The sequence below is a fragment of the Vicia villosa genome, linkage group LG2 (assembly GCF_029867415.1).
Source record: "Vicia villosa cultivar HV-30 ecotype Madison, WI linkage group LG2, Vvil1.0, whole genome shotgun sequence".
Classification (NCBI taxonomy): Eukaryota; Viridiplantae; Streptophyta; class Magnoliopsida; order Fabales; family Fabaceae; genus Vicia; species Vicia villosa.
Genome location: NC_081181.1, coordinates 67,773,912 through 67,846,000, shown reverse-complemented (window position 1 = coordinate 67,846,000; position 72,089 = coordinate 67,773,912). Strand labels below are relative to the sequence as shown.

General features: G+C 33.1%; 4 protein-coding genes across 10 annotated transcripts in view; 2 read left to right on the top strand and 2 right to left on the bottom strand.

Annotated features, from left to right (window-relative positions):
- The window catches only part of LOC131649283 (uncharacterized), a 962-nt gene extending 94 nt beyond the window's left edge, over window positions 1-868 (top strand). The window contains exons 1-2 of the mRNA XM_058919054.1: window positions 1-210; window positions 291-868. The exon at window positions 1-210 is cut by the window's left edge and continues 94 nt beyond it. Coding sequence (XP_058775037.1) covers window positions 1-210; window positions 291-868 — 788 coding nt within the window. The remainder of the gene's footprint in view (window positions 211-290) is intronic.
- Window positions 869-42,377: 41,509 nt separating this feature from the next.
- Window positions 42,378-44,133, top strand: LOC131646251 (uncharacterized). 3 transcript variants are annotated; one of them, XR_009297372.1, is made up of 6 exons: window positions 42,378-42,490; window positions 42,798-42,920; window positions 43,068-43,100; window positions 43,205-43,375; window positions 43,451-43,495; window positions 43,820-44,133. XR_009297372.1 is itself a non-coding variant. In XM_058916350.1 (5 exons), the coding sequence occupies exons 3-5, from the start codon at window positions 43,196-43,198 to the stop codon at window positions 43,934-43,936; spliced, it is 342 nt and encodes a 113-aa protein (XP_058772333.1). In that variant the 5' UTR covers window positions 42,378-42,490; window positions 42,798-42,920; window positions 43,068-43,195; the 3' UTR covers window positions 43,937-44,133. The 3 variants fall into 3 exon arrangements, 2 of the variants coding, with proteins under 2 accessions (XP_058772333.1, XP_058772334.1); XM_058916350.1 differs by having other exon boundaries at window positions 43,068-43,375; XM_058916351.1 differs by having other exon boundaries at window positions 42,798-43,100.
- A 5,937-nt stretch (window positions 44,134-50,070) lies between these two features.
- On the bottom strand, window positions 50,071-51,912 carry LOC131646250 (isocitrate dehydrogenase [NAD] regulatory subunit 1, mitochondrial-like). 5 transcript variants are annotated; one of them, XR_009297370.1, is made up of 5 exons: window positions 51,592-51,912; window positions 51,386-51,504; window positions 51,088-51,171; window positions 50,866-50,917; window positions 50,071-50,778 (listed from the first exon to the last, which is right to left on the bottom strand). XR_009297370.1 is itself a non-coding variant. In XM_058916349.1 (3 exons), exons 1-3 carry the CDS (start codon window positions 51,700-51,702, stop codon window positions 51,127-51,129), a joined length of 246 nt encoding a protein of 81 aa, XP_058772332.1. In that variant the 5' UTR covers window positions 51,703-51,912; the 3' UTR covers window positions 50,071-51,126. The 5 variants fall into 5 exon arrangements, 1 of the variants encoding a protein (XP_058772332.1); XR_009297371.1 differs by having other exon boundaries at window positions 50,884-50,917; XR_009297369.1 differs by having other exon boundaries at window positions 50,071-50,917.
- A 4,265-nt stretch (window positions 51,913-56,177) lies between these two features.
- On the bottom strand, window positions 56,178-59,169 carry LOC131649282 (uncharacterized). Its single transcript, XM_058919053.1, has 4 exons — window positions 58,608-59,169; window positions 57,331-58,481; window positions 56,642-57,279; window positions 56,178-56,256 (listed from the first exon to the last, which is right to left on the bottom strand). Exons 1-4 carry the CDS (start codon window positions 59,167-59,169, stop codon window positions 56,178-56,180), a joined length of 2,430 nt encoding a protein of 809 aa, XP_058775036.1.
- Between the last annotated feature and the right edge of the window lie 12,920 nt (window positions 59,170-72,089).

The window sequence follows — 72,089 nt, the reverse complement described above, 5'->3', positions numbered from 1 at the left end:
AACCTAACGACGGTTATGCTAACATTGACATACCACCCGAACTGTTAATTACAGACTTCGATGACCCTATTCAAGCTATAGTGGAGAGTACATATCCTGATTTCTTAAATTGTTACCAATCGTCTGATTATCTAAATAATAGGGCCATTCTTGCTTCCACTTTGGACATTGTTGACAATATCAATGACTATATCCTTGCCATTATGCCAGGTATAACTTTGCTTTACTTATATCCACGTTCTTGGTTCCACTTTATATTGTTATGTCTTTCCTAATGGATAGTTTTATAGGGGAAATAAGAGATTACTACAGCTCTAACTCAGTTGATCGATCAGAAATCCATGACAGCATCATTCTTCAGGTCCTTAGCCCAGAATTCCTCAGCTCCTTAAGAACTTCTGGCCTACCCAACCATCACTTAAAGTTAAAGGTTGGAACACCAATCATGCTTATGCGAAACATTGATCAATCCCAAGGTCTATGTAATGGGACAAGGCTTATAGTAACTAATATGGCTGCTCATGTGCTTGAGGCCAAATTGATGGGTGATAACAATAATGGGAAAGTTATATACATCCCGCGAATGGATATGTCCCCGTCTCAATCTCCTTGGCCATTCAAGTTATCGAGACGTCAATTTCCGGTTATTGTAGCCTACGCCATGACCATTAACAAATCTCAAGGCCAATCGTTGGATTGGGTTGGACTCTATATACCTCGGGATGTTTTCACACATGGACAGATTTATGTTGCCGTTTCACGAGTTACAACTAAAAGAGGTATCAAGATTTTGATACATGATGATAAAAACATCCCAAAGCTTTCAACATGTAATGTTGTATATAAGGAGGTTTTTAACAACATATAGACGGTACGTATATTTCTTTTTTCCAGTTAATATTTCTCACTAATTGTTGATAACATTTTCTATCCGGTACAAACTGTCGTTTTTATATCCTTTCAATGTCCTTATTTGGCATTCTAATAAAACACACCTTCCTGTGCAGATCATCCGAAGTTCAGAGGATCCCATCCAACTTTAACACAAACGCTCTATTAAATTTTGTCTGTCACAGTATCATTGCAAACATTATTGTATCACTTCTCTTTATTTGCAGTAAAAAACTCAATTACTCCAAATATTGTAAGCCTACCAACACCTACCAAAACATACAAACGAAACATAAAGTCTACTTTTTAACTATGCAACTACAATCAATATCCATTTTATATTCACACAAACCAACCCATCATAATCAAAACAATATGAATGTTTTACCTGAGGATACAATATGATTTTTAATGCTTCACGCCATAGCAATGCTTGAAGCTTCATCTTAGCCAACTTCCATATTCCTTTTTTTTCATAATCTGTACACCAGTTGTTTTGTGTCCTGTTTTCTTCCACTTGTGTGTAGAATCCGTTTTCCTCTTTAACATAAGGATTTCAATAATGCATCATTTGTTTGTTCCGAAATTTACTTTCACGTGGGACTCTTCTTTGGCATCACATGGTCACGTCCCGTTGGAATATATTCTGCCAGCAAGTTTTTTCTTTTGTTTACAGCAACTTCTAGGCAAAATAGGCCCACCACATATCACATGCTAATAGAATATATTCCTTATCTCCTACATATCAGGTCCTACTAGTTTTCACATGCAATGGGTTGCACTATATTTTCATTATTAGGGTCCCATGCACTATTTTATATGGAATCCTATGCACAATATTTAACAATACTTGGGGGGACTATTCAACTTTGGTATCCTATGCTTTTCCCTTTATATATGGTCCCTCAACTTGTGAACATAAATCAAATACATTAAAGTCTCATTTTCTACCCCAACAACAACCACAACAAATTTCATATGGCTTTGATGGGAAAACTTTCTCACAGTGATTTGGAATACTCCTTCACAATAGCAAAGTTATCTGAACAGGTTACAAGTTATGTTAATTTTAGTGCTTTTGCATTATTTAATAACTTCCTAAGACACCTATTTTTTCATTCTTTTATAACTTATATATTAATTGGCAGAAATTTCCAGAAATTGATCCGAACTTTATATGTCGTTTTGGCAACAACATAACAAAAACATGGACCATCCTCAACAACCAAGGTGTGCATCACGTCCTAATCTATAACAAAGATGAAATTCATCCACTTATAATTAGTGGATGGAAAGACGTTGAAGATTTTTATAATTGCCCCTCCAATGTCGTTCTTGAGGTGGGTTACTATATGGATGACAATTTTAGCATCCTCAACATACAAAATATAGTGGATATCGAGCAATTGCCCTTTTACCATAGCAGGTTTTGGGGAGCAGACAACATTATGGTTTTCGACCTCGGTCTAACAAATGTTGAACTATGTCAAACCAAGTTGGTAAGAACAAATTTTTTTTTGCAGTTTCTTAAAACTTTTTTTACTACTTATGCTTTGATTTTTTTTTGATACTATCTACAGAGATTGGAGGAAGACTTTGCTGCACTTTTAAAAGATTACAACTACAACTGTCTCAACTTGTGTTGTGATAATGGTACGAGGACAATCCTGAATTTGGCATACATAAACACTACGTACCCGACAAAGTTAGGACCCGACTGGGAAGAATTCTGTCAAACCAATATGTTCAAAGTTGGTGACACTATTAGGTTTAGATTTGATATCAGGTCTCCAAATAAAAAATGTCATGTATATAAAATCCATTGATTAATCATATTTGTCTTAATTCCATGTTACAATATTTAGTTTTTATTTTCACATACAAATTATCATTTGCGCTTAACATTATTATAATCGCATACTAATATTTCTATTTTGTTACTTAGCATTTTAAACTATGTTAATGAATACAGCCACATTGTGGTGCTTAATGACAGTAGCACACCATCTATATGCCAACAAAAGTTTCGTTCATGTTTAATATAGACAACCCAAAAAACTCCACCATATTAATAACATTCTAATTCTATCCAGATTTTTACTCCAACCACAAGTCATATATATATATATCAATATCACATAAACAATTATATATAAGCCACACAAAATACTACTATAATTACTTAATACTTGATTACCAATAGCATAGTGCACATTTGATGTTTGGTTGTCCGGAAATATTTTACAACAACATTAATAAATACTTACTTAATCAAACAACTACGGTCACACATTACCAAAACAATACACAACTTATCACCGGTCGCTTTCTTCACTGATTCCCACTGACGACATACACAAGAATTTCCTCAACAGGAGGATACCTAATCGTGAAATGCAGAATATCACCTTTCTTTAAGGTTATGCTTTTTCCAAATTCATACCACCCCCTGCAAAGAAACATTTCGGTCTTCTCATCTCTCTTCTTGACAACACATTTATAGGCCTTCTTTTTGTCCGTGTCGTAGAGACTGATGGTGGTCTTGCCTTCCATTTCGCACCCAGTGATAACATCAGCGGGAATTTGCTACAAATTATTAATAAGCAGTTGAGTTAGCAGAAGGAATAACTTTCAGACAATTCAATCGGTATCATGTACATTAAGTGTTTTCCTAAATGACTTACAAGAACTTGCTTGCCCAACGTTGCTGGGTTTGAAACCACCTTGATCCAGCTTTTCTCTTTTTCAATATCAACAAACTCTTCATCATGCCTGTATTTCAAATTTACATTTTAAACTATTCTATAATTAAGTAAAATCTATCACTATAACAGAATAGGTAGTCAGAAATAAGGTTGTGATGCCTATTATGATTTGCTTCCCTTAATGAACTTATTCTATAATTAAATCAAATTAAAGGCTAAAATCAATTAAAACATTTAGGTCATCAATTTTTTTTAAAATTTGCTTCTAAATATAAAACAACAATTAATATATTTACCTTTCCTTATCGGGTGAAACTGATATGTGGTCTTCTTCGTCAGCCACCATTACTCCTTTTCCTTTCCTGTCCGATCTCCTTTCTTTCCCCGTGCAACTTGAACCAACTTCCTTCTTTCTACTATTATTCCGCTTATGCCATTCTGAGCCATCCCTCTCTTTCCTAAAACAATAATTAACGCAATCAACCATTCTTCCTAAATATTTTACATTAATCACAGCATTATTAGCAAACAATAACTTTTTAACTACCAAATAGTAACTCTATCTTTTACCTTTCTTTACCAACTGAGGTTGGTCCTTTCTTGATCAAGCATCTCTTCTTACACTTATCAAGTTCTTGACCATGCTCTTCTTCCCTGCATCCAGAAGAACAACAAAAACCTATTGTGTCAAAACATTAAAACTATTATGACACCACTTTTATCATGATTTTGTTACCTACTTAAGGTCATGTTTTTTCTTAGAAACATCCATCAGTTACATTACTTCATTTTCCAATAACATTTTCTGTAATAAATGTCACCTTGCATCCTAACATATATCAGACAACGCTAACCATTCCTATCTAAGTAACATATATCATTTATAGGTTTTACCTTTCTGAATCAGAAGATAACACAATAACATTACGTTCTGCCTCCCTTCTAGACTGTCTTTTCCTACCGCCAGAGCCAATCACAACCTCATCAACAGACATACCTTCCGCTTGGCCACAAACCTTTGCGCCCGCACCAGAATGGGCCGATTGCCAAGCAGCCTTCCATTGTATTGAAATCAGTCGTTTCTCTAGAGCGGCCATTATAACCCTAAAATGATTTTCCCACTTCTAGAGGCATCCCTTCCACTTTCTGCGGTTTGCCCTCTCCCAAGTTCTCCTCCATTGACCTACAACTGTTATCAGCTCCAACACGCGCCGAATCTCGCCCTCCCTCTTAAGCCTTTCCCAACTATTCTCCAATCCAAGTTGGTATTTCTTCCTGATATTGTAACAACATGCGATAATCTTAAAACCAACAACAATAAACATGCAACTCATAAACACTTTATCTTTTACAGCTTTTCATATTTGTACTACATGACTAATAGAGTATCGGAATATTCAACTACATGAACTCACCGATCGGGGATGTTAAATGGACATGAGTACGTCATTGCACCGCTCCTGTGGTTGTTGCTCCGTCGACACACTGATGCTCATCGAACAAAACCCTAACGTTTTCAGAAATAACTCTGTTGCTACTATCTCCGTCTGCCCAACCTTTATACTTCCTTCTTTTGCATGTAGATTTATCGGGCCCATGACTACTATAGATATCCTAATGTCTTTATCTTGGGCCCTTTATTTTGTGTACTTTATTTGTCCCTTATAACAAAAACAAATGACACTTGCAACGATTGGTTCCAAAACATATCTAAATTGGGAACAAAAACATTCCATCTGTACTTTGTGTTGTCAAGTTTCTTTATTAATTAACTCTATTTGTTGTTTTAGTTTTGGCTTTTTTCTATTCCCTTTTTTGCTCAAATTTTTACTATTGTGTTTTACTAATTTACACTAAATATATATTCTAAATATTGCATTTCCCAATTTTAATATTTATAGCATAATATTTACAGAATCATCCTATTATCTTTATTTCTGTACATTGTTATTTTTACTAATAACTCACTAAAATAATTTTTTTTCATTTAATCTATATTTTTTAAAATTAAAAAATATAAATCTATTTGCTATTTATAAACGATTCTAATATTATTTACATTATCTAATCTACATTTACTTTATTTTTTAAAATTTACTTGAATTTAATTTAATTGGAGATTGCCTTTTGAAGATAATCAATCTTTATTTTTTTACTCCATATTTACTCTTCACAAATATATATTATAACTGCTTTTAAAATATGTTTTTGCACGAATATTTATTCTCTTGGATGCTGCTAAATTTTGTATTATTTTCTATGTAATATAAACCACAATCGTTTTTAAAAAAATAAACCTCTTAAAAACAAAATCATGTCTTTAGATGTGGTTACAGCCGTTAACCATCAGTGGACACTCTGCAACTAATGCATGGACACTCATAAACGTACATGTACAAATATGCCAAAACTTCCAAATTTAACAAGATTTCTACCAAATATCAATATTCAAGTACAAGAGGGTATATAAAGTTATAACAGATAAAACTTGCTTTCAGTAGGATGTGATTCAATGTAAATTACAACACAGGCAACAATATTACATATACCATGATTAACAGAAACTGAACTTCATAAATACTTCTATTAGATTGACAAAAAAAGTTCAGCAACAACCTATGTAAGTCACAACCTTCTTTAGTTTTGCACACCAAAATGACATTTAAACATAGTAAGTCATGATAACCGAACTCAACTTTCAACGATTCACAACAGTAACCACTATTCTTGATGCACGAGGACTGCGAACAGCAAAAACCAGCTTGTCTCCTTTTTTAAGTTCCCTCTCATTGGCAAACTCATACCACCCACGTCCTATGAACCTCACAACCTTATTCTTCTTCTCTGCAAGATGGACTTCACAAGCATAGTGTTTTCCTGTATCAACATCATGAATTTTTAGCACCTGATTGTCCTTCAATAAATCCATCCCAACAACTTTGTGAGGGATTTCCTGCAGAATACAACATAATTGTAACTCAATAATTTCATGGCCCAACTCATTGTTAGTACTAATGTGTGATATTATTCTAAAATGACCTACTCACCAGCAGATGTTTTCTAAATGTTTCCCCACACTTTACTTTCAATTTCCATACATGGTATGTTGTGGTCCTTCCAACTACTTTTTCTTTCATCTCATCTTCATCTTCCGAACTTTTAATAAAAAACAGTTACATAAGCAGCTTTTTTTTCCATACTTTAACATTTTACATGTATAAGATTAACGAAATTTATGTTAACCAATACCTGTCACTGGCTGAGGATATGGAAATACATGCTGACCCACTACCTATCACACTTTTCATTTTCTTCAAAACCCTATCTTCTTTTGAAAACTCAGAGCCACTACCTATCACACTTTTCATTTTCTTCGAAACCCGATCTTCTTTTGGGAACTCACCCTTTTCAATCGCACTCACCTTTGCATCCTCGGCATCAACTACACAGTCAATCCACTCACATCCTTTTTTCACACTCTTCGTGTTCTCGACTGAGTTACCCACTTCATTTCTCCTTTTGGTACCAGAAGAACCAACAACCCTATTACCCAGTTTCGATCCCATTTCCTTTTCGCTTTCAACCAGCCTGTTTTGGACGTACGGTGTCTGTTGCAACTGGTCCACCACCCTATAATCACTCTTCTTAATCAGAGCGAGAAACTCCTCAACATCTTTATTAGAAGTTTCTTTATCCTTAGGTTCAGCCTCGTCACTTGGTCTCATAACAACTTGTTCTCCAGATTGTGTCAAGTTTTTACTAGACGTTGGTTGTACTTGCGCAGTTTTGAATATGCGCCCACTACGGGTCATGCCCCCAGATCCAACGATGCTTGATACTGCAGTATTAGTATCAGTCTCATATTCCCATGGTACTGCTTTCATCTTGTCCATGCACCTCTCCTTCAGTTTTATAATTAGCTTTTAATTCCGCAGCGGACATTCCCAAAGCCTTTTCTAAATCTGAAAAGTCAACTTCCTTACCCACACCAGTATAGAATTCCTTTTTTATCCTCGAGAAACCCAACATAGCATCCATTTCTTCTAAGGTAGGAGCTAACTGAAAATCCTGGAAAGTAAAACATCTCAAAGGCGGATCATAGAATTGTACCAAAGCGGTGATAGCTTCCTCTTGTACTTTTACCCATAGCAAATCCAATATATTTCCATAGCGGATCTCAAACCTATCCAAAGCACCTGATGGTAATTTCTCTTTGATTATCTTCAATTTCTTGATGTCTGGAGTAGAAACAGTAAAGTGGACAATTTTCTTCGTACTCATCCTTCCTACACACCCACCAACAAAACACAATCTTACCAAAATATATATATACATATGTGTATTTTTTTTTGTGGATAAGACATGATGAGAATGCAAATGATAGATGATGCATGCAAACATAAAAATAGAAAAATAATACAGACATATAAAACACAAACAAAAAAAAACAATTAACATGATATTTCAAAGAACCCAGGTTCATAGGTTCGACGTAGGGGGCTCTTGGGAGCCAACCTTTTTATGGGGGTTCTAGAAGGTCTCATGGGGTCGTTCGTAGCCTCCGAGACTTTTTCGTCTCTTCGGATTTTGGAACAACTCATTTTATCCATGAGGTTCGAATTTTTGGGGTAGGTTCCCGGAGAGATCAGCTAAGTATCCAGTCCAGCCCTCCACAAAGTCAAGCTTCGTTTCGGACCTTTCCAAATACCTAACCCACTCCGAGTGGAGTTATCAGTGAGATTCGTAAGGCGATTCATGTCCCCTTTTGGTCTCAAAGTTAACTCCCACACTTAAGGTTTAACCGACATGAAAATAGAGCAAAATATATAATAATAATAAAGGCAAATATTTTCAGGCAGATAAAAACATAAAACAAATAAACAAATAAATAATTTAATGTTCATTAAAAGATAAACCTCCCCCCAAACCCTAAATGTGGCAATTTGCCAACCCTAAAGTGCGCCACAAACCCTAAACCACAAACCACGAGCCATAAACCTAAACCCACTCAAGCCTTAGGAGCATAATAATTCACTGTTATAGTTATCCCCAGCAGAGTCGCCAGCTGTAGCAACCTGCCTAAAAATTTAGCTTTTAGAGAGTCGCCACCTATTCTACCAAGGCGAATAGGAAACCTTACGCAGACACGAGATTCGGGGTAAGTTATTATAATCAGGCTGAGGGAAGGTGTTAGGCACCCCCAGCCCTTTCCTAAAGGCTAATAATTCAAAGATCAGGGTTTCATGGCAGGGTTCATAAAGAAATATGGCAAACAGAATTATAATGACATGATTAGAATTTTGAAGAGGGGGACTCGCCTTGTTGCCAAGTGCCTACGTACCTCCTTAGGGAGGATCAGAGTCTACGTAGTTCGGGGAAGGTTGTACGCCATTAGAATTGGATTTGATTAGAGATGTGTTTTTTAGAGGCTTTTTGAATGGCCTATCGTAGTTTGATGATTCTGTAGTTCTAAATGGATTTTAGAATTATTTTAGGGTTTGGGCGTACAACCCTGATTTGGCACAATTAACCGCAATGATCAATAGGTTTGATCACCATAGTTAAAAGATTAGGGGTTTTGCACCATTACCAATTCAAACCGATTGATTCGATTATCACTAATAATGACTTAATGTGTTTTATTATGTTTTGTGAATTTTATTTTTGTATTGTTACCCCTCATAATCGGTTAATACGATTACAAATAATAACAAATTAAATTTATAACAAGGCGAGATTAATCATCACAATCAATAAGATAATTGCAACCATTTAATCAAATATAGTCTGAATTTTGTTTTAATTAAATAATATTTTAATTAAAATCATTGTTGACCATAGCGATTAATCGATTTAATCGGCACGAACAACAAATTAAGAATTTTTAATATAATCATTACATATTTATTTTATAAAAAAATAATTATCATATAATTAATATATATTAAAAATAAGTATTTTAATTAAAATAAAACAAATGATTAAAATTTATTTAGTTTTATTAAGGTTATGATTAGGTGTGGTTGTTAGTAAGGTTCATAATATAGACATAGGATTAGGGACGTTAGATCTAAGCTGGGAGGAGATCTAAGGGCTTAGATCTGAAGACACATGATGTTCTGCTGGCATGGTAGTGCACAGGATCAAGATCAGAAATTTAGAAAAATAATAGTAAGGGCCAGGGATCGAACCCTGGACCCTTGGGTCATCCACGCGCGCACTCACCAACTCAACCAACACACAACTCTGTTTAAGGTACATACACCACACAATACATTCAGAACGCAACGACCCCCACTGAAACGCGCGCCCAAATTTGAACTCACCAGTGTCGCTGAGACACGTCATCATCTTCTCCAAACCTACCTGAATTCCTGAACACATTTGCTACGCTTTTGCTACAAAACCATTCGCAGCTAAAGAAACCTGGAAAATAGCGATTTGGACATCCCAACATATAAACATGGCGTGACCTATCAGATCTCTCCGTCTCCTTTACACGAACCTAAATCAGCCTCTATTTTATTCTAATTTTACCTCTAATGGAAACCCCCAATTCAAAAACCCTAAAACTCGAAAACGGCCTCTAATGGAGAACCACGATTGAAGCACGCAAACTCAAATAGAATCAACCAGAAATGTTCATAACACTAAGATAAATCAAAATATACAATCAAAACATTATGAGAACGCATGTATTGCCCTACTCGATCCAAGTTCCAGAATGACTTACTTTGACAAATCGGAGACAATTCTGGGGTTGTTGATGCTATGCTAATATCCAGACACGTTCCAAATCACCTGAAGAAGCTTGTGAAACCTTTAATTCTTATTGACATTCACGAATTCTTCGAAAACGATTTTGAGTTCTTTGGTGTTTTTTTTTTGTTCTTGCAAGTGTGCCTCCCTCTGAATTTTCGTCCCCTAGTCTTATGCTTTCTGTTTGATACTTATAGTGAACCAAATTAGGTCAAAGAACCAAGCCCAAAGCCTTTCAAATCCATTCTTGCAATCTTTGGAAATTTGTTTTGTTTCTTGAATCACAAGTTTCTCTTTTTGGCCAAGATTTGATTTTATTTTTCCTTAATCCAATTACCACGAAATTAATAATATATTTTGTCATTAACATTGATTGGAAATCAACAAAATATATTTTCTAACAAAATATTTAATTTTCTTACTTATTTAAATCATAAAATCAATTTTTTATGAAATAAATGTTTAAAAAAAATCAAATAATATGTTTAAATTTCGTGGCATCTTATTTTGGGCATGTTAATAACTTGTGGACCAAGTTTGCATAAGAAAACCATAGGCCCATTTGCAAAATTCCTTAATTTGAACCCTCCTTTTTCACATTTGGTCCTTCAAAATCACCTAACTTTGATCAAGCATATCTCCTTCAATTTTTAAGCTATGAGGGAGTTCTAATACTTTTTAGAAACCTCAAGAGGTCCTCTACAAGCCACTTTGGAACATATTTCTCATTTGAAGCTTTTATCTTGACCATATTCTCTTTGGGAAAAAACTGTTTCTGAAGGATGCCTGAAAATGACCTGTAATCTTCTTGTATCTTTTAAATGAAGCATTTCTAGCCTTGGCTTGTGAGACACAAAGTTGTAAAGAATCCAATTTCCTTCAAAATAGGCTTTAGGTGGGGCATTTTTGATGTTCCATGTGAAAGTTATGCCCAGTCAAAGTTGGATTGACTTTCTCCTAAAGAAACCCTAATTTGAACCTTTTTGTATTTGTTCATCTCTGAGTTTCTATTAATGGAATCATGATCAATTCTTGATCAAATGATGATTATGCATCCTACACTTGATGTTTGCCTAATGATCATGGTTTGAATCATGCTTTGATTGTAATTGAACCTCCAGTTTGAATCAGTTGACTGTGAATTATCTTGATCATTTGAGTGAGCAAGGTTTTGGAGTTTGCTTTTAAACCTTATTATGAGAGAAGTGTGTAATATTGGAGCTAAACCTATTTTAAGTGGCATAATTTCATTGAAAAATGTATGTAATATTGATAATATGCAGTGGCTAATTAATCCTTTGTAGAATATTGGAGCTAAACCTTACATCCAAAAGAAATCAATTTTTGTAGAATGTTGGAGCTAAACCTTACATCCAAAAGAAATCAATTTTATTAATTATCAGGATTTCTTTTTCTTTTTTTTTTAACTTCATTTTGGTGTATTGAGCTTTTGTGCTTAATTCATTTATTATTTGAATTTTTTATTTTAGACTTTAAATTTAAGATATTTTGATTGTTTTTTAAAATAAAATTGCTTAAGATTTTTTATTTAATTAATTATTTCATTGTCAATATACTTTTAATCATGTTATATTTTTTATTACACGTATACAAAAAAAAATACTTTGATAATAATAATAATTAATTTTTTCATAAAGCTAAATTCGTAAAATTATTAAAATGATTAAGTAATTTAATTTTAGAGTTTAATTGATATGCTTATATTTTCACTATCATTCAATAAAAAATAGTAATAGTAATATATCATATCATCAAAATAATTTTGAGTGAAGTCTTATTTTAGTCCCTCACAAAAATTGTAAATGTCAGATTAGTCCTTGGGAAAAATCCCTATTAAATCCCTTCCAAAATTTAACCGAGTCATGTTAGTCCATCAACTAACATTTTTTTAAAATCGGTTTTTTTCTTACTTTTGAACTATGACTGGACTACTAATAAAGAGTCATTTTAGTCTCTCACAAAAAAAAGGAAGAGTCCAAATTAGTCCCTAAGAAAAAAAATCTAGAACTGACAAAAAGGTCAGATTAGTCCCTAAGAAAAAATATATATATTTAATCCCTTACAAAATTTAATTTGCATATAGAACTGACACGACTGATACTAATTACATTCCAATTTGCATATAGAACTGACACGACTGATACTAATGCACTATGTAATAAATAATAATAATGATACAAACTGAAAAAATAACTTTTTTTAATAAGCAATTGAATATAAGTTATCGCACTAGGGGTGCAACCCTTACATCAAGAACACACTAGGAAAAATTTGTTACAATGTAATGGTAGTTTGTACCAATCATAAAAATTGATCCTTCGCGAGGAATCCCTACTACTAACCCATCTCCAAGAAAAAAACATAATATTTGAAATCACCTCCTCATGACTAAAAAGACCACTATAAAAAATGATTGTATTTCCCATGTTCCAAGTGCACCAAATCAAAGCTATCCATATAGAGTTTAGAATCGCTTTATTGTTGTTTTTCACCTTTTCTTGGGTCATCTCGAAGCTCTTGAAATCCTCTTGAGAAAAATTGGCATCCTTGCCCAACCACAAGTAAATTCTATTCCAAACCGCCTTTGTCACTTGGCATTGATAAAAAAGATGATCCAAAGATTCTGAAAAAATAGAACAAAAAGGACAATCAGTGGAAGCTAAGATAGACACACCTCTATTAACAAGAAGGTCTTTTAGCGGAAGTCTATTGATGAAGAATCTCCAAGAAAAAATCTTGATCTTTGCCGGAATGGTTGTCTTCCAAATAACATCCAACAACTTGATGGTGGAGGTTGGCCAAGCTATCTCTTTTGCACTAGACACCATTTGCGAGACACTAGACACCGTGAAATCCCCATTAGATGTGAGATTCCAATGAAATTCATCCTTTGCCGATATGTCCAACTCAACTCCTTGAAGGAGCTCTAATAAAGCCTTAAGATCTTCCCCAATTGTCGTGCCCGTTGCGGCCATGACGGTGGAAGTGGCATTCGGGACCATATGGATCAAAACATCAACGCCAAAGATGGCTTCCTAATTCCACCAAATGTCGCCATTGTTTAGATTAATGATATCATTCACCACACATAATTTGTTGGTTGTACGATCAAACAAGTGCGGAAAGGAAACACGAAGCGGTTGATCGACCAAGCAACAACTATGCCAAAAGAGAATGTTGTTACCTTTCTTGAAGTCACATTTGACCCACTCGGTGAATCCTTCACCCAAATCATCCTCTTTGAAGTCATTAAGAACAATATCTCTCCACCATCTAGAATCGTCCCGATTTAAAAGATCATTGGTCAAAGCCAACACTTTTATCTTCGGCTTATGATATCTCAAACGTAAAAAAATGCTCCAAATTACCTTATCCTTCTTTAGAATTCTCCACTTCCATTTAAGAAGAAGAGATTTGTTCATTTCTCCCACATCTCTAATGCCTAACCCTCCTTTTTCTTTTGGCTTGCAAATATTCTCCCACTTTACCCAATGGATGCACCTTGTTTTCACGTTCCCGCTCCACAAAAAATTGCTAAGAAGACTTCTTATAGATTGAAGAGTGTTATTCGGAGCTTTATAGAAAGAGAGAGTAAAAATAGGGATAGCATTAAGCACAGATCCGATGAGAGTCACCCTCCCTCCTATGGATATGTTCCTACCCTTCCACTTGGATAATCTTGATTTTATGTTATCAATCACGTCTTGCCAAACCTTTTTCTTATAAGTACCATCTCCTACCCAAATGCCAAGGAATTTAAACGGAAAACTTCCTTTTTTGCAAGCAAGAAAAGTTGTCGCGGCCTTAACATACCAATCTCCAATATGGGTTCCAAAAAGATTACTTTTTTGGAAGTTGATCTTCAAACCCGAAACCAATTCAAAACCACTTAGCAACACTTTTAAACTCCAAAGATTATCATAATAGGGTTCTCCTAGAATGATGGTGTCGTCCGTAAATTGTAAAATATCCACAAAGTCATTTGCACCATACTTGAAAGGCTTAAATTCTCCCACCTCCACCGCTTTCTTAGTTAAAGCGGCTAAACCTTCCATAGCAAGTACGAATAAGAAAGGTGATATGGGATCACCTTGTCTTAAGCCTCTTTGAACCTTGAACTCTTTTGTTGCGCTTCCGTTCACCAACACGGACATGTGATTATTAAAGATACAAGATTCCATCCAATTCAACCATCTTTTGACAAATCCATTCTCACCATAATCCACATTAGATAATTCCACGAAATCAAGTCATAGGCCTTTTCGAAGTCTACTTTAAGCAATAAGCAACCCTTCTTCTTCTTTTTTTCCCAATCAAGAATTTTGTTAACCAAAAGCACCACCCCCATCCATCATGCTTCTACCCGGGACAAAAGCGGTTGGATTGATATAAACCAACTTATCCACAACACCTCTCATTCGCGCTGCTAACATCTTTGCTATAATCTTGTATATACTCCCCACTAAACAAATTGGCCGATATTCAAACAAGTCTTGTGGATTCTTCTTTTTAGGAATGAGAGCAAGAAAAGAAGAAGTAATGGATTTAACAAGAGTACCTTTATGATAAAAATCATTGCAACACTTCATGACATCTCCTTTAATAAGGTACCAATACTTTTTATAGAACTCCAAAGAGTAACCATCCGGCCCCGAGCTTTTGTTTCCATCACACGACCAAATAGCTTCCTTCACCTCTTCTTCCTCGAATAGTTTCTCTAAGGCCGATGAATCTTCCAAAGATAGAGAGTTAAAATTGGTCCTTCTAAGCTCCGGCCTAAAAGGAATTTCTTCTTTAAAGAAGTTTTCAAAATGCTTGAAAGTGAACTCTTTAATGTCTTCCACTCCTTCCATTATTCCCTCCGAAGTGGCAATGGAACAAAGAGAATTCCTTCTCCTTCTATCTTTTAAGGAATTGTGAAAGTAACGAGTGTTGTCGTCACCTTCGGAAAGCCAAAGTTGTCTCGACTTCAATCTAAGCATGCCTTCTCTCTTGTTAATATTGTCCCAAAAGTCCTCAGCCACTTTTATTCTTTTCTCCACAACGTCTTCCGGAACATTACCTGCAAAATGAACAAACATGTTATCTAAAGAATGCAACTCTTTCCCATCGTTGTTAATTTTGAGGTCTATCCACCCAAAGACATTCTTGTTCCACCAAGTTAGCCGGTTTTTGAGAGTTTTCAACATTTCTACCAAGCAAAAATCACCTCTTCCTTTGATAACAATCTTCTTCCATTCCTCCTCCACAAAGGTGTTCAAATCCTCATGTTTGAACCACAAATTGTTGAACTTAAAAGGTTTGGGACTCCAATCCTTTCTATTATCTTTCAACCAAATAGGAGCATGATCAGACACATCCCTCTCGCCAATGTATTGGCCCTCCACCTTCCAATCTTCAATAAGACAATCCGATAAAAGAAATCTATCAATCCTACTCATACTTTTGCCATTACTCTTTATCCAAGTAAACTTGCCTCCTATGGTAGGAAGATCCACTAACTCCATGTCCTCTATAAAATCTTTAAAGGTCGAAATCTCCCTTCTATAGCTACAATTAGAAATCCCAATTCTTTCTTCTAAAGAAGTAATTGAGTTAAAGTCTCCTCCAATGCACCAAGAACCTTTAGAATTATTGTTTTTGAACTCACATAACCTATCCCAAGACCTTTTCCTCATAATTAAATTGCAAGAAGCGTAAACATTCACAAAGTAAAAAAGATTTCCATCCTTCTCCACGCAAAGACCTCGAAAGCCCTCGCCACGGAAACTAAAGACTAGGTTGAAAAGATCCTTTTTCCACATCGTTAGAATGCCTCCCGATGCCCCGTTGGCATCCAAATGCAACCACTCCACTTGATTGTCACCCCACATTTCTTTTACCATGTTACACTCTATGCCACTTAACTTTGTCTCATGAATGAAGCAAATATCTACATCCCCTTTTTGAACAAGATATCCAACTCTCTTCCTCTTTGCTCGATTTCCTCCTCCTCTCAAGTTTAAGGAAAAAAAAATTGTGGAGGTGATCGAATGTTGGTCCCCGACATCACTAGTTCCCCTTTGATGTCTCTATGTTCCATCTCCTTTACTTTTGCTATTGGATCAAATTTATCGGAAATGTTCTTGATTGCCAACTTGACCATTGAATTCCAAAGCCCCTCCGCCGCCTTATTTAGCACTCCATTAGATATTCTTTTATTGCAATTTGTGATATCGGTACTTGAAATTGACTCACAAGTTAAAGGTAATCCTCCTGACAAATAGTTCGGCTTCAAGAAAAGCTTGTTCATGTTGGATTGAGAATTTGCTCCTATCTTACAAGTATCCTTCCCTTCATGAGATCGAATCTCAACTGGGTAGAAAAAGTTTTCTGCTTGATCTCCTATTTCCAGCACCTCTCTAATTTTCTTCCTTTCTTTTTTACAATTCTTCACCCTTTGACAATGCTCGTCAAAGCATAAAATCTTTTTTCCTTTGTTCGCATTGTCATTCTTCTTGAAATTTTTAACAGATTTCTTGATGGGTACCACAAAGTTTTTTGAAGCTTTTGTGTTATTTTTTAGGGTTTGAGTTCGACTTTGCATGCATGCATTCACTGTTTCCGTAGTACTCTTGGTAACTTTCTCACACTGGCCCACCTTTAATGAAGAGAGGCCCATGTATTTTATGGAAACTTTTGATGATATCTCCTCCACTTTTGTCGTTTTCCCCTTTGCCTTGGGGTCCACTTCTATTTCCCTCAATAGTAACCCGTCTCCCCCTAATGAGTCTTCATTTATTAAATTCTCTGCCACCTCAAAAACGATTGAGTCAAAGAAAATAAATTGATTATTTAAAATAATCAATCCACCCGGTCCCACCCTACAATATCTTTGATAAAAGGCCCATCCGCGTTTGCCACTTGCATCGTCACTGTCGTCTCCTTCACTGTGCAAAAAGAGTTCACCGACATAGAGTCTGTGGTACAGAGATTATCTGAAAGTTGAAAGATTTCTCTCCTATACGATCTGTGCATTTAAAGCTTGCTTCAAATCCTCTTCTTCTCTGTGATCCGTCGTTGTCATTTTGCAGGCTTTCTACACTTTTGTCAACATCGCATTTAAAGCTTTGGTTCAGTTTCCTATGCATAGGGAAGATCTGATTCGTCCGGCACCGCGGCGTTTCATCTTCTCCGCCGTGAGATCCCTGGTGAGAGGCTGTGGTTTCTCCAAACGATGATTTGCTGCAAGATGAGGTGGTATCATCCAATTCTCCCAAAGCCCAGGTTTGTTCTTCAATAATCAAGATGTTGTACCAATCTCCATCAATACAAACCCTAGATTTTCTTCTAATTGAATCCATATGTTCTATAAAAATCATCACTCTGCATACATCCAACCAATTTTCTTTTTGTTTCAGACTTTGAGGATTTGATATTTTCCCATAACCTGCTAACAGAGTATTCAGAAATCTTTCATTTCTTGTGAAACAGGGTGTACCATATATGGACACTGAGGCTACTCTAGCATACTCAACATCAGTTTTCTTCCAGTTCCTCACTTCTTCAAACCAGAAATCCATCCACTTTTTCCCTTCAATCAACAAAGTAGCGAGCTCTCCTCCGGCAGTCTCCTCTAGCAGACAGAGATTTGGACCAAGTGTTGTTGCCGACACGGTGAAGATACCCTCCTCCAACAAGCTGTTAGCCACCGCGTAAGCGTCACCCACCCTTCTTGTTACTCCCACATTTGCTTTGTTGAATCTCAATAAATCTGAATCGTTTGAAGTGAAGAAAAATGTTTAACTGGTTGTTATCTCTTCCACAGGGGTCGAACCTTTGTTACCTTTGATGATGTCTGCATAAGTTTTAGAGTATCCCTCACCTCCCACAACCTTAGTGGCCCTAGAAAAGATTCTAACAGCGTTAGCATCGAAATTGACCTGTTTAGGTGAAGATTTCAATTCTTAGATCTTAGGATTGTTCTTAGGAATGTTGTTGTTCTTCTGGTCTTTCCTTTTAATTTTTGAGATGTTTGCACTGAGTTTAACACCATCTAGCCATACATTATCCTTTTTTGTTTCCAAGTTCTTCTCGTCAACGACATTTACGAATCTAACGAACCCAAATCTTTGACCGCGCCAATCTCTTTTTGGTGGAATCACAATCTCCTCAATCACACCCAAATCCTTGAATTCTATATACAGATCTCTGGCACTCCATTTATCCTCGAACTCAATAATGAAAATGGTTAACACCCCTTTCTTGTTAGACACTGTCTCCTTCCTGAAAAATAACTAATATCTAATATCTAATATACTAATGAATCCATGTTTGTTTGAGATATGCAACATATATTTGAAGAAACAAATTTGTTGGTTTGCACGAATTAGTTTGTTGTTGTTAGTGTGATGGAAAAATCAGTGCTAACTATGTTGCATGTCCAGTAGATAATATAACATTCTACTACGAGTGTATAACGAAAAATGAACAACAGTCTAGTGGTAAAATACTTGATATTTTTATTAAAATCCTCGTGGAAATATAAAAAATAAAATATTTATATATTATTAAGAATCTTGATTTTTTTAAGAAATATTTTGAAACAGGTTTTCTTAAACGAATATTATTTAATTATTAGAAAAAGAGGAAGAGATCAGTTTAAATTTATAAGAAAAAGAAATTTAGATTTAACAAAATACAAATTACTTTTTAACAAAAATAGAAGAAGACTATTTTAAGTAAGAATCAGAGTCATTAACTAGTTATTTTTAAAATAATTAGGATAATGTATTAATGTACTTTGATCTTTTATTAAAATAATAATTAGGATAATGGAATGGTGTATAAATACTAATCTTGAAGAATAATATGAATTGCTAAGAATTTAATTTTCCTTTAAATAAAAATATATTAATCATATTCGATAAACAAAATATTCGAATAAAATCATTTTTGTTCAGTAAAGTTAAATGAAATCCTTATGAAATTCTGATATCCGATGTCGAATGAGATGTCCCGACACGATATCTGAGTTATGAACAAGTATGATAGCAGCAATAAAATTAGAGCAGAAAGTAAATAGCACAGCGGTATGTTTATCTAGCTCGGAACAATCCTTCCTACTCTGGGGGCTACCAAGCCAGGATGAAATCAATATTCGATAGTATCAATTCGAAGTTAAACAGTCTCAGTTTACCCTTCTTAATTAATAACTAACCTTCCTCTGACTTCTACGTAAGACTCACCTTGGTATGAGGCCCTCCTCAAATCCCTTCAATCACAATCCCTGTGACAAAAATAAGAACAAAGAAAAACAGCCGGAAGCTACTCTTCCAAGACAAAACTACTCCTCGATGCTTAAAATCTTACGAGGATGCAAATACTCTCCTTGCTTAAAAGCTTCAGAGATTAAAATAACATTCAATACCTAAAGGTTTGTGAATGTACACATATGGAACACGCAGAAAATAAGGCTTCCTAAAACCCTAAAAAATATAATACTCGTTCCACCTAAAACTAGGTTACAGCCCTTCTATTTATAGATATAACTTTGTCTGGGTTGGGCTTCAAATCGCAGCAGTGAGGCTGCCAAAAATCTACTACTGATATCCAAGAAAATAGGTCTTCATCCAATCTTTTCCTATATTGTCTCCAATAATATAAAGCGTGAAAATCTCCTGATTAAATCAATCTTGATATATATCAGCTAATTGATTTCTTTGAATATTCTGAGTTGAAACATTTTGTCATGACATCTTTCCAGATCAGCTTCTGGAGTCAAGATGTCGTGCCAAAATGTCATGACATCTTGTTCGACATGTTGAAGTCTGAATGCTAAGTCATCTAGCATCTCTTTCAACATGATCAGACTCAGTATGTTTTAGCAAAATGCATGCCAACCATCAGAGAACCTTCAATCTCCCCCTTTTGGCACATTTTGGCTAAAACAACCTAATAAACTTATCAACAGAAAAAGCAGCAGCGGGAAAGTTATATGGGGATAGCAGCTCCCCCTCAAAATCATCCATAATAAATTTGCAGAACAACTAGCCGCTAACAGCTCCCCCTTAATCCATCCATCAGAGACAACAGCAAAAAGCCTCCCATTCAGTGCAAACACCAACACCAAAACCTATACTTAACTTCTACTCCCTCTTTTCAGCCACAACGTGACAAAGGTAGTAAAACTAAGTAAGGTACCTTTTTCTTTTCTTACAAACTAAACAAAATATCATGGGCATTTCACCCTTACAAAATCAAGAAGGAAAAACACAAAAGTAAAATGCAAAACGAAATAAAATGGCATGACCAGCAGTCATGCACTAGCATCCATAGTAGAAGTTCCATTGTCTTTAGTCCTTCCATTAATGGATCATGAGCCACTTGCTATACTTCTTCATGAATGCCTATCTCAAGATCTCCCTTGAGATTAGTATCCTTAGTATCTTTCACAGAAGCTGTAGTAGGCATCATTTCATTATCATCATGGTTAGGATCCTTGTGAGCATTAGAGATGTTATATGACAAATTCATGACATTTAGAGAGACATCATTCTTGGTCTCCATCTGCTGAGTGTCTCCAGTTTCAATCATTATCAAGATGACATACTCATGTTCATCACTGAACTCAAAGACCTCATCTTCTAAGATGCAAACTTCTTCATAATTATTGGCAGAATCCTCAATAAAGCATCCATCTTTAGATCCTTTATGGTGATAGGAGACAGAAGTTCCTTCATGACTAATGCATTTTAGGTTGAGACCCCACTCTTCAGTCCTTGCAGACTCTTCAGTCTTCGGTTGTATCTGTTTGTCAAGATGTTAGATCATTTTATCCGACATCCCTTTGATACTTATACCCATTTGATCACAGTTTCTTGAGTTCTTCCCAATATAGAGAGCTATGTCATTTTCATTTCCTTCATCTTCATGAATGGCTTGTGGTTCAGTCAATATCATATACCCCAAACTTGGATCTTGGTCACTTTTACCCAAGAACCGACTACTCATATAGTCCCTTGCAAGTTGAACTTCACCTGGATAATTAGTCTGATGGTCAAGACTCTCCTCACCCTTGAGATCAATATCACAATCTATTGTGATATGGCTTTCTGTGTCATTCTGAAGGTTCGAAAAACACAATAAGGGGGTTTAGATTGGGTTTTTGATAAAATAAAACTTATGACATGTTTTGTTATTCTAGTTCGTTTGAACTCAAACTACTTCAGCTCACCCTATCAAGGTGATTTCGCCTCTCTCTTACAAGGTCTTGATCCACTAATCAAACTTAATTACAACAACTTTCACAATGACAACTGTCAAAGTCTTCTTGAGATAAACCATAACTCGGTTTCTCAAGGAACAACAATTATAAACTTACAACTAGAAAGTGTTTAAGAATTTCTTCTAGAAAGCTATATCACAACTGTGATGTATACACAATGTTTAATAACAATGCACAAAAATAAAAGAATGAATAATGATTTAAGAGTGAAGGATAGAAAAACACTTAGAAAGGGGGGGATTGAATAAGTGTGACTTTAAATCTTGGACGATAAAAATAAATTGCACAATTATTTTTATCCTGGTTCGCTGTTAACGAAGCTACTCCAGTCCACCCCCGCAGAGATGATTTACCTCAACCTGAGGATTTAATCCACTAATCGCACGGATTACAATGGTTTTCCACTTAGTCCGCAACTAAGTCTTCCAGAGTCTTCTGATCACACACTGATCACTCCAGGAACAACTGCTTAGATACCCTCTAAGACTTTTTCTAGAGTCTACAGATCAACACGATCACTCTAGTTACAATCTGCTTAGTTCACTCCTAAGACTTTCCTAGAGTATTCTGATCAACACGATCACTCTAGTTCCTTACAACTTAATGTAATCAATTCTAAGAGTTTACAAATGCTTCTTAAAAGCGATAATCACAACTGTGATATTTCTCTTAACGTTTAAGCTTAATCTCACTAAGATATTACAACAGCAATGTAGTGAGTTGATGAAGATTCTGAGCTTTGATTGAATTTCAGCAAGTTTGATATTCACAGAATAGATGTAGAAATTGGTAACCTTGCTTCTCATCAGAACTTCATATTTTATAGGCGTTGAGAAGATGACCGTTGAGTGCATTTAATGCTTTGCGTGTTCCGTACAGCATTGCATTTAATGTTATACGCTTTTTGTCAACTACCTCGAGCCTTGTTCACGCTGTGTCTACTGACGTAGCCTTTAATAGCTTTAACGTTCCTTTTGTCAGTCAGCGTAGTCTGCCACCTGTACTTTCTTCTGATCTGATGTTTGTGAATATAACGTTTGAATATCATCAGAGTCAAACAGCTTGGTGCATAGCATCTTCTGATCTTCTGATCTTGAAGTGCTTCTGAGCGTGATACCATCTTCTGAGCTTCAGTGCTTCTGATCTCTTGTTCTTCTGATGCTTCCATAGACCCATGTTCTGATTCTGCTTCGACCATCTTCTGATGTCTTGCCAGACCATGTTCTGATGTTGCATGCTGAACCATTTGAGACACAACTTCTGAGCGCTGAATTATGCGTACTCTTTATATATATTTCCTGAAAGGGAAATTGCATTGGATTAGAGTACCATATTATCTTAAGCAAAATTCATATTATTGTTATCATCAAAACTAAGATAATTGATAAGAACAAATCTTGTTCTAACAATCTCCCCCTTTTTGATGATGACAAAAACATATATAAATGATATGAATTTGCGATCAGAAAGAGTAGACGGCAAAAGACAAATTACACAGCTATAGCATAAGCATATGAATATGTCTCCCCCTGAGATTAACAATCTCCCCCTGAGATAAATAATCTCCCCCTGAAATAAATACTCGAAGAACTTTAATAAAAGACTTCCCTGATTATTTCGGTAGAGACGATCATATAAGCTTCTGTCTTCAGAGAATTCATAGCTTCTGACTTCTGCTTCCATTGGACAGCTTCAGAACTTGAATTTCTTTAGATCCTTAGAACACTCACAGCTTCTGATTCCTGCTTCCATCTTGGACAGCTTCAGAACTTGAATTTCTTTGATCTTCAGAACATTCACAGCTTCTGACTTCTGCTTCCATTCAGGACAGCTTCAGAACTTGAATTTCTTTAGATCCTTAGAACACTCACAGCTTCTGATTCCTGTTTCCATCGTGGACAGCTTCAGAACTTGAGTTTTCTGGATCTTTTAGAACATTCACATCTTCTGATTTCTGCTTCCCTCGGATAGCTTCAGAACTTTGAATGTCTACCAATCATCACTTCATGCTAGATTTGTATCAGAACATTGTTGAATGTACCAGAGCATCATCAGAGCATCTCTACATCCTGAAATGTTACAGAACAAAAACTAAACGACAAAAGTCAGCATGAACGAGTTAGAACATAAAATGTATGTTTGAACACATTATATGTATCAGAGCCATATAGGCTGAAATAATGTATCAGAGCAAATAATGTATCAGAGCCATAACATTATATGTATCAGAGCAAATAGAATTTTGTCAGAACAGGATAGACAATGATATTCAAATTCTATTATCAGTGCTTCTGATTCACTCTTCTTTCTTGCTTCTGATCTCTAAAGCTTGACAGCACTCAGCTTGCTTCAGTTTCCAAGAGCTTATTCCTTTTACAGAATAACGCTTCTTATGGTTTTGCTTCTAGTGTTTGCTTCTGAAGATTCACTTCACTTCTCTGTACCTGCAAAACACTTAAACCATATAGAACTTGCAGTTCTTGTTAGTGAATGTGTGGGAGCCTCTTTACCCAGCAACTGATAGATTTAATCAAATCATTTATCATTTATCTTCTCCCCCTTTTTGTCATATCATCAAAAAACAAAAAAAAGATTCAGAGACAAACAAAACACACGAAGGAAGAAGATGATTTCATTGAAGTTCAACCAGCAGGTACAGAAGTACATGAAGATGAGAAAGATCAGATGCACAAAGACAGATGCAACGAGAAGAAAGAAACAACACAGACTCAATCTAAGATGGCCCTAGTCTTGACAAGATCTTGGTCAGCATCTCTTGAACCATATTGTTGTGTCCTTCTTGCCTCACCATGAAAGCGCTATACTGATCATTGAGTGAGCTTTGCTCATCCTGTCTCTTCTGAATTTCTTCTAGAGTCCTTGCAAGACGAGAAGATTCACCAGAAGAAGCTTCACAGCTTTGATCCACAGGAATGACAACTTGATCTGCAGCTTCCATAGAAGTATCATTTGCTGGGATATCCTCAACAGGTTCTGATTCAGCAACATGATCTTCAGCATCTGCTTCTTGCATAGAAGCATCTCCATATTCTGCAGCAGGAATTTCCGAGTCTCCATTCTCAAGTGCCTGAAGAATGGCAGCTAGATTCCTGAGAGCAGAAGGACCTTCAACTACTGGTGGGTCAACAACTTCTGGAATGACCAAGTTTGGATCTTTCTCAGACGGGTTTTCCCTCAGATAGTCAAAGAGAGTCTTGAAGTCTCCGAGCAGAACAGGATATTGAGGTAACCAAACCACAATCTCCCTGCAAGGATTTGCTTCCAATGCAGCAGCCAGTCTCAACTGTTCCATCTCATCCAAGAAGGGCTTCTCTTCCAAAAGATATCTTCCTTTGAGACGAGCAAACCAGAAGTCTTCATAATTCCTCAGAATTCCACGAGGCCGTGGGGCAGCAGCTACACAGGCTTCCTGAAGTTCTAAAAACAGAGCATCTGATTCTCTGCGAAAGATCCTCCAGAAGTTCCGCATAGCAACATCATTCAATCCAGAACTTTCAGCGAGTCTGAGAGTATCAAAGGTACTTCTGAGATTCCTCTTTATGTTTTCAAAAACTACACCAATAGGATATACGGGGCGGGATTTTATTTGGGTTTTTGAAAAGGCAGGTTTGGAAGTGAAGTACGGATGAGGTTCTCTATCCAACCTATAAGAAGATTCTGCTTCAGTATCAGAATCTAACACTACCACTTCAGCTTCAGGACGAGGCTTGGGAGTGTAGTTGCAATCACGGAGCAGCTGCTCATGTGATGCAGAGGTTGGAAAAGGAGAATCACAAGGATTGTTTTGAGAGGTGGAGGGAGTATGTTCAAGAGTGGCGTTGAGAGAAGGTTGAGATGGAAGGAGAGTTTGAAGGGGTGGTATATCCAGAACAGGATTTATGGTAGGTGGAGAGGAAGGAATAGTTAAAGGAGAAGATGGAGGTGTAAGAACATGGACAAAAACAGGTGATTCTGATGTGGCTTTTTCTTGTTCAGGTGTAGGGACAATCTCTATTGGTGCAGCTTCTGAACAAACAGCAGGAACAGAATTAGGTTCAGAAATGCATATACCTTTGGAACCTCTCAGAAAAGCTTTGGCCACATCCTCAGTCTTTTTCTGCTTCTTACTCTTCGGCTCTTCAATAACCTTTGCTTTGCCGCTAGCGATTTCTTTCCTTCTGACATAAGCCAGAACTTCTGGTTGATTCTCAGCCTCTTGAGCAGCATTTTCTTCATCTGAGCTTTGAATAATCATCTTCCTTTTTCTGATTTTCTTCTTCTCAACAACTTCAACAATCTCAGCATCGTTATTTGACTTCTTCTTCTTTTTCTCAGCTTCCTTCTTTTTCTTCTCACAATCAGCAGAGACAGCCTTAGCAACCTTTGCAATGACTTCTTCTGGGATCACTTCTTTATTGGTGATAGCAGCAGGATGATCAAACTTTCTTTTGGTCCTTTCCTCCTTCTTACGATTCACTTTAATAGGAGCACCTTTGTCTTGATCTTTAAGACTCTTATCCTCTTTTTGTGATTTCAGATACTTAGTTCTGACTTGTGGTACCTCACTATTGAAGAAGGTTTTGAATTCAGCTAGAACTGGCTCTCTTCTGATTGTTGTTCCAGCAAGAGGTTGAGGAGTCTTAATGATAGCCTTAATCACGTTCATCCTCTTTAACGTGAATGCGTTCAGACAAGCCCCAGATGTGACAGCAAGGTTTTTCACAATACCTTCAGATTCCAGACTCTCAACAATCTTGGAATGCACCAGAAGGTTTGTAATGATTCTACCAAAAGGAATGATAGTTCCACCATTTTCTTTTCTGAAAGCGTTTCTGGAATCCTTTACTGCTTTCCACATATGGTTGAAGATAATGTAAACCACATCAACCTTCTTCTGAGTGGCAATGCAATAAAGAATATATTTTTGCTCATTGTTTATGAAGTCAGCGGCATGTGTCGCTTTCCTATGGTAGAAGCACCCAAGAATGATCTTTGTCCAGATTTTGTAGATATCTCTCAATTCCTTGACGTGTTTTGTTTTCTTGATATTTGAATAGAGAGTGGATAGAACATCTTCCCAATCTTCCCTTTTATCGATTTCAAAAGCTCCTTCCGCGTTCTTCAAATCAAACATCACTCTTAGGATGTTTTCAGTAATAACAACAGACTTTCCATGGACGAAAGAAAGTATTGATTTTGGAGCAACCACAGCATGTGCCCAGAACTCCTTGACAAGATCTGGATAAACTGGGCCAACGAACTCAGCAAACAACGAGGTCCATCCTTGAAAGATGATGTCTTCTTTAAGATTAAATCCGTGTTCTTCAAGGTTGTCAAAGTCAACAATAAGTTCACATAGAACTTCTAATTTGTTTTTGGGAATAGAGCATGCAACAACAGGAGTAAGTTGCAACGTTTCTTCTTGGAGATGATGAGGAACAGATGACTCAGCATTTTGGGATGAGAAGGCAGCCATTTGTGCAGAATGACCAAAAAACGAGCAAGAGAAGCGAACTGGGTTTTCGATTAGGGTTTTTAGAAAACGGCTAAGAACTTTTCAAACGGGAGAATGCAAGGAGAGAGAGACAAGGGAGCGAAAAAGATGTAAGATATGATTTGAAAAGAATATATAGAGACGGATTTGAAAAAAAAATAAGAAATATAAATTGAACAGTTCCAGAATCAAAGGAAATCAATTTTATTAAATGATGAGTGACGTGAGGAGAGAGAACGTGGTAAATGAAATGATTTAAAACAGTTACCTAGGTCGGCGTCTTTTCAACTGCACGCTTTGTTCTAACCGTACAGATACGTGTTCACCATCAGATAATAGATGACAGCTGTAGATTTCAGAATAGACTTTACGCCTTTAGATTCTGATTACTGCTTCTGAAATGATCTAACTTCTCTTCTGGAAATACTCCTTCTGAAGTGTGCTGATATAAGTCTGAATGATCTTCTGATCCATTACTTCTGATGTACACAGCTTCTGGAGGTTCACTTCTTTGTTCTGCAGCTTCTGATAAGACAAAACTGTATCTGCAGAAATTCTTAAGCTCTTTGATTCATCAGAAACAAGTTTATCATCAAAACAGATGTTTATTGATTTGTCCACAATCAATGTTTCAATGTTGTATATTTTGTAGCATTTAGAGCATTCAGAATACTCAAGAAAGAAACATCAAAGCCTTAGAGGCAAACATCATAGATGGTTCCAAGACTAATAAGCTTCTTTTCTGAATTCCTACAAACATAGTTTCTTCAACAGATTTAAGAACCAGAACTTGGAAGACAATCTTTCTTCCCTTCAAGTGTTGAGAGCAACTTGAGTCCAGGTGTCATGTCATGTTGAATGTTGTCTTCTTTGTTATCAAGAGAATCTGCAAAAGAAATAATCTTTTTCTTTGGTACCCACATCTTCTTGGGTCCTTTCTTGTTAGATTTTCTCAAGTTCTGATTGAACTTGGGTTTGACATTATAAGCAATAGGAGGAACAGCATGATAATTTTTAATATGAGTTTCATGATATTTCCTAGGTTGTGTCACATGCTTCTTGGTGTGTGTTATGTGAAAACTTTGTGCATGTGAAGTGTGCCTAATATCATGAGAGTGGCCATATTTGAACTGATCATACAATGGCTTGTATGTGAGTTTCATTTCATCAACAGGTTCAAGTTTGTATGGGGTTTCACCCTCATAACCAATGCCAACTCTTTTGTTTCCAGATACGGAATATATCATAGAAGCTAGCTGACTTCTGCCAATACTTCTAGATAAGAACTTCCTGAAACTTAAATCATATTCTTTCAGAATATGGTTTAGACTAGGAGTGGATTTTTCTGAATTAGAAGGAGATCCAACATCATTGGATAATTTTAAAAGTTTATCTTTCAATTCAGAATTTTCCAATTCAAGCCTCTTTGTTTCAAATTCAAATAGCTTTTTCAGCTTTTTGTATTTAATACAAATCTGAGACTTGGATTCCAGAAGTTCAGTTAATCCGGAAACTAACTCATCTCTAGTAAGTTCAGAAAATACCTCTTCAGAATCTGATTCTGATGTAGATTCTGATCCGTCATCTTCTGTCGCCATCAGCGCACAGTTAGCCTGCTCATCTTCTGAATCATCTTCTGACTCATCCCAGGTTGCCATAAGACCTTTCTTCTTATGAAACTTCTTCTTGGGATTCTCCTTCTGAAGATTTGGACATTCATTCCTGAAGTGTCCTGGTTCATTGCATTCATAGCACATGACCTTCTTCTTGTCAGATCTTCTGTCATCAGAAGATTCTCCATGTTCAAATCTCTTTGAACTTCTGAAGCCTCTGAACTTCCTTTGCTTGCTCTTCCAGAGTTGATTTACCCTTCTGGAAATCATGGACAGTTCATCTTCTTCTTCAGATTCTGATTCTTCAGGATCTTCTTCTGTGGCCTGAAAAGCGTTAGTGCATTTCTTGATATTAGATTTTAATGCAATAGATTTACCTTTCTTTTGAGGCTCATTTGCATCCAGCTCAATCTCATGGCTTCTCAAGGCACTGATCAGCTCTTCCAGAGAAACTTCATTCAGATTCTTTGCAATCTTGAATGCAGTTACCATAGGACCCCATCTTCTGGGTAAGCTTCTGATGATCTTCTTTACGTGATCAGCCTTGGTGTATCCCTTGTCAAGAACTCTCAATCCAGCAGTAAGAGTTTGAAATCTTGAAAACATCTTTTCAATGTCTTCATCATCCTCCATCTTGAAGGCTTCATACTTCTGGATTAAAGCTAGAGCTTTAGTCTCCTTGACTTGAGCATTTCCTTCATGAGTCATTTTCAAGGACTCATATATGTCATAGGCCGTTTCCCTGTTAGATATCTTCTCATACTCAGCATGAGAGATAGCATTCAGCAAAACAGTTCTGCATTTATGATGATTCCTGAAAAGCTTTTTCTGATCATCATCCATTTCTTGCCTTGTTAGCTTTACGCCTCTGGCATTTACTGGATGTTTGTAACCATCCATCAGAAGATCCCATAGATCACCATCTAGACCAAGAAAGTAACTTTCTAGTTTATCTTTCCAGTATTCAAAGTTTTCACCCTCAAATACCGGCGGTCTTGTATAACCATTGTTACCGTTGTATTGCTCAGCAGAGCCAGATGTAGATGCAGGTGGATTTGTCGGAGTTTCACCAGCCATCTTTTAAATGAAGCGTTTTTCTCTTCCTGAATCTTTTCTAAACACGGTTAAGTGCTTGCACCTTAGAACCGGCGCTCTGATGCCAATTGAAGGATAGAAAAACACTTAGAAAGGGGGGGATTGAATAAGTGTGACTTTAAATCTTGGACGATAAAAATAAATTGCACAATTATTTTTATCCTGGTTCGCTGTTAACGAAGCTACTCCAGTCCACCCCCGCAGAGATGATTTACCTCAACCTGAGGATTTAATCCACTAATCGCACGGATTACAATGGTTTTCCACTTAGTCCGCAACTAAGTCTTCCAGAGTCTTCTGATCACACACTGATCACTCCAGGAACAACTGCTTAGATACCCTCTAAGACTTTTTCTAGAGTCTACAGATCAACACGATCACTCTAGTTACAATCTGCTTAGTTCACTCCTAAGACTTTCCTAGAGTATTCTGATCAACACGATCACTCTAGTTCCTTACAACTTAATGTAATCAATTCTAAGAGTTTACAAATGCTTCTTAAAAGCGATAATCACAACTGTGATATTTCTCTTAACGTTTAAGCTTAATCTCACTAAGATATTACAACAGCAATGTAGTGAGTTGATGAAGATTCTGAGCTTTGATTGAATTTCAGCAAGTTTGATATTCACAGAATAGATGTAGAAATTGGTAACCTTGCTTCTCATCAGAACTTCATATTTTATAGGCGTTGAGAAGATGACCGTTGAGTGCATTTAATGCTTTGCGTGTTCCGTACAGCATTGCATTTAATGTTATACGCTTTTTGTCAACTACCTCGAGCCTTGTTCACGCTGTGTCTACTGACGTAGCCTTTAATAGCTTTAACGTTCCTTTTGTCAGTCAGCGTAGTCTGCCACCTGTACTTTCTTCTGATCTGATGTTTGTGAATATAACGTTTGAATATCATCAGAGTCAAACAGCTTGGTGCATAGCATCTTCTGATCTTCTGATCTTGAAGTGCTTCTGAGCATGATACCATCTTCTGAGCTTCAGTGCTTCTGATCTCTTGTTCTTCTGATGCTTCCATAGACCCATGTTCTGATTCTGCTTCGACCATCTTCTGATGTCTTGCCAGACCATGTTCTGATGTTGCATGCTGAACCATTTGAGACACAACTTCTGAGCGCTGAATTATGCGTACTCTTTATATATATTTCCTGAAAGGGAAATTGCATTGGATTAGAGTACCATATTATCTTAAGCAAAATTCATATTATTGTTATCATCAAAACTAAGATAATTGATAAGAACAAATCTTGTTCTAACAAAGAGCTCTTCGTAGTTGTTTGTGTGTGAGACTTCTTGTTTCAAACTTCACTAGTGTCTTCACTATATAGTGAAGCTTTGGAACCGTTGATAGACACACTTATTCGTTTTTGGAAGGTTTATATAATTCGTTTTAAGTTTATTCCAGAAATAAGGATTATGTCCGTAGAATTAATTTTCCAGCCATTACTAGAAGATCTTGAATTAAATGACTTGTAACAGAACTAAGTATCAGAATATTATGTATCAGAGCACGTAGTCAGTGTTTGGTGCAAGAAGCGTTTTTCTTATCAGAGCTTGATCAAAACTCATGCTTCTGAGAAATCACAGTCAAAACCTAAGCAATCGACGACCTTACTACTTTGATCTTGGAGAGATTGTTGTAGTGACTTTCAAAACATGATCTTCTTAGAATAGAGATCAAGTGGCAAATACTTCTTGCTCTTGTGCTTATTTCATAATTTGTTTCTTATTCTTTGATCTGGGTAAGCATCAGAACTTCTGTAACATAAATGAACGATTAGGGAGCATATATGTTCTTATTAAAATTATGTGTTTGTTATCATCAAAACTATTTCAAAGATATAGAATCAAACTTTGTTCTAACACATTCCTCATGTACTGATTGAGTCTAGATTCCATGCGATCAGTCCATGAATCATGTTCTAAACTATAACTGAGACTTGATGAACCTTCACTTGACTTGGAAGTAGCTTCTGGGCTAGGAACATCGAACCTATCTTGGAGAATTCTAACACTTAGGTTTTTGACAACAACATGAGTGTCTTCAGCATTTGTCTTGACATCAGATTTTGACAGCCCATTAGTGTTTGCTTTAAATCCATCAGTGTTGACATCTAATGTTGAAACATCTTCAGTTAAGCTTCTTTCAGTTGCTGATGGAGTTGTCTTGACATTGTTTTCTTCTCTGATAGGGTCACTTATGATCACATCAGTAGAATCTCTTATCTCCTTCCATTCGGTCTAATCACAGTTGTATCCCTTGTAAAACATATCACTCGAATCCACGGACTTTCTATAGCATGAAAATCTGAGATCGAAGCCATTGGTTGACTCAACTCATTATTTTAGTGAAAGTCGTTACCGCGCTTTATTGTTTCCAAAGGAAATGGAAAAAGAGCGAAGTAAACCCAAAAGAAGTTTTTGAAATAAAAACAACAAAAATAGATCTTAGGTACGGGTGTTCATTATACAAGGGGGAGGTTTTAAGCACCCCTCATATCTATGGTGCTCCACAGGGACCATTTTGAAAATATGTGTTTAATAAAAGATATTGTGTGCAAAAATAAAAGGTTTTGTTTTATTTTAAAATAATCTCTGCAATACATTATATCATGTTGCTACATACCTCCTCGGTGCAATGGAGAAGTCAGAGCTAATAAAGTTCCACTTAAAAGGGAAGATTTTTAAAAGGAAAAAAACACTTTATCATTGTCGGAGAGAATACTCAGTCATTGATCTTAAACATGAGAACAAATGGATTCTTTGCATCACAAATGAGATAAGGGCTCCAACTTGGATGAAATCAACAAGTATGCCACTAGCTCTCTCAAGTGGAAAAGATTACATCATATTAATCAATATCAAAATTGTGGGTATCACAACTACCTACAATAATTAGCCGTGTCTAAACTTTGAAAAAATGCCAATAAGGGCAAGAGATCATTTTAAAGAAAGATTTTAAAGAGTTTTCAAACATACGAAGATTTTGGATAAAGGGAGAAGATTTTGAAAATCTAAGAAGTGAGAGGAAATGAAGAGACTATCCTAGAGCTTAAAATAAAAGTTTAAGGGAAAGAATGACTAACCAAAATAAGAAGCCAACGCTTGACATTAAGAGTAAAGGTAGATTTCCCATCCTTTGGACTACCAACACTAAACCAACATATTGCCACTTAGGGACTCAAATGAACTTGACTATCTTTAGCACAACTTTCACCAAGCCTTTGGGATATATTAGAAATATCTGACAAAAATCGGGCAGAGTAACGGTGGTGTATAGTTGAATTCTTTATCATGACTCCTTGGAATCAACCATCAAGGGTTTTAAAAGAAACGCCTGCATACATGGAGGAAAAAAAATACAATGCCTTGGAGTAAACTCCAAGGACTTCCAGACAGAATAACAGTATAGCAAAGTCCAGAGGTGCTAAGTCTAAAAGGTCCGAGCCTTCAAAATGATTGGGATAGTATCCAATACTCCATAGAGATCCTTAAGTATTTTTTTAAGTTGGTTACTAATGTTTTAGAAAAAAACAACAAAATATGGTCAAAATGGACAAAAGGAAAATAGCAAAAACATAAACACATGTCCAAATGGACAAAAGGAAAATAGCGGAAACATAAACATGATGAATGATAAAATGAAGCATAAAGAGAAAAGTATAAAGAGCAATATAATAAAGTGCGGAAATTAAAGTTAATTATTAATTGTTAGCAAGATGATCATCTTGAAGCTTGTCAAGTATATCATCAATTTTGGAATGGTTACTAATTAGAAAATAAAGATCGATGGTGAGTGAATGATGATCTCGGGTTTAAATTCAATGAAAGTTCAACTTAAGCTTGATAGAATCAAAGTGACTACACGATAAACTTCCATAAGTCTTAAACCAACCGCATACAATCTCTGCCATATTTGATTTTTTTCCGATTTAGGGACAATGTTGCGCTATGTTAAGCAGATTGCCAAGTAACTTATATAGAAGTTATGTAACACCTGGAAATTTATTTAATTATTTAAATAAATTATTCAAGGATTTAATATGGAAATTCGATCGAAGTTGGATTCATGAGTGATATTATAAGACGGGGAATTAGATTGATATGTTATATATATATATATATATATATATATATATATATATATATATATATATATATATATATATATATATATATATATATATATATATATATATATATATATCTGTGTGTGTGTGTGTGTGAGCGATTAAATTATTAGTCGGAAGAAAATATTACCGAAAATAATATTAGTTTATTAAGAATATTACTTTAGTTGGTGGGTTTAAGTTATAGGTGAGAATAGAATTTTTGGGATAATATTAGCATGCCCGTTTAAATATTAGTAGACCTATTATTATTATTATTGTTTTATTAGGTTATGCGGTATATTAGAAAACTAGCAGCCAAAACAAAACACAAATTGTATGTAGCAGTTGAAAAGAGGAATAAGGGTTGGAAGCATCAAGTGGAAGAAGAGAACGATTGGGAGAAGTTGCTGTCAAAACAGTTACAGAATTCAACCGACCAGAGAACCAATTAAGGTAAGGGGTGGGGTTCGAATTCTATACTCGGAAACATGATGGATAGTATGTAGGATTCTGGGGTTTATAATTCTACTTTGTGTGTCAAAATATTATGATCGATTACATTAATTATTTGGTCTCTGTCGATGAGGTTGTTGTGTTGGAATTGTTCTATGTTGTCCTGGTTATCATGTTATCGCAGAATGAATTTTGTGGTTGTCTGGGTTTTTTCGAATTTACACTACAAAAAGGTTAATTTTGTAATCTACTAATTCAATCACCTTTTTAGTTACAAACTACCCATAAAACCCTTAGATCAACATACTATATTCATACTATACATTAACAATCTATACTAAAGATGAAGGTTGTTTCGGCTCAGGCTAGGGTGAGAGGCCTGTTTAGGTCTCTTACCGTGAGAGACTTCACTTTTTATTTTTTTTTTTGTTTTAAATGCTTTTCAGCCATTGGATTAAATTAGGGTACCATTAGATTAAATTGGGGTTGTTGATGGTATGGTGTACCCAACACACACAATAAAACTCTTTAATGTTGGTCCATGTGTTTTGTTGTTTCCAATGTCTGAATGGTACAGTAAAGTTAAAAATTTTGCAGCCAATGATTGTAGCATTAATTGAATGCTGAATAAATTAAAAAAAAAAGGAAAACTGGGAAACGAGCAAATTGACATAGAGGTATCATTTTTGCAAAATGCAACCTCATTAACATATAAATATTACTGGTAAAATTAAAATTAATAATAAAAAAACTGCATATTTAAAATTTATATTAAAATTATAAAAAATATTGTTATTTATTTAAAAACTTGATGTTTATTTGAATAAAATAAATAAATAAAGTTTAACTTAATAAATCTGACGCTAAATTTATTTTGTAAATTTTTTTTTTTTTTAATTTAAAAAAAATTATGTTTATCATAAAAAATTTCACGTTAGTTTTAATTTTTTTTAACTTAAAAAAATATAGTTTTTTATTTAAAAACTTGATGTTTATCTAAATTAAAAAAATAAATAAAGTTTAACTTAATAAATCTAACCGCTAAATTTATTTTGTATAATTAGATTTTTTTTAATATAAAAAATAAATTATGTTTATCTTATAAAATCTCACGTTAAATTTTTTTTAAAATTTAAAAAATATTATTTTTTATTTAAAAACTTGATGTTTATTTAAATTTAAAAAATAAATAAAGTTTAACTTAATAAATCTGACGCTAAATTTAGTTTGTAGAATTTGATTTTTTATAATTTAATAAATAAATCATGTTTACCTTAAAAAATCTCACGTTAATTTTTTTTTTTTTTTAAATTTAAAAAATAAATTATGTATAATAAATTTAGAAATCTCACGTTCATTTAAATTAATAGTTATTTTATTCAAAAACAATTATTGTAATGTTTAAATAAATTATTTTGACCTATAATAATAATAATAATAGTAATAATAATAATTATTATTATAAAATTATAATAATATTAGTAATAATATTATTAATTATAATAATAATAATAACACATAGTTATAGTAACCATAATAATAATAATAATAAAAATAATAATAATTACCAAAATAATTGTAATAATAGTAATAATAATAACAACACATAGTTATAATAACCAAAATAATGTGTGAACCATGTCAGGGATTCAACTGATGATGTCGAACTATGTGTGAAACATGTCAGGGATTCAACTGATGATGTCGAATTATGTGTGATCCGCGTCACAGATTCAACTAATGATGTCAAACTATGTGTGAAGCATGTGAGGGATTCAACTGATGATGTCGAACTATGTGTGAAACATGTCAGGGATTCAACTGATGATGTCAAACTATGTGTGAAGCATGTCAGAGATTCAACTCATGATGTCGAACTATGTGTGAACCATGTCAGAGATTCAACTGATGATGTCGAACTATGTGTCTACCATGTCAGGGATTCAACTGATGATGTCTAACCATGTGTGAACCATGTCAGGGATTCAATTGATGATGTCCAACTATGTGTGAAACATGTCAGGGATTCAACTGATGATGTAGAACTATGTGTTTACCATGTCAGGGATTCTACTTATGATGTCGAACTATGTGTGATCCATGTCAGGGATTCAACTGATGATGTCGAAGTATGTGTGAAACATGTCAGGGATTCAACTAATGATCTCGAACTATGTTACTACCATGTCAGGGATTCAACTGATGATGTCGAACTATGTGTGAAACATGTCAGGGATTCAATTGATGATGTCGAACTATGTGTCTACCATGTCAGGGATTCAACTGATGATGTCGAACTATGTGTGATCCATGTCAGGGATTCAACAGATGATTGTAAACTATGTGTGAACCATGTCAGGGATTCAACTGATAATGTCGAACTATTGTGAACCATGTTAGGGATTCAACTGATGATGTCAAACTATGTGTCTACCATGTCAGGGATTCAACTGATGATGTGAAACTATGTGTGATCCATGTCCGAGATTCAACTGATGATGTCGAACTATGTGTGAACCATGTTAGGGATTCAACTAATGATGTCGAACTATGTGTGAAACATGTCAGGGATTCAACTGATGATGGTAAACTATGTGTGAACTATGTCAGAGATTAAACTAATGATGTCCAACTATGTGCGAACCATGTCAGGGATTCGACTGATGATGTCGAACTATGTGTGAACCATGTCAGGGATTCAACTAATGATGTCGAACTATGTGTGAACCATGTCAGGGATTCAACCGATGATGGTAAACTATATGTCAGCCATATCATGGATTCAACTAACGATGGTAAACTATGTGTGAAGCACGTCAGGTATTCAACTGATGATGGTAAATTATGTGTGAACGATGTCAGGAAGTCAACTGATGATGGTTAACTATGTGTGAACCGTGATACAGGGATTCAACTGGTAATGTTAAACTATTAGTAAACCATGTAAGGGATTCAACTGATGATGGTCAACTATGTGTGAAGTGTGTCAGGGATTCAACTGATGATTGTTAACTTTGTGTTAACCATGTCAAGGAGTCACGTGCATATGTCTGACTATGTGTGAAGCATGTTACAAACGAATTGTTGATGGTCAACTATGTGTTATCCATGTTACAGATGAATGGATGATGTCTAACTATGTATGAAACATGTAAGGGATTCAACTGATGATGTCGAACTATGTGTCTGCCATGTCAGGGATTCTACTTATGATGTCGAACTATGTGTGATCCATGTCAGGGATTCAACTGATGATGTATAACTATGTGTGAACCATGTCAGGGATTCAACTGATGACGTCGAACTATGTGTGAAACATGTCAGGGATTCAACTTATGATGTCGAACTATGTGTGAAACATGTCAGGGATTCAACTGATGATGTCGAACTATGTGTCTGCCATGTCAGGGATTCTACTTATGATGTCGAACTATGTGTGATCCATGTCAGGGATTCAACTGATGATGTCTAACTATGTGTGAAACATGTCATGGATTCAACTGATGATGTCGAACTATGTGTCTGCCATGTCAGGGATTCTACTTATGATGTCGAACTATGTGTGATCCATGTCAGGGATTCAACTGATGATGTCTAACTATGTGTGAAACATGTCAGGGATTCAACTAATGATGTCGAACTATGTGTCTGCCATGTCAGGGATTCTACTTATGATGTCGAACTATGTGTGATCCATGTCAGGGATTCAACTGATGATGTCGAACTATGTGTGAACCATGTCAGAGATTCAACTGATGATGTCGAACTATGCGTCTACCATGTCAGGGATTCAACTGATGATGTTTAACTATGTGTGAACCATGTAAGGGATTCAACTGATGATGTCTAACTATGTGTGAAACATGTCAGGGATTCAACTGATGATGTCGAACTATGTGTCTGCCATGTCAGGGATTCTACTTATGATGTCGAACTATGTGTGATCCATGTCAGGGATTCAACTGATGATGTCTAACTATGTGTGAACCATGTCAGGGATTCAACTGATGATGTCGAACCATGTGTGGAACATGTCAGGGATTCAACTGATGATGTCGAACCATGTGTGGAACATGTCAGGGATTCAACTGATGATGTCGAACCATGTGTGGAACATGTCAGGGATTCAACTGATGATGTCGAATATGTGTGATCCATGTCAGGGATTCAACTGATGATGTCGAACTATGTGTGGAACATGTCAGGGATTCAACTGATGATGTCTTACTATGTGTGATCCATGTCAGGGATTCAACTGATTATGTCTTACTATGTGTGATCCATGTCAGGGATTCCACTGATGATGTCGAACTATGTGTGGAACATGTCAGGGATTCAACTGATTATGTCCAAATATGTGTGAACCATGTCAGGGATTCAACGGATGATGTTTAACTATGTGTGAACCATGTAAGGGATTCAACTAATGATGTCTAACTATGTGTGAAACATGTCAGGGATTCAACTGATGATGTCGAACTATGTGTCTGCCATGTCAGGGATTCTACTTATGATGTCGAACTATGTGTGATCCATGTCAGGGATTCAACTGATGATGTCTAACTATGTGTGAACCATGTCAGGGATTCAACTGATGACGTCGAACTATGTGTGAAACATGTCAGGGATTCGACTGATGATGGTAAACTATGTGTGAACCATGTAAGGGATTCAACTGATGATGTCGAACCATGTGTGGAACATGCCAGGAATTCAACTGATGATGTCGAACCATGTGTGGAACATGTCAGGGATTCAACTGATGATGTCGAACTATGTGTGGAACATGCCAGGGATTCAACTGATTATGTCGAACCATGTGTGGAACATGTCAGGGATTCAACTGATGATGTCTTACTATGTGTGATCCATGTCAGGGATTCAACTGATGATGTCGAACCATGTGTGGAACATGTCAGGGATTCAAGTGATGATGTCGAACCATGTGTGGAACATGTCAGGGATTCAACTGATGATGTCGAACCATGTGTGGAACATGTCAGGGATTCAACTGATGATGTCGAACTATGTGTGAAACATGTCAGGGATTCGACTGATGATGGTAAACTATGTGTGAACCATGTAAGGGATTCAACTGATGATGTCGAACCATGTGTGGAACATGTCAGGGATTCAACTGATGATGTCGAACCATGTGTGGGACATGTCAGGGATTCAACTGATGATGTCGAACTATGTGTGGAACATGTCAGGGATTCAACTGATTATGTCGAACCATGTGTGGAACATGTCAGGGATTCAACTGATGATGTCTTACTATGTGTGATCCATGTCAGGGATTCAACTGATGATGTCGAACCATGTGTGGAACATGTCAGGGATTCAACTGATGATGTCGAACCATGTGTGGAACATGTCAGGGATTCAACTGATGATGTCGAACCATGTGTGGAACATGTCAGGGATTCAACTGATGATGTCGAACTATGTGTGATCCATGTCAGGGATTCAACTGATGATGTCGAACTATGTGTGGAACATGTCAGGGATTCAACTGATGATGTCTTACTATGTGTGATCCATGTCAGGGATTCAACTTATTATGTCTTACTATGTGTGATCCATGTCAGGGATTCAACCGATGATGTCGAACTATGTGTGGAACATGTCAGGGATTCAACTGATGATGTCCAAATATGTGTGAACCATGTCAGGGATTCAACGGATGATGTCGAACTATGTGTGAACCATGTTAGGGATTCAACTAATGATCTTCAACTATGTGTCTACCATGTCAGGGAATCAACTAATGATGTCGAACTATGTGTGAACCATGTAAGGGATTCAACCGATGATCTCGAACTATGTGTCTACGATGTCAGGGATTCAACTGACGATGGTAAACTATGTGTGAACCATGTCAGGGATTCAACTGACGATGGTAAACTATGTGTGAATCATGTCAGGGAATTAACTGATGATGGTAAACTGTGTGTGAACCATTTCAGACAAATAGCTGATGATGTTCGACTATGTGTGAACCATGTTAGAATGCCCTAATGATAGTCAACTATGTGTGAACCATGTCTGACAGTCAACTGATGATGTCCAACTATGTGTGAACCCTGTGAGATAGTCAACTAATGATGGTCGACTATGTGTGAACCATGTTAGGAATTCAACTGATGATGGTAAACAATATGTGAACCAAGTCAGTGATTCAACTGATGATGGTAAACTACGTGTAACCATGCCAGGGATTCAACTGATGATGGTAAACTATGTGTTAACCATGTCAGGGATTCAACTGGTGATGGTAAACTATGTGTTAACCATGTCATGAATTCAACTGATGATGTCGAACTATGTGTGAACCATGTCAGGGATTCAACTAATGATGGTAAACTACGTGTGAACCATGTCAGGGATTCAACTGATGATGGTAAACTACGTGTGAGCCATGTCAGGGATTCAATTGACGATGGTAAACTATGTGTGAACCATGTTAGGGGTTCTACTGATGATGGTAAACTATGTGTGAACCATTTTAGGGATTCAACTGATGATGGTAAACTATGTATGAACCATATTAGGGATTCAACTGATGATGTCGAACTATGTGTGAACCATTTTGAGTTTTTATGTCGCTAATGTGATAAAAATGACTAAAATGACACCTTTTGAAGAGTTAAGTGACCAATATGACAGTTTTTGAAGTTAAGGGACCAAAATGAATCTCGAGGTTAACATAAGGGATCAAAAATGGTATTTTGCCTAAATTATTAAAATATTATAGCTATATTTTTGAAATATTAAAAATTACGTTTTTGTAACAAATATTACCAAAAAAAAAAAATAATATATAATTTTTTTTTGAAAAAAATAAAATGCTAATAAGAGCAGAATTTCAGTTAAATAAAAAAAATGAAAATTATTAAAATTGAGAATAAATTGATTATTTAATTTAGAATCTTGATTTTTTTTTTTGAAATATTCGGCATCATAATTTCTTATATTTAGAATCACATTTTTTAAAATAAGAATAACTTTAGTTTTTAAAATAGTCAGAAAAATATATTTTATTTTATGATTATATATTATGATTGGATAAATTAAAAATTATTTTTTACCAAAATTGAAAGAGACTATTTTTAGGAATAATCATGGAGTCATTAAGGGGTCATTTATAATGATTAAATAGAATGATATCAAAAGTTTAAATTGACAGTAAATAGAATAATTTATGAGTAGAATTTGACCATTCATCGTTTATATATATATATATATATATATATATATATATATATATATATATATATATATATATATATATATATATATATATATATATAAAATTGGTTTTTCAGACAAATTTAAATAATATAATTAGTGCATTGTCTTTAATTTATCATATTTATCATATTTATATATATATATTACTAATTTTAATGATTGATTTTTAAAACATATTTATTCTAATTATTTAATTTATCATTATCGCCAATTAAAAACAATAACAATATGATATAGAAGAATAATAATTTATTTTTTGTAAACTAATAAATAACTTATTCATAATATTCAAAATATATAAATTAGATAAATATAAAATAAAATTATTAATTAAAAGTAATATTTAAGTCTTATTAAGAAACGAGAGTTAAATATAAATAAATAATTATGTAATAATTTATTACACTAATAACTTTTATCAATACAAATATTTAAATTATACTAATATTTAAAATATTTTATTATTGCACTATTAATACACTGTCATTCTTCTCACAAATGTAAAGCTACCAATTTTTCCATTTTCACAAGCGGCAAATTATGCCGCCTACAAATTTTGCACTTTTCACAAGCGACGACAATTTATCCCGCCTACAAATTTTGTACTTTTCATAAGCGACAACTTATCCCGCCTATCTCCTTGTTTCCACCATCAAAACTCTCTTTTTTTTATAATCATTTTCAATCTCCTTATGTAAGAAACACACTTAAATGATTTCTATCGTGTTGCTCCTTCAGAGAAGAAACGTTCTAAAATTCTCGATTTGGATTCCAAACTTGAGAAGAGTCTTTTCACCCCCTTCAGAGAGATCAAGGTTTTGATATTCTATTTAATCTACTTTTTTGGGGCTTCAATTCAATTCTTAGTTTTTTTTAGCTTTCCTGTTTCGATTTTAATCTCTTTCCGCATCGTAAAAATATATATATATTTATTTATTTTTGGGTTGTGTGGAAAAGGGTTTCTTAATTTCTCTATTCTAATTTGTTCTAATGATATCTCTTGATCAATGTTGTAGAGTTCATGGAGTGGGAATTATAGGTTGCTATTGTTGTTGATTTAAAATTCTATTGTTTTATGTGTTGGAATTATGAACTAGATCCTGACTCTGGCTGTCCTTTAAGGTCAAGGTTCACTTAGTGTCCTTTGGAAAAGAATAATAATTCAACCACCAGAAAATGAAGATCTGCAACATATAGTCAAAGTGAGGTATCCTGATTTGGAGCTTCATGCAAGCGAACTTATAGGTATTGATTTACAATTTTGATAATATATGGTCGGCAATCTGTTTATTGTCTCGGCAGGTTCTCGTTAAGGTATTAAGAATAATTATAAGCTGCCTGTGCTATTGTTACTTTTCTTTTGATTAATGTCCATTTGGTTCTACATGGCAGGGATCTCTTAAAATGGTGTAAAAGAGTTACTGGGTTAGATTTTTGCTCTGATCTTAGCTTGTCAAAAGAGCAATGTAATTATATATACACAGGGGTCTGTTTTATTTTTTTGTTAACTTTTTTATCACATGTTTCAGAGTTACTTCATGTGTGTAGCTTGTATTTCATCTCGGGCTGTTGATGTATTTGCGGCCTTTCCAGCTTCATTTGATAACCGGTTATCAATAATGAAAGAGATAGGAAAGTTGTGGAAAACATGGGATTCTGCTGCTGAGACCTTATATCCCCTCGACAAACCAATATATCAGGTTTTATTTATTGATGTTTAGCCTTTGCTTCGTTAATTTGCCTCACCAGTTTCTAATTTATGATGGTAAATGCAGGATTCTGTCGCAGGTTTAAAAATAGGCCGGATTGAAATTGGCTTGGTTGGTATCCACATTGCAATATGTGCTTAACTTCTCTTGTTTGTAAACTATTGTAATGCTAGCACTTCTTGTGCTTTTCTTTAATTTGGCTTTTTCCAAAAAAGAGATGATGAACAACACGCCGACACCGTCGTCCAACACGCCGGTCAAGCCGTTGCTGAAGCGCCAAAATCCTTCAGGATCGCATACATCTCATACATATATCTCATACATATTCTTTGATTTTTCTATTTAATTTATTTTTTTGTGTGTTTAGAAATTGAATACAATTTTGGAAGAATCTTCATATATGTTTAAATGGAGTTGTTTACTCTGTTATTGCAGGCTAAAGCAGATGTTGTTTTCAAGTCACCAGAAGAAGATAGATCAACTCTGAATCTCCGAATCCTCACTCTGAGTTTTTCGGCTCCGGTTTTTCTCCCCCTTTGCAATGGATCTTAGATTTTCACTTATAGGTGTAGATTAGAGATTCCGATTAGGAAAATTATTGATTTTACGTTTCAAAATTTATGATTGATTTTCGATTTGGTTTATGCGTTAGAATTCTGAGTTAGGAAATTAGAGATTCAATTTGTTACAAATTCTGAGTTGTAATTTGTATGTAATTTGATCTTGATTCAATTTATGTTTGATTTCCTTTTCCGGTTTTGTTAAGATTTCTCTGTAATAAAGTTTTGATGATGAAAATAAAATCTTTCCTTTTTGAATTTCACAATTTCTTTGTTCTGGGCTTGAATCAGTAGTTGGATTAGGGGTTTTTTGTGATGCAGAAGGTTAGGGGTGGGGATGGTCGGCCGCCGTTGGTGATAGAGAAGATGAATAGTACTAGGGCTAGTTGACTTAGTCAATTGTTTAATAAATAAATAAAAATTAAATAAATATCTGAAACCTATATTAAATATTAATCAATTTTTTTTATTAATCATAAAGCTGGTAATAATAATAATTAATATAGTGATAATCTTTATCATTGAAAAAATCATCATTTTTATGTTGGTTAAAAAAACAAAAAAATCCATCCTAAAAATGTGAACAGCAAGCGCCCCTCTCCCCTTCTTACTTTTTTTTTTGACATTTTTTCATTAACAAATATTTGTAAATATTATTTGGACCAATATATTTGCTATATGTAAATATTATTTTTGTTTCGATATTATTTATAAAAATATTTTGATCAATCAAAAACTTATTTCCAGCTACTCATTAATTCGGAAGTATTTTAAATAAATTTATAAGAGACATATATTTCTCTTATTCACATTAATAACATATATTACTAAATTATTACATCAATAATATATAGCTCACTTTTACATATATTCTCTTAAAAATTATTATTAATAATATATAGCTCACTTTTACATATATTCTCTTAAAACTTATTGTATTTTAAATTAAAAATAATTTCAAAATAAAAATATTATTAATAAAAATAATTAAAAATAATAATATATTTTTTCTCGTGTTTAAATTCCTAAATTATTTTAAGTATAGCTACTTTTATTTTTTACTAATTGTACAAAAAAAAGTAATTATTATTGTTATAATGATCATATAGTACAAATTTAAAATTTAATACCAATTAATATATTTTAATAAAAAATTTAATACAATTATTGTTAGAATTTTTTTGTATTAATCAACAACTTATAAACTGACATATTTATTTTTTCGTCTTTTTAAATCAATGACACCGATTTTTTTATTAATTATTTTAATAGAATTTGGATCAAAATATTTCTTTACGCGTATATTTAAAAGATTAAACATATAATTTAATACATTATTAACAATTAAAACAAATTTTATAATTATTGTTCATATAATTTAATACTTAATATTATCATCAATTCAAAAATAGTATAACAAAAATTAATTGAATAATTTAACATTATTGTTAATTTACATAAATATTAAAATACCTTGGAAGTTGATAAAAATAGGTTCTAAATTTAAATAGTATATTTATCTTTATATTTGATAGGATGCATCTATATAAGACCGCAATGTCTTTGTAATTCTTTTTAATTATTATTTTTTAATCAATAACATAACATCTATTGTATTGTAAATATATTTTGTTGATTGAAAAATATCACAGTTTTTCCGTATTTGAAAAATAACACACTTTTTCTTATAATTAAATTAAAATTAAAATATTATTAATCTAAAAATTAAATACTATCTGTTTTTTACCGAATTAAATACTACTATCTTAAATACAAATTAACTATTATTTATTGTAATCTTAATAAAATTTTGCTTTTAATTGAAAACAAAGTTTTACAATGATTATGAATGAATTAATATGTTTAAAAACTTATAAATATAATAAATTGATTTAAAATATTATTAATAAAAATGTAAAAAAAAAATCATATTTGTAAGAGAAATAGTGTGAAACTAATTATTGTTAATAGTACAATAAGTATAGGTCAAATTATTTAATATTTATTTATTTAATAGTAATAAATATATGTGAGAGATAAAGAAGAAAAGAGAAGATGTGAGAGATGGAGAGAGAAATGAGAGCAATTTAACATGAGTGTTTTATTGAGTGTGGAGAGATCTATAATAATAATGGTACACCTCATATCCAATGGCATATTCAATGGCTATGATTGATTTGAAAAAAAAAAAAAAAAATGGTCTCTCACGGTGAGAGACCTATGGACGTCTCTCACCTTAGACGGCGCCGGTTGTTTCGGTCAATACATAAATAAAAGGTCTTAAGTGTACTATGGATGTACAACAACAATGCCAACTGTAAGATAACCATTGGTGAGATTGAATATTTCATTTTTCCCTCCTCCTAATACTTTTCCCTCATTATACGATTTCATCTTTGCAATACTTTTCCTACATCTGATTTCTCTCTCCATTTCCCTCCTCTCAATACAACTGTGTCTTCTCTCTCCGAACTCCTTTCCTATTTTGTTTGCAGTTCTCTCCCTCCGAACTCCTTTCCTCTTGATCTTCCAAATCTGTGGTTTGTTCTCCTCCTCCAAACTCCTTTCCTCTTTTGTTTGCAGTTCTCTCCCTCCGAACTCCTTTCCTCTACTGATTCAGATCTAGAAACATGGAAGATCGCATTAGTCGAGGCGAGGCTTGCGATTTTGTTTCATTCTTGCCTGCTATTTGAAAGCTTGAAGTTCTCTAGAAACATCAAATTTTCTTTTCATTCTTAATCGATTCACTTCTCCCCGTTATTTTGTAAGTTTAATTTCATGAATTTGAGTTTAATCTTATTAAATATTTAATGTTTTTTTATCAGATGGACCTTGGTGGTGGAATTTATATACTGATAGTCGATACTAGATTCATTACTGGATCTTTGTTGTTTTGCTAAATCTAATCCAGCTTTGGTGTTGTTATTTGCTGGAGCTATGGCGGCTTTGTTGCATTATGACTCGAGGCGTTTATAGCCTAAAGAATTCAAAATGGCTTCAGGAAAATCTTACGGGTATGCATTCATATTTTTAACCTAAATTTATTTCATCAAAATACAATAATTAATTTTGTGAAGTTGTATTGTTTTATAACGTTTAAGATATGAATTTATGTGTTTTTGACAGATATGTATATGGTGAGTGACTGTTGAGATGAATTTATGTGTTTTCGTCTCTGATTATAGGGTATCTTAGAAACTCCTCTTTCATTTCAATCTCTCTTTATTTATTTCTCACTCTGTTCATAGTTGAAACTTAATGTTTTGTGAATTTTAAACCATTTAACAATGACCCTACTGTGATACTTGGACGGCCAAGACACAATGTTTTTGATTGCATTGGTGAGCTAGAGATGATTTTCAGGTAATTTTAGACAAAGTAGTTTATTTCAGTTTTTGCATTTCAATCAAACCAAGGTAAGCTTTTTCAATGTATATATGAAGAATATGTGGTACAATAATTTAAGTAATTTGATTATTTTGAACTGATTAATTAGCTTGGAATGTAAATGTCACGGAATATAGAATCATTTGATGATGGGGAACATGGAGTTCCTAATATATAAAGAATCAGAAAACACGTTTTGTTTGGAAGAAACCCGGCCACCTACATAAAAATAAAAGAAGAATGACTTTAAATTCATAGTTTTCTTGAATTTGTTACATGCATATTTGAAGAATTAGTGGTAAGGATTATGTTGTAAAAGTAATGGATAAGGATCACAATGTCATCATCACACACAGTTAATAAAAGTAGTACTTTGAACTAATTGTCATTGTAGTATAGTATCTTACGCAATGACAAGTAAAACAGGAATAAAGAGTAAGACAGGTAAAATCCTGCAGTTTCTGCATCCAATATCCAATTTGGATGAGTGGTCCTGTCCTCTATTATAGCTTTTTCAGAGTAGCATCAGTCCTAAAATGAGTTTAATGTTTCCACACCCAAAATAATAATTGTACAAAAACAGAAGATGGTTTGAAACCAACACTAAGACCCCACATACGTGCTTGTACGAATGAACTTGACAGCCACCAAATCATGAGTATTGAATTCATTGAACCAAAAGCAGTACCACACACTATATTTGGTTAATATACAGAGGGGCTCACCCTGTTATAACAAAGCCCGTTTTCTATGAACTGAGGTTTCAGGGTTTCCTTTTTCATGCAATGTCTACTCTTCAACAACTTTTATGCTGACAAAGAAGTGCACACTAGACAGTACTACATCTGTTCTACATATTCAAACATTAAATATATTCAAATGAACAGCAGACAATCTATGGCAATCAAACATTAAATATATTCAAATGAAGGATGAAACTTGCATCTATAATTATTTAATACCTCTTGCTCGATATACATACACTTAGTAACAATAGATCTATTTTCTTAATAAGTACTTCTTATTTGATCTATGTAAGCTTTATTTGATCTATGTACTCAATTTGCAATCGTGGGCCTTAAGCATTTTGTTATATGGGCTTCAAAGCCCATTATTAAGACAATCTATTTTAAAAATCGGTATATCTATTTTTCTTTTTTAAGTTTTGGGTTAAATATTTCATTTCATTATTTATTTATTTATTTATTATTATTATTATTAAACATAACATTTGATTATAACCTATATATTTCTTCTTTTACCACTTAAATGAAATTGTGGTTTACAATATTAAGTACACGTTATTCTACTTCATGTCTCTTCTGAGGAAAAACCAGAGTTGGGTGGACCTCCTTTTACAAGTATCGTTTATTGTTTGGTTGGGCTGCACAAATCTCATTTTGGGCTTTCATTCTATATTTTCACAAAGAAATTAAATAAATGTAATTATGATTTTATAATTTATTCAATAACTATTTTAAAAAAACTTTGACATCAACTATATTTGGCCCACATGGAATATAAATGATTTTTTAACATTCACCTCTTTAATTTTTAAATCACTTTCCACAATTTTATTTTGTGGTCATCTTTCTATACTATTATTGTTAACTAGTAAAATACCCGTGCGGATGCACGGGTACTGGTATGTTTTATGCGCATTTGTATATAAATTAAATAATTAAAAAAAATATTTTTGATATTATTTATAAAAATATTTGAATCAGTAGTATATTTTTTCCCGTATATAAAAATAATATTTTTTATAAAAATATTTAGATTAATCATACATTATTTTCCTATATTTGGACATCTTTTATAAAAATATTTGAATTAGTAGTAATTTTTACCTATATGTAAAAATAATATCGTTTATAAAAATATTTGAATTAACCACACATTAATTTCCCATATTTTAATATTATTTATAAAAATATTTGAATTAAAAATACACTTTTCACGTAAAATATCAGTTTATAAAATTATTTGAATTAGACCGTTAAGTTAAAGATAAAGATTGAATTAATGAAGCAATTATAATCCATTTGAATTATTTAGTGGAGAAACAATTGTTCTATTTTTCTTTTATGTGGATGACTATACATTGCAACTTTTGATAATTTACATCAAATATAAAATTTATGAGTTTAATTACTATGCACTGTGAGTGTAAAAAGTTTTACATCATCACTATATCATGACCATTCAATTATATTATTTTTTAAAAAAAATTAAATATTATTAACTTATTAACAGTTGTGATTAAATATTATTAATTTATCAACGGTTGTGATTAACTGTGTAGTGTAAGTATATTTCAATTAAATTCAAAATTTATTTATAAGTATCAATATTAAAATAGAAGCTAATTGAAACTTTCAATATTAACTGATAGTAATTTATTTATATTTAATTGTAATCATTGCACTGTTTCTAAAGCCATAACATAACACTAAGAAGTAATAATTTACTATAATTTAAACAGTGTTAATTTTAAGTGTTAATTTTAAGTATAAAAGGAAATAAATTGAATGCATCATTCCGTATCAATTTAGAAATTTAATGAGTAAAAATCAAATTAATAAGAATTAGGCAAGGGAGGGGACATAAATTGAATGTATATTATTAAAATTTCTAAAAGAGCTGAAATTATCGATGAAAGAAAATATTAAACTCTAAAATACTTTTGTATATATACATACCACTAAGTATTCATAATGAAAAAATAAGGTTCAACATATTCAATCTAAAAATACATATTAATTATGTTCTTAGATGAATTTTATTTTAACATTAAAAAATAAAATGCATTAAAACATAGGCATAAAGAATGCTCAATCCAGTACATTGGAAAATTACAACTCTTAAACTTTTCTGGAGTGCGTGAACAACATAAAACACAAATCCACTAAAAACCTCTATAGACAATAATAAAGACTTCTATAAGATTTCTCAATCAAAACAAACTCAACCAATTACAACACTACTAAGACCTTTATATAGGCAATAAAAGGAATGACATATATGGCCTCCCTTTGACTAACACTCAAAATAGACACCTTACTCAAGGGCTAAACTGGGAATAACAACTGTTGCATACTTGAAAAACCACTGCTGAAGACACATGGTGAGTGATATGAAAAATCTAACACGACAAATGGTTTATGTCGGGCTGAAACTGTAATCAGCTGAATTTTAGGAAGGTAAAGTATTAATTACCTTGTGAATTTTTATACTCCATGTTTGCCCTGGAATCCATGAGAATGAAAACTATATCATATACATTGAAAACTGCAACCTATGGAGAGTTTTAAATTAGTTTTCACTATATGATTAAGAAAAACAGAATTACATTACATTTATGATTGATACCACTTAGCCGCCGCCGTCTCCCCGATTCTGATTGATACCCCTTTGCTCCAAGCAACTGAAGTTCACAATCACGACCTGTTGCAATTGCAACAACCACAGAAATCGAAAAAACTTCCAATGTTATTCAAAACAAAATTACATTAAAATGGAATTTCAACTTACAAATAATCACAATCTCACCATAGTCTATATAGCAAGCAGATCACCCTGAACCCTGATGGAAACAGAAAACCATAACTTAAGAATTTAAAAGAGTACAGAGTTATGATAAAAGCCTTAGTTTAAACAAATATAATTGCAATTGGATATTATTAGACCACTTAGCAGCACAGGGAGGGAACTGGTATAGTCAAACCACCTTTCCACCTTAATGTTAAGTATTACCTTTTGCAAATGGTGTAGAAGATATCTCTCAACTCTTAGCTATCGTCTCAGTCTCATCGGAAAGAAGAAGATTTCCTCCACAACCTGCGCACACAACCTAACAACGTAAGAAAAGAAATATATTGTAACAAATTGTCATGAAAATGTCTCTCACAATCAATTTTTAAAGATCTATCTGAACTCATATTTTTCAGATATTGCAGCTCTGTAACAGAAATTAATATATATTTAGATCTGTAATTAAAATAACAATAGAACAATAGTAAAAACAAATTTGATAAAAGCTTAAACTTCTTACCACATCAAAAAAAATCATATTTGCCTTTTCTACTTCCTTGCTTGAAATGAAGCCATAACCCACAAAAATATCTCCATCTTCTTCGTATAACTGTTGGAAACATACACAACCATTGAAACCTTGAGAAGGTTTCATGATGTTAAAAAACAACAAAAATCAACACTTAAGAAACCCATAGGAGTAAGCATTCAAACTTTAAGACAAACCTTATTCTTACGGATCGATTCAAGAACCTCCATGGAAACAACTTTCATATCACCATGCACACCAAATTTCTCGAAGTAAACAGGCGTGTGCATCACTTCCATTTGTGACATCGGTTAGGGTTTCAAAATAAAAGCTTTGCAGTAGATTTGGTTTAGTGTGTTATGTTTGAAGCCACCATAGAAGAACCATGAGGGAAGAATTAAAAAATGGAAAAGTCAGATGAAGAGAGAAGAGGAAGAATGTAGATTTGACAGAGAAAAGAGAAGTTTGAAGAAATGGAAGAGTTAAATGAGTGGAAGAGAGAAAGAAGGAAAATAGAAAAGATGATAAAAGAGAGAGAAAGAATATTAGTAAATCAATAGAGAGATAAGAAGAAGTAATTTTAGAAGTACAAAAGCAACTTTTGAATATTTTTTTATATAAAATAATGGATAGCAATAGAAATCAGACGGTCTCTATTCCAGCAATGCAACAAAAAAGTGTTTGTGTAATCAATGGTGTACTTTATCAATTATCATTTTGTCCTACTTTAGTTACTAAAAGAGGGCTGCTATTTGTACACTCAAATTCAACACCGTATCATTACACCCTTCAAAATACAGCCTTTATAATACAACCTAGGTATTTCAAAAAGAAAAAAAATATTTTTAAACATAATAAAAAAATAAAACCGTAGTTTATACGGTGTAAGTGTCAAAAGTAAATGTAAGATTATCATTTCTCTTACTAAAATCATATACCTTTACAATTTGTAACAATTAAAAGTAACAACATTTGAGTTGTAACCAATAGTACAATTTAGTCACAAAAAGTAAATTTTAGACGTAATTTGCCCCTAAATCAATGAGGTGGAGGGTAAAGAAGAAAGGTTAAAGTTGAGTTTTCCAGAGCCATTAATTTTCTTATATTATAGATTATCTAATTATTTTCTTAATTAACAAATGCGATCTTCAATTATTGCATGTAACGTATCAGAACCCGTCCGAATGTACGAGTTTGTTGTTAGTTAAGTTAAAAAAATAGATAAAAGAGAATTATGTTTAGTGTGTACGGTGGATATTAGTGAATAAAAGTAGTACTTTGAACTAAATTGGCATCCATTTATTAAAGTAATGGATAAGGATCACAATGTCATCATCACACACAGTTAATTTATGTAACAGTTTTGGTAAAAGTAATATTGTAGTTTTGGATGGATTCGATCTTAGCTTGGAAAGAATTCATTAAATAATAGTCTAGACATTTTCATTGAAAACTAGATGTATGTATGGTTAATTAGTATTATTTCCAGCTTTAGAAAATAAACTTTTCCAATGCCCAATTTTATGTAATGTCAAAATAAATGATATAATAATGTCTCTTTTGCTTATTTTGCCAGATAAAAGGTACCATTAGCAGTCTGATTTTCTGTGTTCCTATCAATATACTCCTTGCATAAGAACTATAGGTTATTGTTTGAAAACCACAACAAGGTGTTTGAAAAATGAAGTCTCTCACCGTGAGAGACTTATTTTTTAATTTTTTTTTCCAAATTTTATAGGAGCCATTAGATTTACTATCAAGTACATCTTAGTATCATACATCACACACATAATCTATTTCAATTTAATATGATATATAAATATATATATATATATATATATATATATATATATATATATATATATATATATATATATATATATATATATATATATATGAGAATGTGAGAATGAATCTGAACCATTGGATCTTAAAATAAATGGTGGAGATTATAGGTGAATCTTTTTTTCTCTCTCCTACATTATTTATTTCAAAATGTAGGAGAGAAAAAAAAAGATTCACCTATATATCTGCATACTCTTGTATTTTTAAAAATTTGTAACAGACCTCACAAAATCATTAAAGACCCTGTTCCATTTTTTTGTGCAAAAAATGCCTACGTGGACAATAAAAAAACGCTGATTGTGCATATGATGCACATGTGGCATTTTTTTGTGATGGTAATATATTTTGTGAGGTATGTTACAAAAAAAAAATTAAGCGGGGGAAAATCAAAACACGCCTATATGGCAGAGGGGTAAAAGGCCTTTAACCCAAAAAAAACTAGACCTCTCTAAGTCCTATTCACTACTACAAAACGCCTACACAACAACACCCAAGTCACCACGGTTATTTCAAATATCGTGGTGACATCTCTAAGCCTAGTCACTAACATTTATATATTTTGAGGTCTGTTAGAAAAAAAAATTTTAAGGGGAACAATCAAAACACGTCTATATGGATTTTTTTGTTACACTCTTTATCCCAACCCCCTTTCATATAATAATATTTTCCATCCAAAGCTCTTGTCTTGCAAGCAGTGTTTTAAAAACCGGACCGGACATCAAATCGGTGAGGGTACTGGGTCACTGGTTTATTGGTCGAACCACTGGGTCATTGGTCGAACCGCATGATTAAATCGGGTTAAACCGGATAACTCAGTTGAATAGACCGGTCGTTATAATAAAATTATATAGGTATAACATCTATCGAACCGGATGATTCAGTCCCTACAAAATATAACTAGTACTTAAATTTTTTGAAAATATCATATTATAAAAAAATTCACAAATTCATAATTTAAATTCAAATTTTACACATAGGTGTCACACACAATCAAATAGTACATAATTATAAAACATAAACAAAAGTTTAATCGCAACATAATTTAATTATAACAAAATAATTCCATTGTCTACTAAATTTAATTTCAATAAAAGAAAAGTTATTTTAATGTCGAAATTTCCTTTTTCAATATCAAAATTATCTGTAACAAAATCAACCGCATCTACAACCATTTTTTAATTTTTTAATTTATTTAATTTTTGATTAAAATAGTCAAAATGACATTGTTTTAATTTTTTAAAATAAAAAAAATAAAAAAATTGAAAAATACATTTAAATCACCGGTTCATAAAAACCGCCGGTTTTTCCGATTTTAGCGGTTTACTCCGGTTTTGACCGGTTCACACCGGTTCAATGACATTCTCGATCCAGCTATTGAACCAGACCGGTTATCCCGGTTCCCGGTCTAACCGGTCTGACCGGCCGGTCCGGTTTTTAAAACACTGCTTGCAAGTCTCTTCAGTCCATGAAACTTAATTTCATTATTAAGTTGCCAACTTTTCTGAATGATGCAAGGCTATGAGTGAAGAAATTGAACTTCTTGAAGAAAACCACATTTGTACAGATTTAACCTTTACCTCATGACAAGAAAATCATTATATATATATAAAACTAAATTCAATACTGATGGATCCTTTGACAAGTATATGACTAGATTGGTTGCTAAGGGGGGTATAGTCATCAACATGGACATGATTTCGTAGATACCTTTTCCCAAGTAGAAAAACTTACAATTATTAGAGTTTACTCAATCTTACAACTTTTCATTGGTGGAATTTAGCTCACTTGGGGGATATTTTTAAGAAATGGTTGCTAAATGGGGATATTTTTAAGAAACTTATATGGATTTTCCACTTGGTTAATCAAGTGAGGAGGAAAATTCCTTATATGGATTAATACAAGCTTTAAGACAATGATATAAAATATTCTCCACAACAATTTTGCAAAATAGTTTCAAACAATCCTCAACTGAACATTTCCTTGCTTACCAAAGGAATAGGTGATTCCCTTATTCTTCTTTTAGTATATGTACTTGATATTGTCCTTGTCAGACCTAATTCCAACTTGGTTCAAGAAACTCAGGTCTTACTCCAAAGCATGTTTAAGTTGAAGCTTTTAGAAGATCTCAAATAACTCATTGGTCTTGAAATTGGTAGTTCATGCAAGGGAAATCATTTGTGTCAAAGAAAATATACACTACAACTTCTTATGGATGGTGGTTTCATTGATGCTAAGCCATTTCTATCTCTATAGATCCTAGTATTAGTTTTAATGATGAAGATTGTTCTCTCCTTCAATATGTTTTTAAATATAGAAGAATGATTGGTAGATTGTTGTATCTATATTCGGTGAATAAACTCTGTCTATATTCGGGTAAACCTAGACACCTTAATTGAATGGAATCTATCATATATTTCTGCAGTAGTTGAAAGAAACATCATCAGGCCAAGGAATTGTTTTTTTCTCCAAATTCTTTTATGCATATCTCTATGATTTTGCATCTTCTTTGGTGAATTCTTGGTATCATCAAAGTCTAAGAAACAAGAAATTGTATCAAGATCATTTGATGAGGAAGAGTATGTGGCTTTTACTTCAGTTACTTCTGAGTTGTTATGGCTGAAATAGATTTTAAATGTTTTTGACATCGATGTTCTGTCGTGCAAAGTTTTAAATAACAGCACACGAACTATTAAAATGGCCAATAATCCCATGAAACATAAAAGAGAGAAACACATTGACATAGTGATAGAGAATAAAATTGTGGTTAAACAAATGAGTTACAGATTAAATTAAATTAAAATGTTAATTTAATATGTATATATATATATATTAAAAATACAAATGACCAAACCAAGCCATAACACCTTGCAAATTTAAAGTCATAAAGAAAATAAAGACCTTGCAATAGCAGATAGTTTGCTTTCATCTTCTTTGACAATCAGACAGCAGCAACCCGCATATCCAGGTCAATTATTTCCAAGGACTTGGTTGGTTCTCCCATCACATCTTCCCCCAACCTACAAGCAAGCCATAAGGGAGCAACTAATCAATGAGAAAGTATCTAAAGACATAGAGAAAACTAGAAGACGATAATTCTTTCTTTGAAAAAAGTTTATTTGTGATTTGAACCATTATTATGTGGTTGACACTATGATATCTGGTATTCTCATTTAACCAGGGCCGGTCCCGGCTTTTTGGAGGCCCTGGGCAAATAATGAAAATGGCCCCTAATACATAATATAATTTTCTTTAAAAAAAATAATATCAATAGCACCACAAAAAAAAGTTCATATTTTAATCAATATTATCAAAATACATTCTAACTACTTAAAAAAAGTCTTCCTTCTAGCATTTTTTGAAGCAAATTCTTCAATCAAGTCTTCATATTGTATATTCTCCAACAAATCATTTTCAATTGCTAATAATGCTAATCCATTAAGTCTTTCTTGTAACATGGTAGACCGTAAGTAAGACTTCAACAATTTCAATTTTGAAAAACTTCTTTCTGCAGAGGCAACTGTCACAGGAATAGTTAATAAAATTCTATATGCAATAATTGTATTAGGATAAAAATCCATGCCTTTCAAAAATCTTAATATATCAATAGGTCCAATATTTCCTCCAGGCAACGTATCTCTTAGCAACTTTAACTCCAGACATAATTCTTTCCCATCAATATCACATTGCTCATTATGTTTCAATGTTGCTTCAAAATGACTACAACAAGACTCTAAAGTTGCATCGTCCAATGATTTTAAATTTTGAGAAGTAAACAAGAACCCAAAAACACTTTCATATTGTTGGTATTGCTCAAATCTCTTATTAAGAGATACAACAGCTTGATCAACAAGGTAAAGAAAATAATTAACTCTAAAAGATTCCTCTTCAGATAGCTCAATTGGTGGGGCATTCAAATTCTCATCAAATTGTCTTTTTCTTCGAATTACACGCCTTTGAGGAAATACTGGATCAATATTCAATTCAAAAGCAATTTCCATAGCATAATTCAAGGCATTTTTAAAACCGATTTCTCTATATTCCTTAAAAAATGAAATCAATCCCGTTATTTTTTTCATAGCAACATCAATAACCATATCCCTTGATTGTAAGAGCTTGCTAACCACATTAATTGTAGATAATATTTCAAACCAAATAATTATCGCCATTAAAAATTCAAAATCACCAAGCTCATTTGTTGCTAAGGATTTAGCTTCACTTCTTATTTTAGAATCAAGATCCTTTTCTGACACTTCAAGTAAAGCTTCTCTAAAATCCGACATTTGAGTTTTAATAGCTTTGACACTATCTACATGACTCTCCCAACGAGTGGATGACAATGATTTTGGCGTTAACCATTTTACATTATCTTTCAAAATTTGCCATCTCTTAGCAGAATTAGCAAAAATAGTATAAATGCGTTGAACAACTCCAAAAAAATCTTTAGCTTTACCACAAGAGTTAGCCATATCACATAATGTCAAATTAAGACTATGACAAGCATAAGGAGTATAAAAGGCTCTTGGATTTAGGTCTAAAAATTTCTTTTGTACACCTTGATGTTTTCCTTTCATATTTGACCCATTATCATAACCTTGTCCCCGCACATCAAATATGTTAAGATCAAGATTTTTCAATTCATCTTGTAAAACATCAAAAAGCCCTTGACCGGTAGTATCATTCACATTCAAAAATCCTAAAAAAGATTCTTCAACACTAACAGTATTTGAAGAAACATCCACATATCGTATTATCAAAGACATTTGCTCTTGGTGACTAACATCAGGAGTACAATCAAGTATCACTGAGAAATACTTTGCTTGTTTGATTTTTCTAATGATTTCATTTTTAATTGCAGAAGCAAGCAAAAGTATTAACTCATTTTGAATTTTATGTCCAAGAAAGTGAAAATGAATATTATCATCAGTAATACGTCTAACATGTTCTTGGACAATAGGGTCAAATTCAGCTAACATTTCAATTATGCCTAAAAAATTCCCATTGCTATTTTGGTACAATCTCTCATTAGAACCACGAAAGGCCAAATTATGTTTAGCAAGAAATTTCACTATTGAAATAATTCTTTTTAAAACATTTTTCCAATGTTCCTTTTCTTTCTCAATCAACCTTTGAGTTGTTTTATCAATAGTTTGAAAATTTTGCATTCTTTTACGCAACTCATACCAAGTAGTCATATTGTGAACATGTTCGATGCCTGTCTCATGCTCTCTAAGTCTTTCACCAACATGTTTCCAAGTACAAAAACCCTCATTTGCTAATTGACCTCTACCAATTCCTTTTTTGAAAATTTTACAACAAAAACAAAACACTTTATCAAGCTTTTTTGAATAAACAAGCCAATCTCTATCACATTTCTCCCCATTTGGTAAAACTCTAGTATACAAATTAGCCGTAAAACGTCTAAATGATTTGTCTTTAGAACCCTTCACAATAGACAAATCTCTTTTAGGACCTTTTGTTGCCAATAAATCAATCATTCTAGACTCAAGAGAATCCCATATTGCTGGATCAAATATATCTCTATCTTCACCATTGTCATTAGCATTATCAAGATTTTCAGCACCAATATTTTCAACATCTAAATCATCATTTTCAGTAGCATTAACATTAGCATTTTCCTCCATATTTTCAACATCTAAATTATCGTTTTCGATATCATTAACATTAGCATTTTCCTCCATATTTTCAGCATCTAAATTATCATTTTCCTCCATATTTTCAGTAGAAACCATGTTTTCAATAATTCCAACATCAACATTTTGATTTTCATTAGGAATTTGTGGTTCTTTTATAATAAATTTATCAAGAGCTCCTGATTGAGATTGAGTTAACTCATAAAGTCTTTTCTTTTTCTTACGCTTCTCATATCCAGAATCAAACTTTCTAATCTTAGGAGGCAATTTAGGAGGCATAGAGGAATAATGAAAAAAATTTAGAACCTGAAATTAAAATTGATCAATCCCGAAGAGTTGAAGTTGAACCAATAAATTTCACAACGTTGACGTTGAACCGATAAATTTTGCAACGTTGAAGTTGAACCGATAAATAAAAAATTAAAAAATAATTAGTAAATAAAATTAACATTTACTTGAAATTTAATTTGTATGAAGAATTTATACCAATTGAAAAATAAACAATAAATAAGAAGAAGAAATTACCAATTAAAAAAGAAAAAAAAATTGAACAACTAACCTTGAATTTTGATTTTTGAATTTTATGTTTTCCTTTTGTTTCAAAGAAGAAGAGAGAAAAAAGTCACTATTTTTCCTTTTGTTAGAGAGAAAGAGGTGAATTTTTATTAGGTTAATATTTATTAGGTTAATATATATTAGGTTAATATTTATCTATATATTAATATTAAGATTTATTAGTTATTGAAAAAGAAAAAAAAACAAATTTAATGGCAATAAAGAAGGGGAATTGTTGCAAATTTGGTGTGGTAATCCAGTCATCCAACAGCAGCGCCTTAAGTACATTCAAATTCAAAAAGACAGAAAATAACAACAAACAAAAAACAATTCTGACCGCACCAGGATTCGATCCCGCTTCCTTCAAATTATAGGTTTCACTACGCTTCCGCCAGGCTACGAGCACATGTTTGTTTATATTGCAACCCAAGTTCTATATATACAATTTAGTCATTTATTTATAAGGCCCATAATACAAAATTTGAGGCCCTATTTTTTTTTAGGCCCTGGGCTGTGGGCCTGGTTGCCCTGGCCCAGGGCCGGCCCTGCATTTAACTCAAGGCAACAACAAAAAGAGAATGGTAACATGTGTATCAAATAGAGAGAGACTCATTCAAGTAGCTAGACACATCACATAACAGTCAAGATATATGACAATAAGAAAGAACTATCAGTGTAAAAAGAAATTGATGTTTGCTTCACTGTAAATTCGAATTCTCTTTGCCTTCCAGGTGGAGGATCTATCGATGTGATGTGAGAAAGTTTTGGATATTGAGTTGAATCATCACTAGTTTTATCACTTGTTTCTACTATTTCCATTCCATTGAGGATTCATGAGCTGACACAGGTGCACCAAAATATAGGCCTGCTTTGAGAAGTTCATCACACTTTCCACTTTGCACTACTCTCCCTTCAAGCATAACCTTTTAAGTTGGCTACAAAATGTTAGAATAATAGATGTTATGCAAGAAAAAGTCAAACATTTAAGGGACTAGTGAACAATACATACCATTATAAAGTCAACATTATGTGGAACTACTTCATTAAAATTATGAATAGCCATAAAGAATTGAAGTGTTAAACAAACGGATAACACGCGATATTCGATCACATATATCAGCCAATTATGCCTATGTTCGATGAACTACTCACCCGAAAATGTAAATATCACTCGGTTATTCAGCATAAATCTAGTCATCAATATCAAGATCCTGGGATGGATGTCTTCTAGCAACATTCCAAGATCCAATCGCTACCCTCACTTCCTTAGTATTTATGTACTGAGCATGCACAATTTCTGATTTTCCTCTTCTGTGTTTTGTATTGTATCCTTTCTTAAAAGATGCATCTAAATAATCACAAATATGAAATCAAATCTAAAACTGAAATTCACTAAAACAAACTTATTTGGTAGCTGAAATGGAATTAATACTTGCCTTGTATTTGACTTGAGAATATAGATTGAACCCCTTGTGTTATAAATGGAGTATTTTCGCGGCCGCGCACTTCCATTTCCGATTGTTTAGGAGAGAAAACTGTATGATAAAATATGAATCAAAAAGTGATAGAAAAGGATCACATGAAAAGTACTACATAGAATATAATCAATTTGTTACCATCATCTTCACTTTCAGTTTCAGTATCAACTAACATGGAACTACTTGAAAGCCTGTATAGGTTAAATTTTAAATGCGCCAAATTACAATTAACAAAAATCTCAATCAAATCCAAACAAAACCTAAAAAACAAAATCAAAGTCAGAAAAATCAACACCACGTACAATTAACACCGAGCTTGTAACTGAGTCCTCTCTTATTAGTAGACATGATAACTTCAAGATTCTCAGAAAATATCATAAACCGAAGCTTCATCTCATCAATCTTATCTTATCACTTATCATATCGATTCACGAGTGTTCTATTAATAACAATAGAAAAGAGAGGAAATCGAAGAACAACAAACAGAAAAAGTGATGTGAAAGATCTTGCGCATGTCAAATCCACTCCAAGCAAGGTGAACACTCCACCATGAATCGCATATCCAGTTCTCCGACGATGCCCCCTGGGCGAAAGGGGCCACCATTCTCTTTCTTTCTTCAATCGTTCCGATCAAGGTGAATTAGAGATACAGGTGAATCGGAAAGAGTAGAGTAGAAGGGTGAAAACCACAAATTACAGATGGGGTGAATAAAGAAGAGGAAACTTTGAACTTAACGTTTTTTTATGAACAAGTAAGAGGAATCGATGAACTTGTTGCAAGCGGGAGAATTTCACAGAGAACGAAATGAATTAGGAGGGAAAAGAAATTTATGGAAATGTGCTCACCGTGTATATTATATCCAAAAATAAAAGTTTGAAAAAATATAATAATAATAATAATAATAATAAAACAGGATTTAGTATTAAAGATTAAGTATAAATATTAATAATAAATGAGAATTTATTAATAAAAGTTGAGTTAAAAAAATAATGAAAGTGGATTTATGTCCTCCGTCTGATTTTTGTCATACCCTAAATTTTGCCTTAAATTTTTTTTATTCCTTAACTCATGTGCATTGATATCGATTCATTGTTCCTGTTACATTTTAATCATTTCATCAGCAAATTTCATTTAACCATTAAAAAAATTTGCATCTTAGATACAATTTTGCATTTAGAACTTGCATTTTATTAATATTTGTTTTACATGTTTTTTAATTGTTACCTTTTTATATAATTAGCATATCATATTTTGTTTTATCCAAGTTATTTTAATAAGTCAAATGTGTGGCCAATTTAGTCATTTTTGAGTCATATTTGGTTGAACTTCAAATTAGATTTTAAGTCTTTACCTATAAATTGTTTTTGGTTTTAAGTCTTGAAAGAGTATGCATCCATTATTTTCTATTTAATTAAATATTTGATAGTTAAAATGTCATGTTTTGATTATTAAATGAATAATTACTTTAATTAAATGGTAAGTTTTCTTGTTACACTTTGATTTGTTACTAACCATAATAAAACAAACAAGTTAAGAATCTATGTTCTAGTCATCGGTTTTCATCCCTTATCAACATCATGTCCACTGCAAAAATAGCCCATAAAACTCCAAATTTATGCTGCTCCAATGTAAAAACCTGCGTACTACATCTCCATCCCATCCCATGTTTGCTGCACAAAACAAAACTTGCACTAAAATAGACCACACAATACCTGCATCAAAAAAGTCATGAAACAGAATACCAAATCAGTTCAAAATACTCAACCATTTCCCCCCAATTTCCATCTAAAATCCTATCAATTCCTTTATAAATGAGAACCCACAACACAGCAAATGGGGACCGAAAAAAATCTCACCATCAGATTCAACCCAAACACTCAGCAATCTCACTCAAAGAACCTGTGCCCAGAAAATCAAATAATCAGAAACTGTGAATGAGATTCAGCGCGCGTTTCTGAGAATGAGAAACTGTGAGTAGACAGAGATTCAGCGCGCGAGAGATGCGAGATTGAGAGATTTTGTATGTTCTATTCGTGTCTGAGCGTTGAGAAATCGAGAGAGCGATGTTTTTGTTGTTGATTCACTGAAATAGAACTATCGCAGAGAAAAAGAAAGAGCGTTGCTCTATTGTGAGAGAGGGAGGCTGGCACTGATTCTAGGTTTCCTTTTCCAACCCTTCTCTCTTTTTTTCATTTGGGCCATTAAGTCTAAGCCCGACCCGGTTCTTGAACCAGCATCACACATGCCGTTTTGGGCTTCACCCCCTGCGAGTTTGGGTTCTCATCAGGCCCATTTGCTTTTTTTTTTGCTAAAAAAACTCTTAGTACCTCTTTCTTTTTTGGATTAATTAATTAAAATTTGTTTGTTAATTAATTCTTTTAGTTGAATATTAACTATCTTAATTGATTAATTAAATTTATTTAATTAACTAATTTTATTGGTTAATCCTTAATTATTTTGATTAATTATATTGAATGCTTTTAGTTAATTAATCAATCTTTCAATTCAACAATAAACAAAACCTTGGTCCAATGCCAAGTTGTTTCAAATTTCAAATCTTTTCAAAAATATATTTTCATTCAAATAAATACTCGATCCAACGTCGAGTCCATTTCAAATCTTTCTCACAAAAAACTTCAAAAAAGCAATTTAAACTCATTGTTTTATTTTCTCGCCCAAGTGCGAATCTTTTCATAACAAACCTTGGTCAGTACCAAGTTCCTTTTTTCAACCAAAATGCTTTTTACAATCGAATCGAGTTTAGTCTACAATGGTTGAATTTAGAAGGGTTTGTATGTACTTGTACAAATTGTTCTAAAGCATTTGGACGATGGCCGTTAAGCCTTTGTTTGAATGTTTGTATCCCATTAAAGACTTTTTGAAACTCGAGTCGTTTCAATCATTCATTTCCCCGCCCAAGTGCAAATATCTTTCATCGCCCTAGAGGGGTTTGTACGTACTTGTACAAGTTGCTCTTTAAAGCATTTAGGCGATGGCCGTTAAGCCTTTGTTTAAATGCTTGAAATCCATTGAAGACTTCTTAAAACTAGATTTGTCTCATCTTTTTCATAAAACACATTCAATTCAAACTCTTTCTTTTTCTTTACACAAGCGAATATTTCGCCCAAGTGCGAACCCCATTTCAAACAAAAGTCTTTTTTGCCCAAGTGCGATTAGACCCATCAAAATCTACCAACAAATTCGTACTTCTTTCGAACTACAATCGCTCTGATTCTTCCATTGAAGATATGTAGGCACAAGACTCAAACGTCTTGGCGAGCACACTAATAAAAAAAATATAATTTTGTAGCCGCGAACTACGATTGCTCTATCTTTCCCATTGCACGGAGGAATACGTAGGCACAAGATTCAAATATCTTTGCGAGCACAATAATAAAAAACCAAATCCCATTAATATTGATAGGTCTATTTACAATTTTATTCAAAAACTTAGTCTAACACTTAATTATTTTTATATTTATAACTTTTCTTTTATACATTCCCTAGTAGAGCATAGTATGTCACTAAGAGGACAAGCAATGGAATGGCATCCATCTTTATCATATTCCAAATCCATTAAACTTCGTCTAATGTACAATACTTTTGTTACTCCCGCATGTAATAAAACTCCATCTAACGTACAATTATCTTAATTGTTTTGGAAGAGAAACATACAATTATTTTTTTCACACTTTGACATACTTTTTCCACCCGAATCTAACGATGTTACATTACAACATATTTAACTTTCCGTTTTTTAAAAACCCTTCAAAAATGATGTTTTATTTCACATCTCTCTCATCTCTCTGCATTATTTCTATCTTGTTCAAAAATGAAGAATACAAGTACTCAAGTTGCTCTTTGTTTACTTGTCCTTTCAAAGATCATTATCAACCATGCTTCCATGGCAGGGAGAGGCAACATTCTCCCGGGAACTGCTGCCAATCAACGTTGCCCTTTTGACTGCCCATGTCATAACCCACGTCATTGCAATGAAGCCACCACCACTATCGTTGCTTCTGAAGTTGCTCCTGATGCTTCCGCCCCGACTTTCGCTGCTGAAGCCACCACCATTGTCGCTGCTACTGATGCTTCGGCCCCCACTCCCGCTGCTGAAGCCACTACTTCCGTTGCCACTAATGAAACTCTTGGAAAAGCCAACACTCTTCCCAAGGGTGTTGACGGTAGCTGCCATTGTCTGAGTCCATATATATATATATATATATATATATATATATATATATATATATTATGTATTTTCCATCCATAACGTACCTATAATGAGTACGTACTATATTTGTTTTTATTGAAATGTGTTTCATGTGATCCATAATGCTAATATATAGATTGGTGTTTTAGTATTATATGTTGTGCTTATTTTTCTTTTTTCGTTTCTCAGTTTAAACTTTTATCTCTGGACTCATTTGTTCATACGATCCTCCAATAAACCGATTTCACTACAATTAAGATTTTGTTAAAAATTATTTTAATATTAAACACGCAACACAAAAATAACAAACAATATGTGATACACGTATGTAGAATATAGGGATATAATTATAAAGACCTAAGACAATGACCTTGATTTCCTACCTCTTGAATCAGACTTTAAATTTATAGGACAATAAATTACATTACTATGTAACTATATAACTTTTGACCTTAATTTGAGTAAATTGTTAAAAGATTTCTAGACTTATTCAAGCAAAGGTATGCTTTGGTATTATAAAAGTAAATCTATTATGCCTTATAAAGAAAGAATGACATTACATACATTCCATTATTTTACACTCTTCATCGTGACTCATGAAAGTAATTATGTGCAGGACCCGTCTTACATATATTAAGGCCTAGGCCAAATATTTAAATTTGTTTATAAATTTTTTAAGAATTAATTATTTTAAATTATTTTAAATTGAATTAATTTATTATATTTTTTCAATCAATAATAAACCATTCACTCAACGTTTATTTATACAATGTTGATATTAAATAAATTAATATTTTTAATATTATTCTATGGTGTCAATTTGATTAGCCTTCTCGATCTTAAAATGTTCAACTTGTCTAACCCTGTCTATAAATTAGGCGATACCCATAAGTTATTCGGTATCCAACTTCTATTTAGTGGAATAATCTAAATCACCTACGCACATCTTGTCTAAATCATGTTCAAGAATTTGAGTAAAATTTGTTGACTTCATCAACCTAAATCTACTGAGATAATCATCTATTAATTCATATAATTTTTGCTTCACACTGACTTACTCTTTTAGACTAATTTTCGAATGACTCATATAAAATTTCTTATGGTACACCATTTAAATTTGACTCCAATGATAGATGGAATTTGGAGGGAGATTAGTGAACCATGTGAAAGAATTTTTGGTCAAAGAGTTAGGGAAGTATTTCATCTTTAAAAAATTATTATTATTGGCCCAATTGCATGCCTCTGCTTGATGTTGAGCAATATGCTCGACAATGGACACTTGTATTGCCTATAAAATTTATTAAACTAAGGAACTTTCCAACTTCTGAAGTGCTCAATTTGTAAAACGTTATATAAACAAAAATTTGCGATTTATTTCAGTGATCACTACTAGTACTATTTTAATTCTCCTTAACAAATTTTGACATATCTAAATTGAAAGTCGTGTACATTAATTATTATTATTATTATATATATTTACCTTTAAGAAAGTCATGTACATTAATTATATATATATATATATATATATATATATATATATATATATATATATATATATATATATATATATATAAAAGAAAAATATAAAATGTCTAATGTTTCCATTTTAAACTTTTTGTATGGAATAGAAATATAATAGTCTAAAAGAGTCCAATAATGTCAAATCAAATACATATATTGCTTTTACCAACAAAACAAACATGAATAAAGAGTTACTTTCTATTTTTAATACACTAATTTGGATTTTTACTGTAAAAGAGAAAAGTGGTTATGTTAAAAGAGAAAAGTGGTTATGTTAAAAGAATTTATACTGTAAATCAATGACAATTATGTATTCTATCGATTCAGACTTTAAATTTTAGACTGTTTATATAATTTAACACTTTAAAATATTTTGATTAAATATTTGTGTAATACTTCTTTACATTAATAATGCACTACTATTAAATAATATTTATTTTGAAGGCCTAATTTTGTCTTAGGACTAAAATTTATGGGTTCAAAAGTTAATTAATCTTAAATATATTTATTTAGAGAGATTTAACTTTCTATATCAAAATATGAATGGTCTAAATTGAAATTAAAAGTTTTTCTTGTGTCAAGAGGAAGGGAGGGGTAGTTTGGCTAGCAACAACTTGATGCATATGGAGGGTTAGAAATGACATAGTCTTCAACAATGAAGAAGAAGATGTGGAAGTTATTGTTATCAAAATCAAAATGTTTAATTGGTGGTGGCTTCAAATTGGAGAGAATAGGTTAAATTGTAATTTTTACGAATGGTGTAAATATCCTTTGGACTTTTTCTGATGATGTTGTAGGTTTTATGTTGTATTTGGGTTTGAGTACCCCTAGTACTCATTGTTGAATATAATTTTGTTTATAAAAAAAAAAGTTTTTCTTGTTTTCTACAATATAAGTATATATAATATTTATTAAATTATTTTTTGGATCTAAACTAAAAAATATAGTGTCTCTATTCATTCATTATTATAAAAAATAATTCTCTTTTCAAATTTATTGAGTAACGAATGTATATAACCTTTATATATATTAAACTCACTAATTATTCTATAAATTTGAAAAGTTGATATTTTCTAATAATAGTGATAAAAGGGAATAGATTGGGCCGAGTTAGGCTTTGTCAAGCCTGAGTCTGGCCTGTTAAAAATTTCAAAGTCTAAGTCTGGCATGTGGCCTATCAAAGGCTTATTTTTACGCCCTAAGTCTAGTCTTTTCGAAAGCCTATTTGACCTAAGAGCCTACATAAAAGTCTACTTTATTTGAGCATTTATAAATAAGAAATTTAATTAATGTTTAAATACACTAACAAATTAAAAGATCAAGGAGACTAAATGCTTATTTGCGTTTCCTTATTCAAGTTTACCTCTTAAAATAAATTTTTTGATACTATTTGTTTGAGAGAACTTAAGAGAACAACTTATGGCATTGTTCATAAATTTTTTGCATTCAATTTTCATCTGTTCATTAAAATGACAATGCTTGATTTTAGTATTTTAATTCAAAGTATGAATACAATATTATAATAATAATAAAATTATTTATATATCTACTTAATATAAATTCAAGGTTGTCATGATGACAACCTTTGACACAACCCTAACCCTAAATCCAATGTGGCATGATATTAGAAATCTTATCCAATGTGGCATCATATTAAAAACCTATTAAAATTTGGAATTTTCATCACTTTTTATTCTTCACACCATATCATTATATTTATCCAATTTAATACCCCTAATTTTATTATAATAAATAAATAATTAATAATCAAATGATTGGAAAAATAATAAAGTAATGGTTAAAATTTTTTAAATCTTAAATTTCTTAATTTAAAATTATAGAATTATATATATCTATATCTATATATATATATATATATATATATATATATATATATATATATATATATATATATATATATATATATATATATATATATATATATAAAAATTATTTTATGGTCTTAACTTTATTATAGAATATAATATAATCAATTACCACTATAATGATAATAATAATAATAATAATATTAAGAATATTCAATTACCACTATAAAAAATCTTCAATAAAAAATCATTTATTAAAAAAATCTTCCAAATATAAAAAAATCTAGAAATTTATCCTATATTTCAAGCTTTATAAAATATAAAAATATAACTTGAATATATTTTACGAAAAAAGTGGTACATAATCAATAAATAAGATAAAATACAACTTAACATTAAGTAACGTTAATTAAGTAAAATATTTTAAAATATTTTAGAATATTTTTTTTTGTTAAATAGAATAACATATTTTAGACCTAATGAATTTAATTTTCCAACAATTGTTTCAATTATTATAATTTAATATCTATTTATTCTTTTTATAACAACAATTAACTATGACTCTTAATATCAATTTGAAAAATCAGTTACATTTTACCATTATTATAATAGAGCTGTATTTCGTTTTGAGAAGTACAAGTATTGTATGAGATATGATGCATTGTTTAGACTTTGTGCAATTTTACAGTTTTGATTATATAATGGTTGTGTCACTCTTTAAGAATTCAAAAAAAAAAAAAAAATTAGCTCATTTATTGCGTAATGTCAAAACATAAATTTATTTAAATACTCTTTTTCTATTATTGCAAAATTTTAGTATTCTTTATCAAAAATATTTCAATGTTGATTATAATTTTTTTTAAATATAATATTACTTTTACTATCAATTATTCATAAAAATATTATTATTAGTGTTTAATGTTATCATCATAATATTAAATTTTATTTACAATTTATGTTTGAAACAAAAATCAGTTACAGATCTTATAATTATATTATCTTAATAATTATTGTAAAAATTAATGTTTAGAAAATGAGGAGTTTCATGAAACGGCCATTCATAATAATGTTTTATTATTCAAAAACTGATAAATCTTTCACCCTTTCTTCCTTAAATAGATAAATTCCTCTCACTTTCTCTCTCACGTGTATATTTTAGAATTTGATAAATAACGTGACAAAGTATGGAATGAATGAGTGAACTATTCTACACGGATTCTTTATCTAACCCAAAAGCTTTTGGAAGGTTTCATCTTTTTTTACATCTATTCAAATTTATTTCATGTCCATATTTTTTCGAATAAATTTTATTTTATCATTTTGATCATATTTGTTGTGAAAAACGATACCAATAACAAAGTATAATAGGGAATTAAGGAAGAGAATAAGAACACAAGAATTGGTTATAACTGCTATTCTTTCACTTTCTCTTAAAACAAGATTACAAGTTTACAAGAATAACAAATAACCTCTCTCACCCAAATTAGGATTTGCAGCTTAGCAATGATGAGAGACTAGTATGCTATTTATAATAAAACCTAACATACTAACTAATGGGCTTTTTCCACAAGGCCCATTACACAAGTCAACTTAATAAACAAGCTAACTTAACAAATTAGGGTTTAAACACTAAAACCTAATTTAACATGCTAACAACCCTAGCATCTTCGACACAAGCATGTGAACAACCTTCGACTTCATGCTTAACCCTGTCGAACCAAGAAGCTACCCTTCGGCCATACTAGAGTTCGATCCAAAATCTCACAAATCTCCACCTTGGATCTAACTCTACAACATCAAGGGAACAAACTAGCTTTCTTCATGCAGCTTTATCAACTGCATACAGTGGAAAAACTTGCAACTCGGCAATGTCTTGGTGATCATATCAGCAGCATTGTCTTCAGTCGAAACCTTCAGCACTTGGACTTCTCCACGCTCGATTACTCCTCTGACGAAATGCAGTCTCACATCAATGTGCTTAGTTCGCTCATGATAGGCTGAATTCTTCGACAGGTGTATTGCACTTTGACTATCACATTTAACAGTGATACCTCGACCTTGAAGTTTCAGCTCCTTCGCAAAACCTTCAAGCCACAATGCTTCTTTCACAGCTTCAGTTAATGCAATGTACTCCGCTTCAGTGGTTGATAGAGCAACAACCTTCTGAAGTGTTGCTTTCCAACTAATTGCTGTGCCAAACATAGTGAAAACATATCCAGAAATAGATTTCCTGGAATCCATACAACCTGCATAATCAGAGTCGACATATCCTTCGATTACTGCTTTACCATCTTCACCCAAGGCTCCACCATAAATTAGGACTCTATTCAGAGACCCATTTATGTACCTTAAAATCCACTTCAATGCTTGCCAGTGAGCCTTTCCAGGATTCGCCATGTACCTGCTTACAAGACTTACTGCGTATGCTATGTCGGGTCTAGTACAAACCATAGCATACATCAAAGAACCAACTATATTAGCATATGGGATGCTATTCATATAGGCTCTTTCCACATCAGTACTGGGACACTGATCAATACTCAGCTTGAATTGAGGGTTTGTTGGAGTCACAACTGGCTTCGAATTCGACATACCAAACTTTTCAAGAATCTTCCGTAGATATGCCTCTTGAGATAGGCATAACTTCGACTTCTTTCTATCTCTTCGAATGTCAATTCCAAGAATCCTGGAAGCAGCTCCCAGATCCTTCATATCGAACTCCTTATTGAGTTCAGCCTTCACCCTCGTCACATCTTCAACATTGTTGCTTGCTATGAGAATATCATCCACATAAAGCAACAAAATAACAAATGAATTACCAGGTCGAAATCTGAAGTAAACGCAGTGGTCGAACTGACTTCTAATGAAACTTATGCGTGCCATGAACTTGTCGAATCTCCTATTCCACTGTCGAGGAGATTGTTTCAGCCCATACAAAGATCTCTTTAACTTGCACACATAATCTTCCTTCCCCTTTTCGACATACCCTTGAGGTTGCCTCATCAGGATCGTTTCATCTAAATCACCATACAAGAACGCAGTCTTTACATCCATCTGTTCCAGTTCAAGATCGAACTGTGCCACCATGGCAAGCAACATTCGAATGGACCTATGCTTCACAACAGGAGAAAACACATCATTGAAGTCGACACCTTCTTTCTGAGTGAAACCCCTTGCAACTAACCTTGCCTTGTATCTTTTCGACGTCACTCCTTCAATTCCTTCCTTAACTTTGAAAATCCATTTACAGCTGACTAACCTTGCCCCAACAGGTTTCTTGATCAGTTCCCAAGTATGATTATCATGAAGAGATTTCATCTCATCATCCATGGCCTTCAGCCATTCAGTCTTATTTCGACTCCTCATAACTTCCTTATAGTCTCTAGGTTCTTCGTCTAGAACCTCACTTGCAGAGATTAAGGCATAAGCTATAAGATCTGCATATCCAAGTCTCTGAGGTGGCTTGATGACTCTTCTCGACCTATCTCTCGACAATAGGTAGTCATCGTCAGTTTCCTCAACTTCAGCATTTTCTGCTTCTTCTTCGACTTCATCTGGGATATGCAATTCAGCATCAACATGCTCCACCTCAACAGGAATCTCTACCT

Bases quoted from the DNA above. Each gene is read 5' to 3' on its own strand.
- LOC131646250 (XM_058916349.1), bottom strand. From the start codon at position 51,702: ATGTCACAAATGGAAGTGATGCACACGCCTGTTTACTTCGAGAAATTT. The intron at 51,476-51,591 runs GTTTGTCTTAAA...TGTTTCCAACAG, and splicing joins AATCGATCCGTAAGAATAAG to TTATACGAAGAAGATGGAGA. The intron at 51,172-51,385 runs GTAAGAAGTTTA...TTGTGTGCGCAG, and splicing joins ATATGATTTTTTTTGATGTG to GTTGTGGAGGAAATCTTCTT.
- LOC131649282 (XM_058919053.1), bottom strand. From the start codon at position 59,169: ATGCCTCCTAAATTGCCTCCTAAGATTAGAAAGTTTGATTCTGGATAT. The intron at 58,482-58,607 runs GTGATAGAGATT...CTTGGAAACATG, and splicing joins TTTACCAAATGGGGAGAAAT to TTGGTGAAAGACTTAGAGAG. The intron at 57,280-57,330 runs GTTATTGATGTT...TCATTTTTTAAG, and splicing joins TCTTACAATCAAGGGATATG to GAATATAGAGAAATCGGTTT.
- LOC131646251 (XM_058916350.1), top strand. From the start codon at position 43,196: ATGTTTCAGAGTTACTTCATGTGTGTAGCTTGTATTTCATCTCGGGCT. The intron at 43,376-43,450 runs GTTTTATTTATT...TGGTAAATGCAG, and splicing joins TCGACAAACCAATATATCAG to GATTCTGTCGCAGGTTTAAA. The intron at 43,496-43,819 runs GTTGGTATCCAC...CTGTTATTGCAG, and splicing joins GCCGGATTGAAATTGGCTTG to GCTAAAGCAGATGTTGTTTT.